The sequence below is a fragment of the Lepidochelys kempii genome, chromosome 6, assembly GCF_965140265.1.
Source record: "Lepidochelys kempii isolate rLepKem1 chromosome 6, rLepKem1.hap2, whole genome shotgun sequence".
Lineage (NCBI taxonomy): Eukaryota > Metazoa > Chordata > Testudines > Cheloniidae > Lepidochelys > Lepidochelys kempii.
Genome location: NC_133261.1, coordinates 110,340,854 through 110,392,772, shown reverse-complemented (window position 1 = coordinate 110,392,772; position 51,919 = coordinate 110,340,854). Strand labels below are relative to the sequence as shown.

Sequence of the window (51,919 nt, the reverse complement as noted above, 5' to 3'; positions counted from 1 at the left end):
AGATAAATTTGGCTCCTTAGCACAAGGGTTGCAACAAGCTTGTAACTAGTGCTTGTAAAATGTCCTATCATATATAAGCACAGAGCATTGCAAGTGCATTGAAGCTTAAGGCATTCCAATTAGAACACCTTTTCACCTAGACTAGGACCACAATGCAAACTGTGCTGTGATCTCATTCCCTGTTGGCCTTCAGCTAAGTACACTCAACATCTCCACCGAAGATGCCTGTTTTGTCTGTTCTCTGCTTCCCAAATAACATCCCGTATGACTGGTCTATCCAGAGAGACTGGTGCATTGACATTTCCATATGTAAAATTTATGCCTGAATTTAGGCTAGCAAGCTAAGAGATCCATTACACAATGTTTGACCACAGGCAACCTAACCGGAGCAGCTTCTGCGGGACCAATTGTGCATGTCCATCAAAGGAATTCCCTATGGGAAGCAACCCAAGTCATACCATAGGAATTTTAAATGAGCAGTCAGTGGAGGTTTTAGTGGGGGGATGTCTTCTTACTGCAAAAGCATATTGTAGAGGATCCATCTCTAGAACTCTAGGGAATTGGTTACCCATCCTCCATTCCTTTGCCGTTCTGCGTAAAGGGTCAGCTCAGGTGCAATGCTGGTAGGTTATACTGCGACAGGCACACCTGTCCAGTAGGAACTGGACTGAGACCATCAGCTCTTTTCAGATAGGCCCCTGAGCCAGCAGGTAACAGAAACTGCCAGTCATTTCCTACCTGGACAACATTGATGTTTATGACTTAGAGGTGGTTAATTTTGTATCTCATTTCTGATCCCGAGTCATCTAGTCCTCCAAACCAACAAACATAACCCAAATCAAACCTGGACTATTTTGGCTGATCAAATAGACTGTATCAAAGGTAACAACACTGATATCAGCTGCTTAATCAGGCAAAACAGTGGAGCTTTGGTCCAGTGCCCTTTCTGAACTAGAAAATGCAAACTGAATTTTACCGTCAGTTAATTGTTTATCATTTTTGACACTTTGAATATTTTCTGGGGTTTGGGTTGGTTTGTTTTCCAATTATTTTAATTTGGGGGGAGACGGAGGAGTGGCTTTAATAAAGATGCATGCTGGTGCCAGTAATTTTTCCATGCCCAGACACTGTGGGGCCAAGGGAGCTAATCTCTGAAAATTTACCCATAGCTAGCAAAGTTCAATGAGATAAGAGAAGCCAACACTAAACATTGTCAATGTAAACAGTTCAATAAGGTTAGTTGGAAGTGGAAAAGTAACAGCCTGTGAATGGATGGTGACTGTTCTGTGCTATACATGGAAGACTGACCTCAGACTACAGGAGGGGAAAGGGGAAACCAAAGAGGGAGAGGGGTCAGCTCATGTGATACATCCCCAAATACAGCCTCCTGTTTTGCACAGTAGAACTGCACCAGTTCTGAGGCCCAGGTGGCATCCATACCTGTGGAGGAGCGGGCTGGATTTCCTCTTGAATGATCATGGAAACCTAAGTCCTGATCCTGCGAAGTACTTAAGCATGTGCTGTGCCAACAGGACTGCACATGTATTTATGCGCTTTGTTGAATCAAGGCCTGAATCACACATTTCTAACAAAGATTGCACCAGGTCACATAGGGTTGCCAACACTGTATTTCAAAAATAAGTGACTATTTTCTTAGCATCCCTACCCCACTTCTCCTCCCAGTATTATTATTATCATTATTATCAATAAATAATAATAATAATTAATAATAAGCGTTACTCACCTACATCTTCCAGGGGTATTTCCTGATGCTTTTTGCAGCACTCAGCAACTCCTGATCTTGCTGTACAGAAATGAAAAAAATAAGGGACTATTGGCAACCCATTGGCAGACCCACCTGAGGGGATAATTGCACTGCCCCTCCTTCTGGCATACCTGTTTCACTGGTAAGCTGAGAGCTTTAGTCCCCAGTGCTATGGCTCTCATCCTTTTCACAAGCACCAAATTCACTTCAAAGAACATAGTTTGGATAAACATACTTATCAATGTCCCCTTGTAGCATCATAGGTTACAGAAAGTGGGGAGTGGATGGGAACTGAAGATTATTCAAAAGATTTATATCAAATTTACATTTTTTGTCAGATGGGCCATTATTTTCCAATGAGAAGAGAACTTTTACTCCACAATATAATACAGCATGAACGCAAAGAGAAAAGTAAAATATTACCTAGGGAAGTAGCAATGTAACTGCTACACATGTGCTGAGTTATTCAGTAGCCATCCCTTTTTATATTTAGTAACACTACATGATTTATTAACAGTGCTTCACCCACAGTCCATGTGATTAATCAAACATTTCCAAGTATGGTAAAGGGTGTCTTCATTTGCATTCCTTCCATCATTCTTTCATAAGCAGCTGCCTGGGGCAAGTGAAAAAATTCACTCTATTCCTGCTATCAAAGAGCTGTCACTTACCTCCCTGCCACCATTTTGAAAGCAGTATCAGCACCTAGAAATAGCAAAGAGAGAGAGAATATTATCTAATGAAATTTTTTGACTCTCAGATATCAAGTCATCAATATTAGATCTAACAAATATGTCACCCTTGAATTGTACAAGCCTAATCAAGGATTTTTACCTTTATTAACTGTGAATAGAGATGGTCAAAATGTGATTTCTCCCTCTCAGGAAAACAGAAGAACATAAAATGGCTATACTGGGTCAGACCAATGGTCCATCTAGCCCAGTATCCTGTCTTCCGACAGTAGCCAGTGCCAGGTGCCCCAGAGGGAATGAACAGAACAGGTAATTATCAGGTGATCCATCCTGTCGCTCATTCCCAGCTTCTGGCAAACAGGCTAGGGACACCATCCCTGCTGATCCTGGCTAATAGCCATTGATGGACCTATCCTCCATGAATTTATCTAGTTCTTTTTTGAACCCTATTATAGTCTTGACCTTCACAACGTCCTCTGGCAAAGAAAAATGTTGAAGCTGTTCTCATCTCACAGGGTGAAAAATGGGCCTATTTTGTCATGAATTTTTTGCAATCATTTTCACCAAAATGTTTATTAAAATGGTGATTGAAACTAAGGCTATGACAAATGAAAGAATTTTGAAAACCATTCTGATAGTGGTTTTCACTCACCATTTTGAGAAAACAAATATCATGAGAAAAGAACACTTTTATAAGGTTGACAATTTTCCACCCCCCAAAAAAAAATCCAGTTAAGAAAAAAAGCCATTTTTAGAGAAAATTACTTTAGGGTTTGAAAAATGTCAACTAGTGCTGGGAATGGCTACCCAAGAAGAAGCTCTTTCTGCAGGACAGACTGCAGATATTTGTACTGGCATAGCTATACCAAAGCATCTATGCTGGTGCAAACTCCAAGTGTATACACACTGAACTGGTGTAAACTGGAGCTGCAACATTGCAGCTTATTCTTGAATCATAGATTCTAAGGCCAGAACGGACCATTAGGAGCATAGATGACTGGTGCCTCCCGATACTGGACATGTAACTGCCCCTCCTCCCTTCCCTCGGTTGCCAGGGACAGGGGCTGAGCATGCCAGGTGGGTGACAGGGGGCTCCGGCTCGCTCAACCCCTGTCCCCAGCAGCAGAGCCCTGGCAGGGTGCGGGCCGCCGCTGCCTCCCAGCCAGGCGCTCTCAGGCAGAAATGGCTCCATCCTGCTCCCTGCCCGGCTGCCAGGGAGAGCGGCTGAACGTGAGGAGGGAGAGGTGCAGGGAGAGAAGAACAGACCTCCTCTCCTTCCCCACCTCCAGCAGGCCAATCGAGGGGCACTTGACCCTGCATGCCCCCCCCACACACACACACATCGCCTCTGATTAGGATCGTCTAGTCTGACCTCTGGTATAACACAGGCCGTAGAACTTCCCAAATTTAATCCCAAGAGCAGAGCTTTTAGAAAAGAGATGGTTACTCACCCTGTCAGTAACCGAGGTTCCTCAAGATGTGTTTCTCTACGGGTGCTCCACTGTTGGTGCAGCAGCACCCGTGCACCTGGAATCGGAGATCAGCAGCAACAGTGGCCATCAGACTTCACATGCACACCTCCCCCATCTCACATCGTGAGCGGGACATATATTTTTAGTGCTGGGCAGCCTGACCGCCCCTCCCACCCCCGCCCAGTTTCTTCCTGCTGCTGAGCTTATGTTTCAGTTCCGAAGCACAGTGGAGGAGGACTTGTATAAGTAGGGGCATAGCGAGCAGATCGAGGGACGTGATCGTTCCCCTCTATTCAACATTGGTGAGGCCTCATCTGGAGTACTGTGTCCAGTTTTGGGCCCCACACTACAAGAAGGATGTGGATAAATTGGAGAGAGTCCAGCGAAGGGCAACAAAAATGATTAGGGGTCTGGAACACATGACTTATGAGGAGAGGCTGAGGGAGCTGGGATTGTTTAGCCTGCAGAAGAGAAGAATGAGGGGGGATTTGATAGCTGCTTTCAACTACCTGAAAGGGGGTTCCAAAGAGGATGGCTCTAGACTGTTCTCAATGGTAGCAGATGACAGAACGAGGAGTAATGGTCTCAAGTTGCAGTGGGGGAGGTTTAGATTGGATATTAGGAAAAACTTTTTCACTAAGAGGGTGGTGAAACACTGGAATGCGTTACCTAGGGAGGTGGTAGAATCTCCTTCCTTTGAGGTTTTTAAGGTCAGGCTTGACAAAGCCCTGGCTGGGATGATTTAACTGGGAATTGGTCCTGCTTCGAGCAGGGGGTTGGACTAGATGACCTTCTGGGGTCCCTTCCAACCCTGATATTCTATGATTCTATGATTCTAGGACAGGTACTAGAGCACCCATAGGGACACACATCTAAAAGAACCTCAGTTACTGCACACGGTGAGGAACCTTCTTTTCTTCTTCGAATGATGGCCTCTGAGTGCTCGACTGCAGGTGACTAGGAAGCAGTGCCCCTAGTAGGAAGGCTGGGGCTTTGGAGCAGCATTTCCTGCAGATGATAGGACAGCATGCCCTAGGACAGTATCTGTGGCGGCGGTGTGAGCGATGGCATAGTGATGGGGAAAAGTGCCTGCTCATGCCCATGTGGCCGCTTTGCAAATGTCAGCAGTTGGGGCATTATTGAGAAAAGCAATGGAAGTGGCAAGTGGAACGTGCTTTAGTTCCAGGAGGAGATTGTCAATTGTGTAGTTGATAGGATAGATGTATACACTGCAAGATCCACTTGGAAAGGCGTTGCTTAGAGATGGCTGCACCCTTGGATCTTTTGGCCCTTAAAAGGAATAAGCGTGGCAATTTTCGGAAAGGTTTAGTTCTCTTTTTGTCCAGGTAGAAAGCTAATGGTGTGCAGCACTGCCTCCTGTTGGTTGCTATGAGGCTTTGGAAAGAAGCAAGTCAGGTGGATAGATTGATTAAGAGGGAAAGCAGATGGTATCTTGGGTAAAAAATTTGGGGTGAGGACATAACATAACTTGGTCTTTATAAAAAAGTGTATACGGGGGGGCATGTCATAAGTGCTCCAATTTCACCAGTCCATCGGACACAGGTAATAGCAACAAGAAATGCTGTTTTCATAGATAAGTGAAGTAGGAGCACATTGCCATTGTTTCAAACACAGGCCTAGTAAGAGAGCGTAAGACAAGGCCAGGGTCCCAGGCCAGGGTTGGATCTTGTATGTGAGGGTAAAGATTTTGAAGACACTTCAGGAAACTTTTCTTGAGTGGGTGTGTGAAGACAAAGTGGCTGTCTATGTGGCAGTGACAGTTGTGATGGCAGCCAAATGCACACAGATGGAGCTAGTGGATAATCCCAGTTGTTTAAGGTTTAAAATAAAGTCCAGGATAGGTGGTAATGGAGCACTTGTTGCATCGACATGATGGGAGACGCACCAGTATGGGAATCTAGTCCATTTTTGGAAGTTAGTGTGTCTAGTAGTGTCGCGTCTGCTATTCAAGAGTACCTGTTTAACTGCTTCCGAACAGATTATTTCCGAATCCCAGAATCATGAAGGAGCCAGGCTTTCAGGTGGAGCAGTTGTGGATTGGGATGGAAGATGCAACCCACAGCCTGTGAAAGGAGTCACGGACTCAGATGGCGAGAGATCGGAGGGCATCTCATCATGTGAAGGAGGTAAGTATACCAGATGTGTCGTGGCCATGTCCGAGCTATAAGGATGACAAGGGCTCAGTGCTCCTGTTTCTTGTGGAGCACTTGAAACAGAAGGTGAAAGGGAGGGAAGGCATAGAGTAGTGGCACATCCCATGTGATGAGGAATGAGTCTCCCAGAGATCCATGTCCCAGTCCCACCTGGGACCAAATTGAGGGCAGTGGGCGTTTTGCGGTGTGGCAAAAACAGCTATGGTGAGGAATCCCCAGTGGTTGAAGATAAACTGAAGGATTTGCATATCCAGTTCCCACTCATGAGCATGGAAGAATCTCCTGTTCAGTGAGCCTTCAGTGTTGTTCCCCAGTGTCCAGGGACGTATGTGGCTGAGATGGTGATGTCGTGTTGGATACACCAGTTCCATAATTTCAGTGCATCCAAAAAAAGTGGGACTTCACTCCTCCTTGCCTGTTGATATAAAACATGCAGATGAATTGTCCATCCGTCATGACTCTGATGGTGCAATGTGAGATCAGTGAGAGAAAATGAGGACAGCTCATATCTCTAGAAGGTTGATGTGTAGGGTGGGTTCAACTAAGGACCATCTGCCCTGCACTGTATGAGTGTGAAGGTGTGCTCCCCAACCGAATAAGGTTGTTGGAATCATGGTCGGCGGGTGCTGGTTGATGGAAAGGAATCCTTACACAGACATTCTTGGGCTGTGTCCACCACAGTAGTGAGTCCTTGAACTTCTTGGGCATGGATAAGTGTTTGTGCAGGCTGTGTCTGTGAGGGACATATATTATACGTAGCCCCACTTGCAGACATCACCTGTGTAACCGAATAACCATATCCTTTGTGGGGACATCATATTTTTTGTCTGCCCATTTGCAGGTCGGAGGGATGGATGTCGGGGTCTGCCAAGCAATTTAGTGGGATCAAGAAGGGCATCATTAATTGGGACGGCTATTGTGGAGAAGGGTGTGTGCAGGATATTGAGCAGTTTATGTTGCTGATCTTGCACTTCCTCCAAAGGAATCTGGAGGGAGTCTGCAATCCTGCGAAATAATTCTTGAAAATGATTGAAATCATCAGCAGCAGTAGGAGACAAAGGCATGAGAGCCTCATCAAGGGAAGAAGATGAGAAATGTAGTGGAGCTTCCTCTTCCTTTTCTTCCTCTTCATCTGTTACTAGGGGAGGCTTGGTCTCTGGTTGAAGAGAAATTGGTGGAGAAGGCAAAGGTGTAAGTTAATGGCTTTGCTCCAGGGGAGGCTTCCTGAACTGGGCTCTGTACATGGACCAGGGGAACCAATATGGCCAATGTGGAGGAAGTGGAATGTTCGGGGTTGCATCCACAGTGGTCCCTACCAGGGTTCTGGTCTCAAACAAGAGGGTGTGATGGAGCACTCCTCCTCCTCTTCTTCCTCCTTGTCACTGGGGAAAGGAGTTGTGGTCCTCAAAGAGAAAAGGAAAGAATGTCATGAGCCCAGAGAGGAGGGTGGAAGTGGTAGAGGTCATGTTTGAGCAGTGGTGACTCAGGCACGTCAGATACAAGTAGCTTTTTAGGGCATCTGAACTCCTGAGGAGGAGGTAGCAACATCATCCGCATTCATGCATGAATCAGTGCGGAGGAAGAGATACAGTCTCTTAAGCAGCCAGCAGGTGGAGCTGGAGACTTGCCCAGTGCCGACGGCTTCATAAGTGCCAACAGTTAGTTCCCAAAGTTGGTCTGTCTTGGTCTCCAGAGCTGACAGACGGTGCCAAGGGCTGTAGGTCTGCCCGGTTAGGGTCTTTAGACTGTTGTTTTGTTCCAGGACTAGAGGTATTTGGACAGGCCCTGAAGCTATGTCCCCTGTCCAATGATGTCTAGGTGACTGACCTTGCAGGGAATGGTGTTCTAGCGGGCAGTGCCTCAGGGAGTGATGAGGGAGCTCATTTCTTCTCATCAAAGCAGGAAAATTGCATATGGGGATAGTCTGAACCCTGGTCCAATGCTGGATGCAGTTATTTCTCCATGAAGAGAATGTCCCAGTCTTTTCTAACTCTGGCAGTCAAGTCGTGGCAGTGGGAACATTTTTGTCCTTCTGTCAGACAGCGAATATACTGTGGGTAGCCATCTGTTACCGGGAAGGTGAGTTAGCAAGAGACACACCTCTTAATCCGGGCAAAAGGGCAAGGAAAAAGCTTCCCGGTCGGGTCGGCAGGAAGGGGGGAAATGAAAACCTAACCTATGAAGTAATGAGTAGGGTAAAGTGAAAACATTTTTTTAACATAGAGGAAAGAAAAAGAAGGAAGTACTAACTAAACTAAAACTGACAGGTAAGGCACTATCTAGTCAAAAAGAAGTGGGCTCTGCTGCAGATTGTACCTCAGACCAAAGGTAGCAGAGAAGGAACTGGGGTCTGGCTGTACCACACAATGCTATATACGTATGTCCCGTTCACGGCTTGCGATGCGGGAGGTGCACATGTGTGGTCCGAGAGGCACTGCTGCCAAAGATCTCTGATCACAGGCACGGGGGTGCTGCCGCACCTACAGGGGAGCACCCATGGGGACATCACTTGACGAACATCCAGTCTTGATTTAAAAATTGTCAGTGATGGAGAATCCATCACGACCCTTGGGAAAGTGTTCCAATGGTTAATTACTCTCACTGTTAAAAATTTACACCTTATTTCCAGTCTGAATTTGTCTAGCTTCAACTTCCAGCCATTGGATCAAGTTATACTTTTCTCTGCTACATTGAAGAGCCCATTATACAATATTTGTTCCCCCTGTAGATACTTCTTGAATTGTGGACACTAGAACTGGACACAATATTACAGCAGTGGTCATACCAGTGCCAAATACAGAGATAAAAAACCTGTCTACTCCCACTGGAGCGTCCCCTGTTTATGCATCACAGGATCACATTCGCTCTTTTGTTTGCAGAGTCACACTGCGAGCTCATGTTCAGCTGATTATCCAGCATGACTCCCATATCTTTTTCAGAGTCACTGCTTCCCAGGATAGAGTCTCCCGTCCTGTAAATATGGCACACATTATTTTTTCCTAGGTGTATACCTTTACATTTAGCAATATTAAAACACATATTATTTGCTTGCACCCAGTTTACCAAGCAATCCAGATCTCTCTGTATCAGTGACCTGTCCTTTTCCTTATTTACCCTTCCCCCAGTTTTGGTGTCATCTGCAAACTTTATTAGTGATGATTTTATGTTTTCTTCCAGGTCATTGATAAAAATGTAAAATAGTATAGGGCCAAGAACCACTCCCTGCATGACCCCACTGGAGATTCCCCATTTACAGTTACATTTTGAGTCCTATCACTTAGCCAGTTTATAATCCATTTAATGTGTGCCATGTTAATTTTAGATCATTCTAGTTTTTTGATCAAAATCTCGTGCAGTACAAGTCAAATGCCTTACAGAAGTGTAAGTATATTCTGTCAACACTATTCCCTTTATCAGCCAGATTTGTAATCTCACCAAAAAAAAAGATATCCTGTTAGTTTGACAAGATCCATTTTCCAAAAACCCATGTTGATTTCCATAAATTACATCACTCTCCTTTTAATTCTTTATTAATTGAGTCCCGTATCAGCCACTCCATTATCTTGCCCGGGATCGATGTCAGACTGACAGGCCTATAATCACCTGGGTCATCCCGTTTACCCTTTTTAAATATTGGCACAATATTAGCTTTTTTCCAATCTTCTTGAACTTCCACAGTGGACCGAGACTTATTGAAAGTCAACATTAATAGTCCACAAGCTCCTCAGCCAGCTCTTGTAAAACTCTTGGATGTAATTTATTTGGACCTGCTGATTTAAAAGTGTGTAACTTTAATTGCTTCTGTTTAACGTCCCCTAGGATATGTCTACACTATGAAATTAGGTTGAATTTATAGAAGTTGGTTTTTTAGAAATCGGTTTTATATATTCGAGTGTGTCCCCCCCCACAGAAAATGCTCTAAGTGCATTAAGTGCATTAACTCGGCAGAGTGCTTCCACAGTACCGAGGCTAGAGTCGACTTCCGGAGTGTTGCACTGTGGGTAGCTATCCCACACTTCCCGCAGTCTCCGCTGCCCATTGGAATTCTGGGTTGAGATCCCAATGCCTGATGGGGCTAAAACATTGTCGCGGGTGGTTCTGGGTACATATCGTCAGGGCCCCGTTCCCTCCCTCCCTCCGTGAAAGCAAGGGCAGACAATCGTTTCGTGCCTTTCTTCCTGAGTTACCTGTGCAGACACCATACCAAGGCAAGCATGGAGCCCGCTCAGCTCACTGTCACCATATGTCTCCTGGGTGCCGGCAGACGCGGTACTGCATTGCTACACAGCAGCAGCAACCCATTGCCTTGTGGCAGCAGACGGTGCAATAGGACTGGTAGCCGTCATCGTCATGTCCGAGGTGCTCCTGGTCGCCTCTGTGAGGTCGATCAGGAGCGCCTGGGCAGACATGGGTGCAAGGACTAAATTTGGAGTGACTTGATCAGGTCATTCTCCTTAGTCCTGCAGTCAGTCCTATTGAACCATCTTATGGTGAGCAGGCAGGTGATACGGATTGCTAGCAGTCCTACTGTACCATCTTCTGCTGAGCAGCCATGAGATGTGGATGGCATGCAGTCCTTCTGCACCGTCTGCTGCCAGCCAAAGATGTAAAAGATAGATGGAGTGGATCAAAACAAGAAATAGACCAGATCTGTTTTGTACTCATTTGCAAACCCTCCCTCCCCCCCCTTCTAGGGGACTCGTTCCTCTAGGTCACACTGCAGTCACTCACAGAGAAGGTGCAGCGAGGTAAATCTAGCCATGTATCAATCAGAGGCCAGACTAATCTCCTTGTTCCAATAAGAACAATAACTTAGGTGCACCATTTCTTATTGGAACCCTCCATGAAGTCCTGCCTGAAATACTCCTTGATGTAAAGCCACCCCCTTTGTTGATTTTAACTCCCTGTAAGCCAACCCTATAAGCCGTGTTGTCGGTCGCCCCTTCCTGCTTCAGAGCAACGGCAAACAATCGTGCATCTGAGTTGAGAGTGCTGTCCAGATGTTGAGAGTGCTGTCCACAATGGAGCACTCTGGGATAGCTCCTGGAGGTCGAATTGTGTCCATAGTACCCCAAATTCGACCTGGCAAGGCCGATTTAAGCGCTAATCCACTTGTCAGGGGTGGAGTAAGGAAATCGATTTTAAGAGCCCTTTAAGTCGAAATAAAGGGCTTCATCGTGTGGACGAGTGCAGGTTTACATCAATTTAATGCTGCTAAATTCAACCTACAGTCCTAGTGTAGACCAGGGCCCAGAGATACTAGTGGAATGGAAAGCACGTTATCATCACCATATGGTGGGACTATATAATCTGTTTTTCCCAAATATGGTAGAGAAATATTTATTAAACACTTCTGCCTTTTCTGAATTATTAATAAGAATTATACAATTTCTATCTAATGGACCAATATCACTGTCAGGATTCTTTTCATTCCTAATATGTTTTAAAAAACTTTTCCATATTGTCTTTTAGTCTGCTGGACATACAGTTCTCCTTGTATCCATTGGCTTCACTTTTCAATTTTCTATAATTCCTAACTTCTGATTTATATTCATTACTATTAACTTCCCCTTTCTTCCAATTGTTACATATTATTTATTTGTATTTATTTATTTATTTTTACAGCTGCCTTCACTTCCCCTCTAAACCAGTCAGGTTTTTAACCAGCACGGCCTTCTTCCTCAACTGTGGCTTTTGGGCATGTAGTATGATGTTCTTAATGATTCCCAATTATCATTCACATTTTTCTGTTTAAATTCTTCCTCCCACTGATTTGGCTCATATTTGTTTTTGCTTTGTGATAGATAGATAGATATGACTGCTCTGGACTTTATTCTGCTTGCACATAATAAATGCGAACAAGTCAGATCTGTACCTAAGCTACCATTAATTTTTAGTTCTATGATCAGTTCCTCTTCATCTGTCAAGACAAGCTGTAATACAGAAATCCCCTGTGTTGGCTGCAAAATGTTTTGAGTTAGAAAATTGTCATCTGTTATGTTTAGAAATTCCAAGTATGTTTTAGTATTGGCCACATGAAACCTCCACAGGATATATCACTCAAATTGAAGTCCTCCATGATCACATACCGTTTTTCCCCACCCCACACATTGTAGATAAGTGCATAAGGAGCTGATCATCCTGTTTCCTAGTGTGATTTTGTGGGTTATAGCACACACCAACTAGTACCCCATCTTGTACCTTATCTTAGCACATTGATCCATAAGCATTCAAGATCATTTTCTTCAGAGTTACTGATGACCTGGAAACAGGTAATGCCATTTTTGACAGAGTGCCAGTCCCCCTGCTCCTTTTCCTCTTGAGCCTTTCTAAATAGGTTATAACGATTGCTTTTAACATTCCAGTTGTGTGAATCATCCCACCAGATTTCAGTATCACTAACTAAATCAAATGGATACAGTGTAGCTATACTGCCAGAGATACCCAATATAAATAGGCCCCAAAGGAGAAAGAGGTCATGATCCAATGACTCAGCCTCTCCCAGGGGTCATCATAAAAATGTCTGAAGCATGGAGTCATTGTAAGACCTGAGCTCCTTCTCGCACACACACAGTCTTCTTGGTCATATTCTCTGTTCTTTGGGGCTTCAAATATTTATGAGCCCCAGGCATCATCCCATTAGAAACATTTCAGAAATCCAGCCCCTCCCTGCCCTACACTATAAAATAAACAAACACAGAAGTTTCAAAATTGTGGGAAGATTTTCAAGTTTGTCCTGCAGTTGATCAAACTTTAATAACTTCATTCCATACATGGTATGCAAAGACTATGTACTAAGGATAGATACGATTGTTACTTATGATTCTAGCAGAGGACTGGAGCAGCTCAAGTCTATGCAATGAATAGCTGTAATGCTCAAATACCTTCAGTTCTGATGTTAATCCTGCCTTTCTACCAGAGGCGCTGACTTTGTGATTTCCCCAGGGGTGCTGGATATCCTTAGGCCTCACTCGCACTCCACCCATTCCCCCAAACCTCCACACTCCCTCTTCCCACCCCTGCCCCACCTCTTCTCATCCCATTCCACCACCCCCCACACACAGTGCCTCCTGCATGCCACTGAACAGCTGATTGTGGCAGGTGGGCAATGCTGGGAGTGAAGGGGAGGAGCTGATCGGCGGGAGGTGCTGGGGGTAGGGGGAGCTGATCCACAGGGCTGCCAGTGGGTGCTGAGCACCCACTATTTTTTTTTCTGTGGGTGCTCCAGTCCCGGAGCACCTACAGAGTCGGTACCTATGCTTTCTACTGATTTGTGAAAAATCTGTTCAGTGAAATCTGACACATGGAATTTATGTGCTGAGCCTGCTCTAGGGAGATTATTTCACTAGAAACAACAACTCATCTTACAGTAAATACCATCAGTCAATTTTTTTAAAAGTCTTTTGCTTGGAAGAGGAGGGTTTTAAGGAGAAGGCAAGGAGTTTGCTTGGCGGATGAAGACTGGGCAGGGAGACTGCTTCAGGCAGAAGGGGAAAGATGATAGAATTTACAAAGAGACACAGGCCCCAATTCTGCCTTGGATCTGAAGAATAGACCACTGCACTAATTGCAACAGTGTGAGCAGTGTGGGTGCAGCACACCATGCAGTATCAGAGGCCAAAGACAGCAGTAAGGTGAGAAGATTAGGAAGAGCACCATGCAGTATCAGAGGCCAAAGACAGCAGTAAGGTGAGAAGATTAGGAAGAGCATATAGAGCAAAGGGGATATGGGTGAGAATAAACTGACACTAGAGCAGCTGGAGGATGGGCAGGATTATGTAGATGTGTCAGAGGCACTTGAGTGCACCAGGCTCTTCCAGGAAAGAAGAACCCCACTCCCAGGACACTATACCAGCACCATTATTCGCTCTGCAAAGAGAAAGAACATCATGCACGTTTTAGTCTCTGATCTCTCTCTGCCTTATCTGCTGGGGCTTCAAGGCCAGCTTCACTGGGAAAACTTTCCCAGTTTTCTATGGCCTTTGTGCTTGATAAAATCAGATGCATACATAGACCAGTTTAATTTCTGTCTACTTTATTTTGGCAGTTCCTTGTTTGAAGAGACATACCAGACAACGTGCCCAGTAGTAGGTCATTATGCTGTTTGCAAGATGCAGAACAAGTGACAGTTACAGCGATGCCGTCAAGTTGGCAAGGCCAGGCCACCGACAGGGGGGTGGGAAGCGGATAATTGCCCAGGGCCCAGCGATTTAAAAGGGGGCCCCCAGCTGCCACCACCTCCGCTGCTGTGGTAATGGCGGTGGTGGCCAGGAGCCCCATGCCCTTTTAAATTGCCCAGGCAGGCCACAGGACTCCTAGGTGCACACGGGGTGGTACCGGCGACAGCAAAGGCAGCCGGGCAGGCCTGTGGAAGCCCCTTTGCCTGTTCTGCCCTGGGGCACAGAATTGCTGTCGGTGGGCCTGGGCAAGGCCTAAAACTTGGCTTGCAGCTGGATGGATGGGGGTGGAATCTCTTTACTAAGTCCATGCAATGGTTTTTCAAAACAAAAGGCTTAATTTCTCCTTTAATTAAGTAATAAAAACAAACAAATATAATAAGGTAGGAGCCCAGATATTGACAATCCAGCCCTACAATGACAAACCTATGAGCCTGTATGCCAGGACAAACAACAAAGCCAAGAAAGAAAGAAAAAGCTGACTGCGCTCTTATGTTTTATCCTGATGTTATGCCACCGATCTCACACTCCCAAAGGGAGGAAGGATGGTGATAGAATGTTTCAAGAGATGAGGGGATCTGTTCCTAGCTCCAGCACAGTCTTCTTGGATAACTTAGAGCAAGTCACTTAACCTCTGTGTGCCTCAATTGCCCACCTGTTAAAATGGGGGTGAACTTAGATTCATTCTTGCAGCAGCCAATAATGTTTGTGAAACACTTTCAGATCTTCAGGTGGAAGGTGATATGGGAGTACAAAGTATTACAGAGAAACAAAAAGAAAAGGTATTTTAAAAAATATGAAAATGCCTTGATGATGTCATTTGCATGGTCTATTTCAAACTACTCCTTTAAATCCTGCTACCATTTTTAATCTCAGCATCTATTGTACTGAGATTTAAAAAACAGAGGGGAAATGGATGCTGGAGCACCTCAATTAACTCTTTCTAAGGAGTCTTGATTTTATATTACTGACACTTTGAAAGGGAGTGATGGCTGCCCTGCAGGGAAGGACTGTCAGGACAGTTATCTGACAGTACAATAATTGGGCAGTTTTCCAGCATTTCTAGTACACATTTTACCACTCGGTGGGAAGCGTATGCCTGGTCTAGTGATCTGAGCACAGGATTTGGGAGGCAAGAATTCCCACATTCTGCTTTGACACTGACTCCCTCTGGCCAAGATCGTCATCCTTGTGGCTCAGTTTCTCCATCTGGTGAGGATACATACTGGATCTGCCTTTCAGGATGTAAATATAGTGCCCTTGCCCCCAGGTGAGCAACCAGGATAGAATCCAGGATGTTCAGCTCCAAAAACAGGCTTTTTCTACGAGCTGAGCTAAAGAAGCAGCAGCTCCATTAGCACGTAGCAAAGATGCTCTTTTAATGCTTTCACCCCCTTGCTTTCCCCTTCCAGTCACTCCAATAACTTTCTGTCTCCTCCTGTATCATGCTCAAACTCAAATGATTCTGTGCACCTGCTCTGCCCACTGAAAAATCTCCTGAGCTCATGCCTGAAATCAGATAATTCTGATGACTATCCTATCTTCCCACCTTAACTGTTGATGTGTCAACAACCATCAACTTGAGATCCCCTTGAAGCTTTGAGATAAAGTGGGAATTTTTTGTAATTTTTTATTAATCTTATGTGTGGCTCAGTTTCCCCCATGCTTTGCATTGCTACCCAGGAGGGAGGGGGGCAGAGGGAAGGATTACGTTTGCTCTCAGAGCAGGCCAAGAGACCTAGGAGTGTGCGTCACCACACTGTACGGGTGGAATGAATAGAGTCGTTAATAAGCTGGCCAAGGCACACCCATATGGAAAATCCGAGAAGACAAGGGAAAAAGCAATCACCAGGACACTGACACCTAGCAACTAAAGACCCAGAGGGTGAAGGATTTACCTGCCTCTCAGCAGGGAATCTGAGCAGAGACCTCCAGCTCAAGAGCAAAGGACTGGGTGGTGTGAGGTGGGGGGATAAACGTGGGCTGTGGAAGAAGTTTGGGCTCTCTCACCTGCGAACTGACTAGGAAGGAAGTCAGAGAGAGAGAGACAGAGCCTGAAAATAGAGTTCACTACAGCTTGGCTGGTGAACTTCTCCGGGCTGACCCGAATTGATTATGTTTTAATCTTTATTTCTTTATGCTAACCTAAGGACTATGCTATGCTCCAGTTGATCAATAAACCTGACTGTTTTGAAAACACTGCTTGAGTGTCCCTGCAAATACTGAGTGAGGTGCGTTGATCTCTGAAGAGTGTACAAGTCTCTACCAGGAGTCTCTCTCAGTTGGACTTGCTAAGCAGAGTTTATGGTGTGAAGCAGGAGTGATGAAGCCCCAGAGAGTCAGTCTAAGGAGGAACTGAGGCTGCATGGCCTAACCTGAAGGAAGAGTCAGATCCTGGCACACAGAAGATTGTTCCAGAACTGAAGGCATAGCACCAATCCTGTGGCTCTGGGACAAGCATAGCATCTGAAAATTTGGAAGGAAACCCATCTCTGAAATTATAAAGCATTGTTCTCCAAGAGTTTGTTCATTATCATATGGGAAAGATTGTGGCAAAGGCACTTAGAGGCAGCCTTTCACAAATGCTTTCAGGAGAAGGAAACATTTCTAAGCACTGGCATTATTCTGAGCTTACCTAAAGAGGGGCTTTCTACAAAAGTGTTTAAGAAGGTTTTATTTTACAGAGAATGAGGAACAAGTGGAATGGACTCCCACACGAGGGGATCTATGTTAAATTAATATCCTCCTACCAAAATGCAATGACTAAAAAATGGGCCCATACATAAGTGAGAGGGGAACAACCTAATTTTAAAACTCTCCCTCTGTATAAGAGCCTGTATTCTACTTTTAGACCACCGCACTGGCAGAGGCATAAACCAGCCACAGGGGCCTGGCCATAAAATGAAGAGGTGACAATAGAGACAGGCTTGAAGACAGGATTTTGACTAGATGGTGGTTGAGAACTTTAGTCTACCTCTCTAGCCAATGAGTTTGCCTACCAGCTCTCAGGAATGTACAGAGATCACCAGCCTAGAGAGTACAAGCAGTGTGCAAGGTACAGTCATATTAAACAAAAACCAAGGTAAGACAATTGAATATGAATTGGAATTTCTCTCCTTCCCTAGAGAGAAGAGAGAAAGCACAAGCCCCATGTGACTAATGTTAGTCACTTACCCTTATTGAACTACTGGAAGTTGCTCAGATACTACTGTGATGAGGGTGGGATAAGAACCTTTAGAGCAGTGGTTCTTAACCTGGGGTGCACGCACCCCCTGGGGGTGCGAGATGCCCTTTCTGGGGGTGCGAGACATGCCAGATTTTTTTAGAAGGTAAATCATCGAAAACACAAATTAAGCACAGGCACGTAAGTACAACTACTTTGTTTCATCAAACCTATGTATTTATTAACATTATACATTTTTAACGATTACTGTAATATACAAACAAAAATATATCTAGGTTTAAAGAACTGATCTACTTCAACGATTTTTTATAAGGGGTGAGAGAACATATTTTGAGAACCAAAGGGGTGCAGGCTGCAGTAAAGGTTAAGAACCACTGCTTAGAGCACAGAATAAAATATAATGCTATCTTCAACTTAAAATGTCCTTTTTGCCATTGGTAGAAATCTATATTTAGTGACAATGGAAAAGAAAGAGAAGTTGAAGGGACAGGAAGAAGGACAGAAAGGAAAGGAATGGGACCTGCGTAAAAAAGATTGTGATTGTTGTCAGTTGGCATGCATGTGCGTGTTCTCTCCATGTGCTGTCCCTGCTCTGCTCAGATAGCTGGCCCAGCAGACCTCAACAGTACTATCCAGAAAGACCACACACTCAGTTTGGTGGCAAAGGCGCTCGGCTAGGTTTATTGCCGATGAAGCACGGTACTAGTGCCCCTAGACTCTAAAGGTACACTAATACATTTGCTTGTGACAATGGACTCAGCTCAGTCCACAGCAGAGCTTTCTGATGCCCCCATGGCTGGACAAGTGACAAATCCTATGATTCCTCTTTTATACAAACAAGTGATGGATTATGTTCCTGATGTAGTTACCGACCCTATCCCTTGTATCTGTTGGTTCGAACAAAACATCTCCAGTCATCATCATGTCCTCCTACCCTTGTCTTATTTGGGGTCAGTGTGTTCCTGTGCCATCTTCCATGATTGTATTTATGCCATAACTTTATGTTGGGGTGGACCTGCAATAGCCTTCTGGAATGTGTTCACATGAATACCCAATACCTAGTACTTCTTAGGAGTGCCTGTGTTTTAGCAAAATTCACCACGATTTTGCCAAGTTTACGTACTGGACAGTGAACTTGTAAGCAAGCAGCTGCTTTACGACAGGGTCTGACTTTTGCTCATAGCCTGGCTTTTGCTGATTGGTTCAGGCCTTAGGCCTTTCACCAGACCCCATGCTCTCTCTCTCTACTATAGTTGTTCCCCATTCATTGGTGTACATGTTGTAGGAATCAAACCTAAATGCTCTCAAACTTACTGTAGTATTTTACAGCCCAGACGGCTTTATTCACAAAATACCTTCTACTAAAGTACTAAGCCACTCCCTTTCTGTCAGGTGTTTCTCTGACTTTTAGCCTCAGAAATCACAGCTTTGGCTATCAAATGTTAGTTATCTATAGACACTTTACTTTTGCTCTCCTAAAATATCCTTTTTCATGTAACAAAACCTGTTGGTGTGATAACGAATTTTATACCCGTGATCTGTTTGCCCAAGAATATCCTCCCTGAATTGTGCAATCTTTGCATAGAGTCAAAGTCACACTGCTTTTAAAAATAGAGACTTGCAAGATACATCATGTTTTAATACAAAAGAAGAAGGTTGGAATTTTCCTCACATGGCTTTAAGGCAAGGCTTTTGATTGAAATTTTATTTTATTACCATTTTCTATATCATTTTCTTAAGATATGTTTGTTCTCCATTTTAAAAATTTGAATGTAATTATAAGATATTAAAAAACCCTGGGAATTGCACTCAATTCCCATAGCAATTAGCACATTAAAACAACTGGAATTCTATTGTGCATTAACAAGAAAAACAGATGCTTAAAGGAATATAACCACATGTACAGAATTGAAGATTAATGTCTTTCAAATTGGAGTATTTTGAACTTCTTAAAAACATCTTTCAAGTCTCACCCACTCCTGTGTGGCTGGAAAGGACTCTTACAGTCACTGTGCCTAGAAGGAACTTGGGGCAACAAAATTGTAAGCACTTAAGGTCACACAGGAAGTCTGAGGCAGAACTGGGAATAAAATCCACGTCTCATGAATCCCAAACCTTTGCTTTGGAAAACTGTGGCCAAAGTGCCTAAAATTTTTGGGTGTCCCCAACTTTAAACACATTGAAAGGACCTGATTTTCAGAGGGTGGGTGGCACAGCACTTTCTGAAAAGCAGGTCCCTTTAAGGCGTTTCCAGTTGGACACTCAAAACTACTAGTCACTTGTGAAAATCTGTTGAATTATAAACTTTTTATTTACCACCAAAGACATGCTCAGCACTCTACAATCCCGTTCCCAAAGAGCTTGCCATCTAAAGTCACACAGCAGATGGGATAGACTGGGCCCATATATTTGAATATGACAGGGGACCTGGAATTTATTCAGACAGACAGTGTCAGATAAAGGAGGGACAGACATTTCAGCATGAAGGACGTATTTCTGTGGGCATTGTCCAATTACAGATCGCTGGGATTTGGGGATAAGTGGGTGCCAGATAAATAGGGTCTCTGTCTGACCACGGAGGCCAAATATCAGTGATTGCATTCACACTACATAAAGACCAGGATGTACAGAAATCCTGTCTGACATTACAGAAGTTCTCCATTGCAAACGTGGCAATTGGTAAAGTACGGAGGGAGTATGTATTTAAAGGGCATGACGCTGCCTCTGCAAGGATTAACCTCTTAGCAAAGGCTATAACATTGCCTCCCTGTCCTTGTGGATGAAGATTGTAAACAAAATCTGTTTCAGTGAGACGTGCCCTCCACTGGAGTTTGCTGTGTGAAGCAGCATCAGGTTCTTAAACCCTGGCCTTATCAAGGCATTTCAACATTTCTAATTTCAATATTTGTCATATGGTACTTCGATCTTATTGTCCCATTGGTTTCAGTGAACACACAGAGGCTTTTTAGGGTCACCAAATCAATGGACAAAAGAGACCTGTACTGTCTCACTGTGCATTGGCTGCTCTAACCTATAAAACCTAATACAGTAAAAGTATGTCTACACAGCATTTTGGGGTGAGCAGAAGCAAGCTGCCGAGCCCACGTTGACAGCTAGTGCTCTAAAAATAGCTGCACAGACAGGACTTAGAAGTTGCAGCTTGGGCTGGAGCTCGGCCTCTGGAGGTGGGTGGGCTTCAGAGCCAGGGCTTTACACCAAGCAGCAATTTCAAAGCACTGTCTATACAGCTGTTTTCAAAGCACTAGCCCAAGCCCTGCTAGCCTGAGACTGTTGGCCCCGGGCAGAAGGCTCAGTCGCATTCACTCCAAAATGCTGTGCAGACATATCTTCCGGGCATTGGCCAATGGTATGAAGCTGAGAGGGGTTACAAATACAACAGAGGCTAGAAAACCTAGGAAAATGGGTATAAACTCACACAATGAGGTTCCTTAAAGACGCTCAGTGATTCACTTGGAGAAGAAAAGAATCTATGCGGTAAGACAATGAGAGTTTCCACAGAGCAGCTGAGCAATAGGCCCTCAACTTGTACATTTTTCTTTTATACTGTTCTAATGTTTAGTCCCAATTATTCTACCAATGTAAATTATGTATTGTCTCATCCTGTTTTAGGTCATTAGCCAAGCAATGAAAGATCATTTGCTCCTCAAGCCCCACGTTGCTTTCTGTGGTTAATGGAATTTAAATCCCAACCTGGCAAAATTTAAAATATTTCCTTGGAACTGACTTAAGAGCTTTCTGTGACATTCATCCAGACTGGAGAGGAATTGAACCACAAAGTCCAATTTTAAACCAAAGTTTGGTGGTGGTTGCTGATAAGAGCCAGGTCTATATCAGACTTTTCCATTGTTCATGGGTATTTGGAACTGGGCCCAGGTTTAACAAGTGGTTCAAAATGTGAAGAGAAGTTCAATAATTTCCCTGGTTGTAACTGGATCTCCTCTTCGATTTCCCCCTTCCTTAGTCAGCAACAAGGAAGCTCTTTCTTCCCCTCTTCCTGAGAAGGAAGGCATAACTGTTGAGGGAACAGGATCTTTAAGAAAGGACACTTTCCACCCCTCCCTCCCATCAGGTGGTATTACTGTTACTGCTCCAACTACAGGAAGGGCTGGGAACCACAGAAACTTCCCAGACTGGCACTAACTCCTTCCACTTCAAGTCTTACCTGGCTTGTCCTCATTCCAAGCCAGAGAAAGCTACTACTTCCTATCTACACGCTAGTCCCAGTTTGTTATAGATTATGTTTGATCTGGTTTAGCAGAATGGAGATGAACATGTTCAACAAGTGCTATTCCTTCAGCTGAGATAACTATAAAGAACCTGAGAGATATAAGAATTAGCACATCCCTTTTGACTCGCACTCCACTGCACCCTTACACTTCACCAAACAGAGGGAATGCATGGGCAAGGGAAAAAGATATACCAGCATAGGCCCTTTTAAATCGTATAACTGCATCTGCACTGGGGGTTTGAAGAAAGGCTTTCCCCAGCCATAATTCAGAGATGAATCAGCTTTGAACCAATATTAACACAGGATAGGGTTAGGTTTTGTTTCAGCATGACAGACTATACCCATATATGGCGCTGCTTGTTTTAAGGCTACAGACTAAACCGGTTTCACTACAATGTCACTCTTTCTACCAATCACCTTTCACCTTTTTTCCATGCTATTTTATACCCCACCCCCACAAGAGACGCAAGGCCAGCTTCAAATACCCAGGGTCCATCTTAAAACAAACATCACTGGCTCATGTCCACACCCAGAATTTCTGGGTTCCCTAAATACTTTCCCGGGGCTCTCTTAACAGGCATACTTCCCCTCCCGCAAGCAGTGTGTGTGTGTGTATGAAACAAGGAAAACTTTTAGGGGGAAAAAGAAACAGGATCAGTTTGGGAAAACACGGCAGCACTATCTATATGAAGGAGACAAAAACACTGCCCCACAGTAACTTTGGCAGTAGTCCATTACCTGAGATCAGCACCTGCCAGAGTGAACATCCTATACTAGGCACATGTCCCTTTATCACATCACTTCCCTCTTCCCCATCTGCTAAACCCTACTCATGGTTTGATGCCAGTGGGTAGTGTACTCCCAGCGTTCTCAGGTGCATTCAAGCAAGCCTGTCTCCAGTCCTTTGGGAAGTACTGCCTGTTCCTATCCTCAGGCTCCACCAGGTAAACTAGCTATGGTGAATTCAGCTTTATTTAGAAGCTGGGTAGGAGGGGGTCTCATCGCCGTTCACTCAGCGCTGTTGCTGTCCTCCCTGGCTTCAGCCCTGCACCCCGCTGAGGAGCCATCGCTCAGTCTGTGTCAGAGCTATTCCTGCCTCACCTCCCATTGAAGAATCCACCTAATGGCACAGAATCTCGCGGGAGGGGGGAGGGGAAGAGAAAGAGGAAACGCATACAGGATCTTTCCACAGAGTTTTTGCTACTAGAGATGCATTTCTTGCTACAAGGTGTTGTCAGCTGGTGTGCGTGTTTTCTCTCTGTGTGCTGTCCCAGCTCTGTGCAGCTAGGCCTAGCAGACAGTGACAGTACTACCCAGAAAGACCACGACACAGATCAGTGGCGAAGGCGCTTGGCCAGGTTTATTGTCAATGAATTGTGGTACTAGTTCGCTGGCTCCTTGTCTACGGGTAAGCTCACACATGTATGCTTGTTACAATGGTACCAGGACTCTTTGCTGTCCCCTTGGCTGGAGAAAGGTACCCCTCTTCTGATTTCTTTTTTATTTATTGACACAAACAAGTTATGTATTACATTTCTGACATGGTTAACTACCAACCCTACACCTTGTACCTGATGGATCCAACAAAAACATCTCTATCCATCATCCTGTCCTCCCATCCTTGTCTTCCTCGGGGTTGGAGTGTTCTTGTACCATCTCCCAGAGTTGTGTTTATGCCACAACTTTATGTTGGGGTTTACCTGTTGTGACATACCCCCGGGGAAAACCTGGAACTGTGGGACCGCTGTGCTCCCTTAACTCTCCTCCCTGGGCTGTCCCTTACAATGTCATGCTAGTGACAAGCAGCAAACCCCTCCTGGTGCTGTGATCTCTCAGCCAAGAGCATGCAGAGACACACCCAGCTAATTGGCATGAATACTCTGTAAGCCACTGAGGAACTATACATAAGAGAGACACCAGCAAATACCCCTAGCTCCAAGCCTTGCACCCCAGAAATGTACCATCTTACACTGCTCAAGACCTTCTTTTGAACAATGCATGCTCATTAATTAGTTTGCCACTTCATCAAAGGATAGTGGACATGCACCAGCCTTTATAATCTGAGCAGATTCCCCATGCACTTTAGACAAACTCACTGGTAAGGATAAAACATTAAAATACGTTTATTAACTACAGAAAGATAGATTTTAAGTGACTATAAGTGTTGGAGGTCAAAGTTGGTTGCATAAGAAATAAAAATAAAATCACAGTCTAAATTTTAAACTTTATCAGACTAAGGAAGATTTGAATCGAACATCTTTTCTCACCCCACTGGATGTTGCAGGTGGTAAGGGCTAAATTCTTTGATCAGCCTGGAATCTCCTCAGTTCAACGTCTTTTCTTCCAAACATTCTTGTTGCCTTCAGAGTAGGTGAGGGAGGAGAGAGGCCAAGGCTGATGTCACAGACTCCAATTTATACATTCCAATCCATGTGCATGGAAAGATATTGTTTAAACAAGTCAGGGATCACATGTTCTATGTCCCCTGTTGAGTCACTGGGTTAAGCAATCCCCATTGTCTATGTGCATCAGGAAGGTCCCACTGAGAGAATGGATTCTCCTTAATGGGCCATCAACAGATGGCCAGCTAGTTCTGTTGTAAATCTGTCTTGAGGGCGTTGGCTTTGTTGCCATTGAAAGGCCAGCTATGGGCGTCTCCCAGACTCAACATATTTCAGTTGAACACCCATAGCAAAACTTCATAATTTCAGATACAATGGTAACACATAATTCAACAGGATAGTAATGCTCAACAGATCATGACTAACGCTAAGATTTAGTCACTGTTATTTTTAGTAAAAGTCACAGACAGGTCACAGGAAATAAACAAAAATTCATGGAGCCCGTACCCTGTCCTTGACTTTACTAAAAATAACCGGGGGGTGGGGGAGGGGGGGCAGGATTAGGTAAGGGGGGGGAATGGAGTCCCATGGGGAAGGACTGACAAGCCGAGCCCGCCGCCATGGTGGGGGGGGCACAGCCCTGGCTCCAGCAACAGAGGCCACCCTGGGGCACACAACCCCACCCTGGATCTGACCACAGCTACGAGACAAGGGTGCACAGCCCCACTGCAGCCCCAGACGTGTGGGGGGGAGGGGGGCGCATGGCCCTGGGAAGCCGTGAGTGGGGTGCACAGCCCCTGGCGGAATGCGGCCCCGACTGAAGCCCCCGCCAAGCCCGGGACCGCGGGGCTAGGGCGCACAGCCCCTGCTGCAGCCCTGCACTCCCCAAGCCCTGGACACCACACAACTGGGGTGCACAGCCGCGGCAGAAGTCGCCGGGCAGGGGCTGCAGGGTTCTCTTGGTTCCAGCCTCAGTTGCAGTGCAGCAGCATACAGTCCTGCCTCTGCCTCCGCCTCCTGAAGCCCTAGAAGTCACGGAGGTCCAGTAAAGTCATGGAATCCGTGATTGCCGTGACTAAATTGCAGCCTTACTCATGACTTCTCAAATTATACCTCACAGGGCATATTTTGTACAAAACATACCATACTCATATCACAGTGGTGAACGTGGGGGTTCCAGGGTGCTATTTTGAGGTACAGAGTGTCACCCCTATACTAGCCTTCTGGAATCTATTTATATTAATATCCAGTACCTAGTACTTCTTAGGACTGCCTATGTTTTTGCAACACTAGCTGTGTTTTTGCCACGTTCATGTACCGGACAGTGAATTGTAAGCAAGCATCTGCTTTATGACAGGGTCATATTTTAATTCATAGCATGGTTCTTGCTGACTTTGGTTCAGGCATCAGGCCTTGCACCAGACCCGTGCTCCAGGCTCCCTTCCTTCTATTACACAAGATAGGAGCCCTTTCCCCTTCTTTCAGTTCAATTCTACTACCCAACCAGTTCTGAGCTGTGTATCTTTATGGTGATTCCTCAAGTGTCACTGGAGGAATTCTTATTCAAAGGAAGCTTTCTGTAGCCATACTTCCCTCCCGTTCATCAACAGATGGCAGAGAGCTCCTTCCCCTTTGGAGTTTCTGTACACCTGGAATTCCAGATAAATAGCTTTATACAGATGAAACAGCAACTTGGCCATTCTTCCCCCTGTGCACCAACAAATGGGAACCTTACCTTCTAGAGCTTCAGAGCACAGGGAATACATCGACAGAGCAGGTTTCATGGGCGAAGGGTTCTTCTGTTAAATGAAAGAAAGGTTATATATAACAAGTATTACATGTAAACAGGTGTATGTTTGTTATGAACAGCAGTCTGCAGGTCCAGGTGAAACTGAGAAATTCATACAGTTATACTAGGAATTGAGGATATTTACACTCTAGTACATTACTAATGCCAGTAGACAACAATTGTATAGAAAACGCTTTCCTTTTCAGTGATCACTACCAGATGCCTGTAGTGTTCACAATTGTACCATCTTCTATCTGTCTTAGTACTTAAATGCCCCACTTACCATGGTATCTGCGCAGCTTGTTAATCTGTTTATCCACACAAAACCCCAGTAAGATAGGGAAACAGATAGGACATAGAAAAAGGGTAACATTTCTAGGACCCTAAATCTCATTTTCAAGCATGACTAAGGGCTTGTCCACACACTGCAGTAATGCACTCTACATGGGTGTGATTTCTAAAGCACACTGTGATTGGTTAAAGTGGCAAAGAGTCCTGTGGCACCTTATAGACTAACAGACGTATTGGAGCATAAGCTTTCGTGGGTGAATACCCACTTCATTGGATGCATGTGACTGGTTGGCATAGACCCTTCCAGTGCACTTTAACATAGTGCTATTTAAAACAGTACTACATTAAAGAAACATACTAAGGAACTTTTAGTGTGCTCCAGCAGAATTTACAAGGGCCAACCGATGTGCAACATATTAGTGTGCTTTAGAAATCACACCTCCATAGAGCACATTTTTCCCTACCACGTACACAAGGCCTTAGGCTCCTAAGTCACTTTTAGGTAAAATTTCCAGAAGTGCCTAAGTGACTTGACAAGGGCCACACAGGAATTCTAAGGCAGAGCATGGAATTGTACCAGGTCTCAATAGTGCCCTTACCTGTAATTGCCTTGTAAAATAGTTATAAAAACAAGGGAAGGGAAGACTGGGCTGAACAATGTAGGCAGGAAACCTTTTTAAGATAGCCAGCTATCAATTTGAAAAATCACATTTTTATCTGAAGCTGCATGTACCACATGAACAGACCCCCCCAGCTGACGTTAGCGAGGCTTTTCTCTGGCCCCACTTGCAAGATAAGAGTCCACATTTTGATGAAGAGGGAAACTGAATACGCTTAACAAATTTTTTAAAAAGCTATGCCATTTTAACGGGATTCGGTCTTGTGCAAACATCATTGTGCATAACTCGAGATAAATCCTCCTTCTCTACCCAGAAAAAATATATTGACTAGAACCCTAGGAATCTGAATAGGAAAAACTGTATAAAAGTGAAAAGAAAAGGAGTACTTGTCGCACCTTAGAAGACTAACGAATTTATTTGAGTATAAGCTTTCGTGAGCTACAGACTAACACGAATACAGACTAACACGGCTGCTACTCTGAAACCTGCATAGCAGCGGAAGGAGCACTACAGAGGCAATTCGCAGCAGCATATCGCTAATACCGATATATACCATAGATGTCTGCATGGTGTTTTATAAAGACACACATATCACATCCTTCAGGGCCTAAGTCATGATAACAATCTGCCATTGATTCTCTGGAACCAATGATTCTGCATGTAGGCCTGGTCTACACCATCTTTTGGTTAGGGGTGTGATTTTATACAAATCCAGTTAAATCGGTACAGCCCTCTAGTGCCGGCATGGTGAATGCGCTACTGGTATAAAGCATCCCTACTAGGGGGCCGTACTGCTTTAGCTGTATCCGTTCCTAAACCAATACAGTCGCAAGAGATTTTTAAAAAGCGTGAACCACTACCAGCCCGTAGGTTGTCTAATACCCCCGCGCAATTCGGGGTGGTGATCAGCAGACTGCATAAGGCTCGAGAACCGCGGCCTTGGCCGACTCAAGGGCAGGCGGGGCGAAGGCGGAGCAGTTGCTGCACTAGTATAAGAACGACCAGCCTGAAAAAAGCCCTTTGTCAGCCCGCCCCGGCTGGCATCTTGCACGGCAGCGAGAGGCACTGCCCCAAGGCTGAACGCCGGGCCCCAGCCCGGAGAGGAGGGAACACGAAGCACCCTCCAGCCTCTCGGCTTCTTTGTCTCCGCCACTTCCACCCTCCTCCCCAAGGCATCAGCCACCCCCGAGGAGCCGCCAATCGGCAGCCAGGCGGAGGGCTCGGCCGGAGGGGTGTTGTCTCGCCCGCTGCCGCTGATTGGAGGCTTCCGCTTCCCCATAAGGCTTTATCTCCCCCCTCCTCGCAGCAACGGCGTCAGAAATAGAAAGGGCGAGAGCGGCGCTGGGGAGGAGGAGGTTGCGCTGCGCAGGGCTGGAACGTGCGCCGGGGGCCGGTCGCTCCTGCTAGCGCTGCCCGGGGGCGGCCTCGCGAGTCCCTGATCTCGAGCCGCCGACCCCCACATCCAGCCCCTGCAACCCCGAGGGACTCGGGAGGCCCGAGGAAGCCGCCGGAGCGGCAGCTGTGGTGCCCCGTGCAGCGAAGGGGGAGCGGCAGCCGCACGCACCGGGCCTGCAGCAGGGGGGCCGCGGAGAGCAGGATGGCGCTGGATTTCCTAGCGGGATGCGTTGGCGGTAAGAGAGGAGCGAGGCTCCCCCGGCGCTGGGGCTCCGCGCGAGGATTGCTGCAGTGATCCGGTTACATAAGCGGCTGCCAGCAGCGAGGGGCAGGAACCGAGCCAGGGGCGCTAGGGCCTGATCCCTGCCGGGGGCGCACAGCGAAGGGACCACGCGCTGGGGCAGCGTGCCCGGTCCCGGGGCGCAGAGCAGTGGGTGGGCATGGGGGCGCACAGGAGGCGGGGGTGGATCAGGCTCTCCCCGCGCCGGGCCGGGCCGGCTGGGGAGAAGGATTCCAAGCGCTGGCGGGTCCTGCCCCCGCTCTGCAGGCTGCTGGCGTGGCAGCTTCGCTCTGCCAGCGCCGGGAGCTTCACGCCTCCGCTGGCTCCGCGCGCCCTGAATGGCTCCGGCTCTTTGTAGGGGCCGGGCTGGGCCATTGTCTCTGCCCGCGGTTGCAGGCTGGAGCGTGCGCGGAGCTGGTGCAGGAGCAGGGTTGTGAGTCAGCGCCCAGGAGTCAGGTTTCTTCGCGGAAACGCGAGTTCTGCTCCGTCCAGGGGCCGCCAAGATCTAAGGGGGGAGCTCGAACAATGAGCTGCACTTCTGTCCCCTCCCCGCGGACTGAGCATCACACTCCTCTCCAGAGCTGCTCCCCAACCCGGTCACCACTTCTGGCGCACGTCCTAGGAGTCCCCTCACCTCCCTTCCCCCCCAGAACGGCCACCACTCCCCCTTCCCTCCCAGCCACCCCACAACGTGCAAACCCCTGTGCTGAATCTGCAGGTGTTCCTTGTGCGCGATACACACCCCGTGTAGCTCTTCCACTGCCTGACCACATGTACAAAGCACACAAAGGGAGCTCTCATTCCTGCTACATCACATTGATGGGAAACGTGCCTAGATGTGGCATTAGATGCTTTCTTAACCTTAAGTACTTCCCCAGGAGAGGATGTAAGGGGGAGGCCCTGTAAGGGGGTAGGATATGGCAGGGTATGGCACCCGCTTGCCAATCTGTACTTATGTTTCTTCACAGTTGTGCGCAGCCCCTAACATCTGTGCAGGGAGTTGCTTGCCTGCCTCTGGCTATAGCTGTGAACTCCAGAGAGCAAGAGATCTTATCTCTGCGAGAAAGAATAGAGGCTTTTTCATTAACAAGTTAACAACTAAGGATCAATGCGCCATCTGTTTGAATAAAGCAGTGCAAGTGTAACCTTTAGCTTTCTCCCTTGGAAGGGATGTTTAATGGTTAGCTGACTGACGGTAGTAAAACCTTTACATAGAACATAGAGATGGGAGGGGAAAACACTATTGGAATCCACTGCTCTGTAAATGAAGTATATAGTCATGCGGTAGGGGATGTGCTAGATATTTAGCACCATACCTCCTGTTTTATACATCAGAATTTTATACAGGATTTAAATACTTAGGGTTAGATTCACAAAAGGACTTAAACACCTAACCCACAACAAGGCTCCAGTGGGATTCACAAAATGCCTGCTCAGCTGGCCCCTAACCCTGTAGCAGCCTACAATTACTCAGCACTCAGGGTGGAGAAAACTCAGTTATTAAAAAAACAAAACCACATTTTTTTTTAAATATTTTATTGAATTGAATTTTTGATAAAATGCCTTTTGAGGAAAAAACCTATCTAGAGATGGTTTTAATTAAGATCCATTATAACTCAAAGATATCTCATCATAGAATGGGGATTATAAATTCTAATTCTATAATATGAGACAATATCTTCATGTAATGTTTAAGAAATTTTTTGAAAATGAATTCCAGTAGTTCATGGATTAGGGACCCAATCTTAGGAGGTTCCAGGGGTTTCTGTATAGATTATTTATGTTAATCTTTCTATCTACCCACTGGGATTCAGTGCTAAGTCTAGAAGATACTATCTGAGATGCTTAGTTTTGCAGTTCTCAGACTCTGGATTTGTCTCCAGAGATAACATGCTTGTTAACAGCAAAAATTATTTTAAATATATAGAGGTGAGAAATAACAGACCTCAACCCTATTGTCCCTCTGCAAATTTGTGTACACAGAGTCAGTCCCTTACCTCTCTAAAAGTGAAAAGTTTCAAAAAGTTCAATGAATAGAAGATTGTTGGAGGCGGAATAGATCTGGACAAACGGGAGGGGCAGGCAGTAGAAACAAAAGTGAAACTGTTTGAGCAGACAGAAAAGGAGTACTTGTGGCACCTTAGAGACTAACCAGTTTATTTGAGCATAAGCTGTAGCTCACGAAAGCTTATGCTCAAATAAATTGGTTAGTCTCTAAGGTGCCACAAGTACTAATTTTCTTTTTGCGAATACAGACTAACACGGCTGTTACTCTGAAACCTGTTTGAGCAGAATATTCCAGAAATCTTGAGGTCTTTCTGAGTGTAGCCTTCATTTATTTGAGATCTACCATACGATTCTCTCACTAGAAGGGAAAACCAAAATGGTAGCAGGGCTTAAAAGAGACCCAGTTTGGGTCTCCTCTATCTCTGAGTTGTGAAGAATATGTATAACAATGCACTTTTATGTAGAAATCCATGATTAAATTGAATTTTCAGTTTGATATAAATCAAATCCACCCTGAGTCAGCACCTAACTTTTTGCAGTAAAAGTTCTCTAGGTGCCTATGTTTTTGCCTTTGTGTTTGCTTGCTGCACCAAGGCACCTGGACACCTAAGCCTCAGTGCAATGCTATGACCAGCAGCAGATGTTCCTATCCTACATTGCCACTGGCCTAATTTGGTAAAGCATGCCCAGACCTTGTCTACCAGGTCCGGCCGCTATAGGGAAGCTTACACAAAACAGCAAGGGTTTTTTAGGCCAGTGGTTAGGTACCCACCTGGGCTGTGGGATACCCGTAGGTCAAGTCCCCCTTCACTTAGAGAAAGTATTTGAACAGGGATCTGCCCTCCTCTCAGGTGAGTGCTCTAGTCAGTGACCTAGGGTATATTCTGATGTGGGGCTTCCTCCATCTCTTCTGGTGAAGCTATTGCACTGTAGATAACTACTGAAAGACTCATCAGTGCTTGGGACTGGATTGTGAGGGTCCCACGTCCCAGGTTTTGCCAATAAGGCCACCAGGCTACAGAGTCATATATTTTCTCTCTCTCACCCAGTGATTCTTTCATATTTATCCACAATGGAATATCTTACCACAGGTGAGAGGTAGCCCCACATCAGACTGTCCTGTAACCCAGTGGTTAGGGCACTCGCCTGAGAGGTAGCAGATCTCTCAATTCTTTTTTCCCCCTCAGATGGAGGGGGACTTGAACCAGGGGTCTCCCACATTCCAGGTGAGAACTTTTAGCCCAGTGGCTAAGGTAATGAGGGAAGTTCTCTCTCCTTGCTTCTTACTAAAACAGCATAGGCACCTAACATCAAGAGAGGGCAGCTGAGAATCCCAAACAAAGGGAGGTGTCTTACTGCAGCCTAGAGTTGGGCCCTTATCTCCAAGAAAGGGGCAGAGCTTATCACAGGGCACTTGGCTTCGGATTGGCCCTTGGCTAGGTTAAGTGAAGAGCCACCTAGTATGCTGGGTTTTTGTGACTCCTATTCTTAGGCGCCTGTCTCTCCCCATTCATTGCATAGGAAGCCTAGGCACCAAGCTCAGGCTTTGTGAATCCCAGTGACTTTCTAGGTACCTGCGGGTTAGGCATGGCAACACTCACTATCACCATGCCTGCTCTGCAGGAGCATTTGACGCGTAGGCAAGCCCTTAATGTCTAATGGTAACTAGATGAGTAAGGGTAAAGCCATCAATCATTTTTAAAGAACTTTGTCGCTGAATTGTTTCTGGTGATGAAGTATGAAAAAATACTTTACGTGCTTCAAAATAGTAGGCAAGGAACCTTATGCCCAGGCCTAATCACACTGTAGTGAGATCGCTTCACTTCATTCAGTTAGGACTCAAGCAAATTCTGTCAGGAGTACTGTGTTGCAGCACTATTTTCCACCACATCTGGAAAGACTAATGTCAGCCTGTTCTTACAAGAATGTTTGTTTCAGTTTTGCTCCTACCCAGTAAAGATCATATATACCTGACAGTCCCTTCCACTTCAAGACAATCACTTCTACATGGACATGCCTGTGGTACCACAATATTTGCCTGCTGGGGATGACTGACTGTAGATTTTAAGACCAGAAGGGATCATTAGATAAAATAACCAGACCTACTGAGTAGCACACCACAGAATTTCACCCTTTCTTTAGTCCAGTGACTTGTTTGACTAAAGCATATTTTCCAGAAAGCTATCTAGTCTTAATTTGAAAACATCAAGAGATGGATAATCCACTGCTTCCCCTGGTAATTTGTTCCATGTATGGCTTGCCTGTAACAAAGTGCACCTAAAGTTATACCTAGAGTTATCTGCTATAGCATTGGATTGCTGTAAGGGGAAAAAATACTAGCTTGTACAACCATAAAACTGCCATTTATCTTGTTGCAGGTGCTGCTGGGGTGCTAGTAGGACATCCATTTGACACTGTTAAGGTGGGTTGATTTTAAACAGGTTTAACTTCTGCACACTCCAGGCAGAAAGTAGTGCAAAAGTATTTACAAGGGAAAAAATGCAAACACCGGCATTTCAGAAGCGTAAGCCTGATGGTCCAAATCTTGAAATAATCCTTTTCAAGTATTCTTCTAGACTTGCTGAAGTCCCAGAGCTTTAAAGCAAATGAAAATCATTTCAATGTAAGATTAAAACCAGTAACAGGACAGGGTTTAAACTTAAGAATTTAGATCCAGGCTTGCTTCCCTGCAGCTGTTTATCACTGACATCTAAAACTGCCTGTACCCTCTCTTGTAATTTAAACTTATTTTGTTATGGGCTGGAATTTTTCATTTAAAAAAAAAAGTTTTCCTATTCACTGAAAGCATTCATTTGTTTGTTATATTGGCCAATAGTCCTATCATTAGTGAACAAAATCAATTAACTGCATGAAGCAGCAGTTTCACAATTTGACACATTGTTTTGGGCTTTTTTTCTTTCTTCCTCTTCAAGGAATCCTTTTACCTTTCCTAGCCAGAATTGATTTTCCTTTGAGACACTAATGATTATCAGCTGTATGTATTGTATGCAGATAGGCTGAGATAGAAGACATACTAGATAAAAGGGTAGTATTTTCAGAATTGGCTATGTCTCTTGAAAAGTCAATGAGGCTTAGCCCTGGTCTACACTTGGGGGATGGGGGGGAGATTCGACGACAGTTATGTGAATAGCGACAGTTATGTGAATAGCGTAGCTGAAGTCGGCGTATCTTAGGTCAACTTACCTGGCCGTGAGGACGGTGGCGACTCCACCACTGCCACTCCCCTGTCGACTCCACTTCCGCCTCTTGCGAGCTGGAGTTCGGGAGTCGATGGGGAGCGTGTTCGGGGATCGATAGATGCGATAAATCGATCCCCGAAAGATCGATCACTAGCCGCCAATTTGGCAGGTAGTGAAGACCTGCCCTAAGTGTCTAAGTCACTTTTCAAAATGGGATATAGGCACTTTGAGAGCTTTACTCTGTCTAGTCACCTGTAAAGGCAGAATATAGTCTCCCAATAGAAGATGTACCCAGAACTAAATTAACATACTGTACTTGATAACTTTCTCCTCTACAGAGCATGCCATCTAACATTATACTTTTTAAGTTCAGGACAAAGCTGGATATCTAAATGCAATAAATAAGGGAAATATCTGACTGCTATTAAGGGTGTGCATCACCCTATTTTAGCCACATGGTTATTTATTATTGAAAAGCTCTCATATTACTGGGTATTAAGTTCCTATAAATCCAATGCAAGCTGTTCTAATATAAATTTAAATACTTCAGGATATGTTAACCTTCGCTATTAAAGAGAGTCAGCTGAATTTCACTAAACACATTCTCATTGATTGTATTACTTGGATTTGCAACTATTTTTAGAGTTGGTGCCAGAGGAAAAGTACTACAGCCCCACACCTACAAAGATTTAATCACATGCTTAAATTTATGGCTTGTGTCTAGTTTAATTGACAAAAGTGGAACTACTAAAATACATGCTTAACTTCAGGTTTTGGGAGATGCTTAATTTTTATATCCTCTCAGTAGTTCCACTGACTTAAGCAAGTGCTTAAGTCTGAAGGATTGATGCTCTAGTGTTGAATATTGTAATTTTTTTAAATTAAGCATTATTTAATGCACAGTGAGAGCTGGATTGGCCGTAGACTAACTGGCATGACAGTTCAATGGAGTACTGTCAATTTCTGTAATTGTTTTAATAGTTGTTGCTTTATTAAATCCAGGGTAATTTATTTTCTGAGTGGTAGAAGGAAATAGCCTTCCCTATCTTTTCCATGCTGGAGAATACAATATAACCAGTATTTGTATAATCAGCCAGTGTAAACACTAGTAAAGTGTGGGGAAAACTAAGAATTTGTAACCAATCTTTAAAAAGAGAGAACTGTTTATAAAATGCTGTCTTTTGTGTGTTCTGAGATTAACTCTATAGGACTGATGAGGATTAGATGATTAATTGGATTGCCTTTATTTATTTATTTTTATTTATTTATTTATTTTATTTTTAACTATACTAAAGTGTTAATACAGTAGCTTCAAAATGAGGAAGCTGCACCAGTAGAGCCAGAATTCTGCTTCCTTCTTAACTTTTCAACCTTTTTGCCAGTGATCATGCTTCATAAGGGCAAAAACATGGGGGAGAGGGAAGGTGGGATGGCGGGGGAGGGGATGGTGGAAACACATAGGATAAAGAATTTAATTTCTAAATCATGCTAAAACAAATCAAACTGATTTTGAGTCTAATCTCAAAAGTGGCAAACTCCCTTTCCCTGGTTTGTTGATGTAATATGTAAAATTGCTTTGTTGCTTTTAACTGCCTTTACTTTCTGAGCTAGGGGCTGTCTTCATTAACAGCAAAAGTGTTACTTTGTTGTAGATGACAGATAAGCCTCATCACTGGAGAGTTACCTAGTAAGTATAGACCAGGTGAACACTTCTGTTTCTCTCAGTCTTAATTTATTCCAAAATGTATGATTAGTTCAAACAGACAACCTTATATAGTTTTTAAACTGATGTGTCCCATTACTAGTGTTCTGAATTGGAGGGAGTGGGGTATGAGAATCCCTTTTTAATGGGAACATTTAAGTCTATAGTTTTTTTTGTTCTGAAACTCTTTCTGGTGTGCATTTCTCACCAGGTGCTTAAGGTTGTGCACAAAGTGGTTGTGAAACTGGATCTTGGGCACACTTTCAATTGATCTGTTTCATCTGCTTCTTAAATTTGGAGGGCATATGTTTAGCTTAGACGTATCTAAAATGCACCAAACTTGTACATACTAAATATTTGCACGCTTTTTTTTGCTGCTCACTCTTTGGTATCTTAAAACAAATTTTCAGTAACTTGAAATTGTGAAATGAAGTTACTCTTGGGCCAGCCTGTTTAAATCACCATGAACTGTCAGATACAGGAAGGAGGAGGAGAAGAATTTATCAGCAAATTAATGACAGTATAATTTTGTAATAAAATCCACCTCTGCACAGACTTTTTTAAGCCAAATTACATAGCATAAAAGCATCAAACTTTATTTTCTGCTCAAAATATTAAAATGTGGCAGTGAGCCATAGATAAATGCAGTTTATCAAGCATTTACCTCCACTATGCCAATTAACACATCTCTGCCCTGACTAGTTCTGACATTAACAATTGAAGTGTCTTTAAAAGGCTGCCATTTAAAAAACAAACAAAATCCCTCCCTTCACCTCTAGATTTGGTGTTTTTAGGCCCAATTATACTGGCCTAAGGTTTGAGAGGTAGTATTCAGTCCTGTCCAGTGATCGGTTCAAGATCCAATATTTCACAGTTAGGGCTAGAAACTGAAGCTTTATACCAAGGGTTCCAACTTGGATACAGAGCATGCTTTTGGTAGCTTTTAACTGCAAACACTTACGTACAAAAAAGTTATTGGGCAATGAAAGGTCTTAAACTTGTTATTTTCTTTACTTCCAAGGCCTATACAGTTGGGACTCATTGTAAACAAGGCAACTTGGCTTTACAGCCAGGGATATGAAAAATAGAACCAATAAAATTAAACTGATTGCTCTCTTATTCATGATAATGAAGTATACAATTTATTGGCACTGCTTGCAATGAGCTTCATAGCCCACTTAACAGCTCTGCTACTTTTAACAATCCCAAACTCAGGCTGATAAATCCTTCATACCACACTATCACCTATTCAGTAATCTGTAGGAAATTAAGAGGCTATGATCTCTTTAAATCACATTGTAAACTTAGTTGAGGGTGGTTTGTAACTGGTTCAATATCTCACTCTGTACTGCAGTATTTTAACGGTTTCTTCCCTGGAGTGAGTTGTCTTGCCATAAGGCAGGCAAAAAAGGGTATTCTTGTGCTTAGATAGTTCAAACCATCTTTTGTTTTTAAAAAGTGACCCTTGACATTTAGTTTGCATATTACATGGTCTAGTATTTACTTTGAGGAAAATACTAATATTTAACTTTGAAAGTAAATTTTACTGTCTCTTTAAAAGTGAAAACTAAATATGAAACTTGAACAAAAAACTAACAAGGCCAATATCCTTTCCTGACCCGTATGTTGCCTTCACTATCATAGATATTCTGCTGTTGCTGTATGCATGGGTCTTCCATTGACACCAGTGGGAGCTTTAAGCAGATAGGGAGAACAGTTATGGGGGTCAATAATCCATCATGCAAATTGGCGAACTACAGTATCTAGAATTAAAACTTCTTTTAAAAAGCATGTTTTGCTTTGAAATTGCAGCATATTGGATAGCTTATAGGTATCCCCTCCCCAAAATGCTCACAACCCTGCACTCTGATAAACAAAGACAAAGTTCTAGCTTTATCATTCTAGCCAGAATCAATGTTAGTTACTGGAATATGGCTTTTTACATGTGTGTATCTGAGTTTAAAAATGTTTTTAAAGTGCAGGAGACACATTTGATCCCCCCCACTCCACCCATAATTTAAGCCTTAAAGGAGTGGCCTATAAATACATGAGAATATGGGGCCTTCCTCTAACACCCTACCCCATCTCACTCCACACACAGTTATGGTGGCATCTTCCTGACCAAAAATATACTAAGGGTAAAGTGCATGTTACATAGGGAATATATATATATATATACAAATCAGAGTAAATAAAGATCACTTAGAGCACTGTAGCTTAGAAATATGCTTTATAAAGCTTATTGAAATCTTAAGTTAGCATTCTGCCTTTATGGAAAAAAAGAGGAGGAGAAAAAGAAAAGCAGGCCCAGGATTTAAAGAGTCTTGTGATTTTGGGGGGGGGGAGGGTATGCCCAATTTGAGACACCTTAGCAGTTCCTGATTTTTCAGAAAGTGCTGAGCACCTGTGAGAAAAATCAGACCTTCTTAAGGTGTCTTAAGTTGGGCATCCACAAACACTAGCCACTTTTTGAAAACCTTGATCCAGACATTCTAAAATTGTTCATTTGAGGACTGTTAGTATGTCACTGGCCACATTTCATGCCTAATTTGTAGATCAGTTATAAAAATTCTCCGTTACATCCCAAAGCGTTGACAAATCATTAACATCTAGATTAAGAAAGCGTTGGTTTTTAGCGTTGGTTAAATCTATAGCCACTTTTCACTGTATTGCACTTTCAAATTGGCTAAATATTTCCCATTTGTTTTGTAAAAAGGACTTAGTTTAATGAATGCTTCCCCCCAGGTTTTATCATCATCTCAAAAGCAATCAACTCTGAACATCTCTTTAAAACGATTTTACATTGCCGTTATGGCATTCTGGAATCTTTACTGTGCGCTTTGTGTAGACATTACTATAATGTAACTCCATATATAGGTACCAACACTACTGTACCAGTTACATCAATATTGCCATACAAATAATTTCTTCTCACTAAACTTCTTGTAGGTGCGTCTTCAAGTACAAAGTGTAGAGAAACCTCTCTACCGTGGGACCTACCATTGCTTTCAGTCTATCATAAAGCATGAATCAGTAAGTAGCTAATTGCTGTTTTATACAAGGATAAATAATGTATTTAATGCGATTAGAAAAACTATGAAATGATAGTGTTTTACATTGATCTTAATTGAGCTCCAGATGAAATGTGAGAGTTTCACATCAGGACAGGTTTATCTCTGGATCTTCCAAACAGTTAAGAATTTGCACCAAAACTTTTCAAACCTGGTTGTCAAAGCCCTGAAATGGTTTGTAATCCAGATGTTGAATGCATAAACAAGATCCAGTGCTTGGAAATTGAAGTCAACAAAGTTAACGCTTTGGAAATAAGATACAATTTTTAAAAAAGGAAATTAACAATTGAACATCTTAAATCCCTGTGGAGGGTTAATCACTAGGAGCAGTGGTCCCCAGACTGTAAGGCATGCGCCCCCTAGTGGGGCATGGAGAAACTTCAGGGAGGCATGTTGTGGCCTCTGGGCCAGTCCCCACAGTATGGTGCGGAGGGACCACTGCAGCTCTGCTCTGCCCCCAGGTGTAGCTCCTCTGCTGAGCCAGCTGCATTAATGGAGTGGGTGTAGACAGAGCCCACTATTAGTAAGGGGGGGGGGGAGCATGACAGGAAAAATTTGGACACCACTGACTCAGTCTTTAAACAAGACATGATGTCTTTCTGCAAGATGCTCTAATTCAACCACAAGTTATTGGGCTGGATACAAAAATAGTGGCGTGAAATGTGTGGTATGTATAATACAGAAAATCAGATGAGATTATCATAATTGTACTTGCGACCATTAAGTAAATTCGAGAACTTTAAACATTTAACTGACCATGTTCTTATGCTGAAAGATGCTTTTTGGAGTTCTAGCTGTTGATCAAATTACTGCTTAATGCAAACAGAAAATGTTGTACTTCGTAGGGAATCTCTCTGTCTGCCACCAGCCACCTTGTTGAGAGGTTAGAGCAGGGGTGGGCAAGCTTTTTGCCCCGAGGGCCACATCGGGGTGTGAAACTGTATGGAGGGCCGGGTAGGGAAGGCTGTGCCTCCCCAAACAGCCTGGCCCCCACCCCCCTCAAAACCCTCGACCCATCCAACCCCCTCTGCTCCCTGTCCCCTGACTGCCCTGCCCCCTATCCATACCCCTGACAGGCCCCTGGGGACCTCACCCCCATCTAACCCCCCCTCCCTCCCAAACCTCTACCCCATCCAACTGCCCCCCTGTCCCCTAACTCCCCCCCCCCCCGGCCCCTTATTCAACCCCCTGCCCCCTTATCATGCAGCTCAGAGCAGCAGGAGCTCGCAGCCCCAGCGGAGTCAGCCATGTTGCCTACACAGTGGCATAACTGCAGGGGAGGAGGGACAGCAGGGGAGGGGCCGGGAGCTAGCCTCCCTAGCCAGGAGCTCAAGGGCTGGGCAGGAGCTCAAGGGCCCGCAGACCGTACTTTGCCCACCTCTGAGTTAAAGCAACAGTTGTACAAGAGCTGAAGAGAAGCTTATTTTCTTAGAAAATCATTAACGCTATTCTTAAACAGCATTTTGTTTTTAATTTATTTCCTAGGCATTTGGACTTTATAAAGGTATTGGGTCACCAATGATGGGACTTACCTTCATTAACGCACTTGTGTTTGGCGTTCAGGGAAACACAATTCGTGCTCTCGGAAAAGACACTCCTCTAAACCAGTTTCTTGCAGGTTCGGCAGCAGGAGCCATTCAGTGTGTGATCTGCTGCCCTATGGAGTTAGCTAAGACAAGAATGCAACTTCAGGGAACAGGTGAATACAATCTAAAGTCAAAGAATTACAAGAATTCTCTAGATTGCTTGCTTAAAATCTACCAAAAGGAAGGTTTGAGAGGTATCAACAGGGGCATGGTGTCCACATTCCTAAGAGAGACCCCGAGCTTTGGCTTTTACTTCCTGACATACGACTCTTTGACCAGATACCTAGGCTGTGAAGTGGAGGACAGTTACATCATCCCCAAATTGCTGTTGGCTGGAGGCATGTCAGGAATTGTATCCTGGCTGTCTACCTATCCTGTGGATGTGATCAAGTCCCGGCTTCAGGCAGATGGAGTCAGAGGAGTTGTTCAATACAATGGAATTCTGGACTGCGTTAGAAAGAGTTACCATGAGGAAGGTTGGAAGGTGTTTACAAGAGGTCTTACTTCTACACTTCTCCGAGCTTTCCCTGTCAATGCAGCTACTTTTGCCACTGTCACGGTGTTTCTTATGTATATGAGGTCAGAGGAGAATCTACGTGACTGTGAGGCAGGTCCAGCAATCCAGCAGCCTTCAAGCTTGTGAATTCATTGTTCAGTGATTTAACACGTCTGTTACATGTTTATTTTCTGGAGTTAATTTTACTTGGCTTATTTTTGTAAACATTTTATCTATAGAAATTGTGTAAATAAATTTTATCTGTATAAAGGCTGTTACTTAGAATTTCATCTCATCACTCCTGTAAGCAGCTTATTGCCTTTATAATGATCAAAATGTGTTAATCCAGGCAATGTAGGGATCTGACTTTAGAAACATACTGTACAGACAGTGCTGCTATATCGCTACGTATGGTCTGGAGAATCTTATAGTACCAGAAACCAAGTTTTCTTCCAATCGTGTTTTGAATGACCAAGTCGATCATATTTGAATACAAAAGAGCATTTTTTTTATTTGACAGGGACACCTGTAGCCTTCATAGAAGTCATGGTTTATTATGCTGGAGATGTTACAGAGATAAGGCTTAAATGTTGAAGACATGAAGTAGCCTTCAGCTAGCTGTGGTTTTTTTTTTTTCTTCCCCTTGGCTTTTGTAAATTTCAGTTTAGTTATTTAAGTAGCCAGCCTAGTTTATTAAAACTTGATCTGTTCCATAACTTCTCACTTCCTTCCTTCTATACACACATGTATTTCTTTTTTCATTGTACTTAAAAGGAGCATTTGAATCCCACCTACATTTGTTTCTTTAAATTGCAGAGTTAAGGAGACTCAAGGCAAGTGAGCTTGATGGCATGATTTGCTTTTACCTTCAACTTTATTCATTTTTGTGTGTGCATGGAATGTGTTAACTAGCTTTAGTGCAAGCGACTTTCATTCTTCTGGAGAGGTTTATGTAATTACATGCCACTGCTGGCCATTCTCAGAACAGGCGATATGGCAGTCAGTGATGTGTAATACAAAGTCTATTCTTTGTTACTGCTCAAATTGTTACATGTATTAAACTGTTGGGTCATCACTTATATAGTCACTTTTTTTTAAATATATAGTGGTGAAAATACACAGTGGCATAGAGGTGGAGGTTCCATTCCACACCATGCAGTGATGGATAAGGGTGTTATGCTGAAATGCCTAAAAGGGGATTAGGGTTTGATGGTATTATATTAAGTTCTTATACTACACTGTCCTGATTTACTTTGTGTGTTTGGTTACAGCACACTGGAATAAAGTCATACTGAAAAGGGTTCTGGAGAACCTTTTGTAACATTCACCAAGTGTTATATTTATAGCAGTGTGCCCAAAAGGGGATTGCTTTAAACAAAACTCTTCATGTTGGATAATAACCACGATTGCTTGGCACAAACAGATGGAGGGGAAGCATGTTAAAAGCATCAAGCTTGCTCAGTGGATGTTGAACATGTTACACTTTTACTTGGGACAGGTGCAATATGTATTTCTATTTTTTTAAGAAGAAACTTTCAGTTTATAGCATTTTGTACTGTAACAAAATATGCTGGAGAAACCTGTAAAACTGGTATGTCTCTTTATACCTTGGAGGTATGTTGGATGTTTTGGTGCCTACTTGCACTGAGATTCAAACCATGTGAAACATGTCTAAGCTGTATATGCGTAATTCAGAGCAAAGACAATTTACACCTTTGTACAGTATTCTGTATTTACTGTAATAAACTTAGGGAATAAAAGTTTTTTTTAATTTTGACACCAGTCCTCTGCTCTTTTTATAAATAGAAGTGAACCTCTATTAACTTCTGTATTTAAACACCCTTTTGATGTGTCTAATATACCTAGCTTCCAAAAGGAGTAAAAGATGCACTTTTCTGCCTGAAGGAAGCTATTTTCCACACATGCTACTGATAGCCCATTGCCGTAGCTTTTGCTGTTTTCAGCATGAGTGTAAAAGATGAGCTAAACTGATCTCTTTAAAACAGCAACATTTTAAGGTGTGTTTCAAGCTGCTTACTAACTTTGCTTTTTCTTTATGGCCAGAAGAGTAGGGTGACGAGAAGCCCTGATATTAAGGGCTTTATCTTAGATCCAGCTACACCATCTCTCTTCTTCCCCCCTACCCCCCAATTCTTTCACTCATCTGTAGGGTGACTAGTTAGCAAGTGTGACTGGGTACACAGTACCTCCTTACACAACAGCTTTGGGCCTACTGTTCAGTGTTTTATTGATTTCCTTAGTCTTGTTAGCTGTGTTAATTCTCCAGAGCGATGTAGGCTTGCTGATGAACAGAGTTAAGTTCTGATTGTGCAATCAGGGGTATTGATGCGTGAGCCAGAAATAAGTTTGATTTCCAGATTCATGTGCAAATGTGCAGGGCTAGTCATTTTTTGGGGGCGTGAAAGCTTTTCTAGTAAAGTGAAGCAAACTCATGGAAGAAACACACTGAGAACTCAGTAATGTTGCTTTTTCAGAAGTAATAATTGTGTTTAAAAGGGATATATACAGTTAGAACATGCTGTTACTGGGATTCCTCCCAACACTTAATGGTATAATAATTAAAATGCCTCAGCACAGCTTCTTTACATTCACCTAAAGGAAAAATAGATCTGGTTACAGGCTAAAAACCTGACTGACTACAGGCTGCAATTCATGGAAATGAAAAAGGGCATGATGTTGCAGGATAAGAGATCCTCTTGAGATGAGCAGGCTTCTGATGTATGTTATCTGACCTATAAAAGGAACATGATCTAATAATTCCTACCAGCAATGGAGTTATCTCCATAGCTGTTCACATTTCCTTATATTTCATGATGCTTGGCAAAGGGAGGGTCACATTTGGCTTAGCACAATTCATCTGTAGTTGGGAAGACTAACTGTTCCTTTTCATTACTAACCAGTTTGACTAGAACTGCTCCTCCTTTCCCTTTACTGCTCTAGGAACCAGCCATGATCTTTGAACTATTGTCCAGGCTGCCATATTGCTTTAGTTATCACAGCAGTAGCACCTTTGGAAGTAGCAGGGAAGAAGCAAGAGGGAGGTGGTTTGAAGGGACAGCATACCACTCTACTCAAACCACACACTTGCAAAGCCCTCTAGGAATAAAAACTGAAATAGAACTCCAAAAAAAAAGTGTAATACTGCTACTACTGTGGTGGTGAAGGCAGCCATCTTGCTCCAGTGAAACCAGTTGCCAATCCATCTTGAATGCCAGTTAATTGACAGAGTGGGTGAGGTAATACCATTTACTGTGCCAATTTCTGTTGGTGAGAGAGTGCTGCTTTCAACCTTGCTGCTTTTCTTCAGCTCTGTGGAGGTTCAAAAGTTTGCTCAATACCAGGTGGATGAGGTAATATCTTTTATCTCTAGTGTCCTAGGACCATCAGGGCTACTACAACAATGCACACAAGGGTAGCTATTTGACAAACATTGTGCTATTAAAGCAAGTTAGGCAACAGCTTAAGTCCTCTCAAGGGGATTCATGGTATTTGTGTCACAAATGATTTCATTTTCCTGTCAGGTGTTCACATACCAAGCAGTAAATCAGGATTATTAGATAATTGAGCACACATCTCACCTATAGCATACTGTGTGCCTTCATCCAGCTGAGATGGAGAGATGCACCAGCAGTTAACAGCAAGCCCATTCAAGGTCTACATCAGAATATAGCTCATTGCTCTAATTGTTTAAAAGAAACCCTAAGAGTCCTTGGAATTGTGTGTAAATTAATCTTTCCCCTATAAACAGTTCCTAGTAGTTGAACACTGTCCCTAGTTCTCTCTTCTATTTTTATTAGCTTTCCCTTGCAACCTAGTGTAACAAAATGGGTGAGAGGGAGGACAGAGAATTTCCATTTAAAATAAGTTTAGGTTTTGGCCACTAAAGCAAATACTACCACCTACCTTTTTATATAGAGTTTAAGCTGTAGATCTCAAAGTGCTTTACAGAGGAGATAAGTAGCTTTAGCACCTTACTGACCCCCTTTTTAAGAAAGAAAGGGAACAATTTAAGCACTGGTTTAGGATACAAAACTGAATTAAAAGGAAACCCTATACTCTCATTCCATGGGAATGCAACTGTTGGAATTATTTCCTTTCTTTCAGCCATTTAACATAAGGCAGATACACACTCTTAAGTAAGCAAGACCCAATAGTGGACATCAAAAAGGCCAAGCAGGCCCCCTCAAACATTGTTATAGATAATGGGGTGCTCTCAACTTCCATTTTTACTTATTGAGCAAAATATAATGGCACATTTGTCTTATGACTTTTTGTTGGGATGCTCCTTATTTAAAGGGAATACAAATGTCAGATCCTTAACCCTTGTAAAGGTAGCTCTTAGAGGAGGTGGATGAGAACATGTGTTGGGGCAGTACTTTAACAAATTTCTACTTCAAAAGTTTCTCTATCCCAGTAAAATCTCAAATTGGGTTTAGGGAATATACTGCTGTGTAGATTGGTAGCCTTAGATGAAAGCTGCTCTAAGGTGCTCTAACAGACCTCCTTCCTTACCCCTGGCCTATAGGTAAGTAATTATCCCTGTTTTACAGTGGGAAGGGGAGAAGCAGAGCCCATTTCACTTGTGTGTCAAGGACCCACTGCAGTCAAACAGAGGTAGAAATAAAACCTAGGACTCAACTCCCAGTCCTCTCCTCCAACCCCCAAGAGAACAGTTCCTTGATACTACTATTGTTTTTGATGGAATACAACAGCAACAGGTACCTACAGTTAATGCAAGAGAATCACCCAAAGTGGTGGTGGGACTAAAAAAAGACCAGTCTGTCCAGAGACCTTAACAGATGAGGTCTTTTAAACCAGTTTAATTTGGAAATTGTACATAACAGTTCTTTGAGACAAGTCACCCTGTCTAAAATAAAATACTGATGGAACCCTAAAGTACTATATTTCATGAAGCATTTGGCAGTCAGCTGTGGAATGTCCTGGCTGAATTCTACTCACTTATCAGATCTTTCATCAAAATATCATGGATTCACTACTACTCTATAGCCATCCTCATCTCCTCCTTGTCCTTAAGATTGTACTCTTACAGTTATTTTGTACAGCTCGTGTTGAAAATGCATGAAAAACAACAAAAGTAGTGTGTACCTAATACAAAAGTGTTGTTCACCTAATACAAGTAAGGTAACAGACTGGGCAGAACCAGGCAAGGATTCCTTTTCTCGTGAAAATGATTGATAGTATAACTAGTTCAAGACTGGTTTTCAACATATTACTTAGAGGAGGCGATGTACTATTTATAACCATGCATAGGTCAGCACTTACTGCCATGGTGGTATGGTGCCATATGCAAGGGTTGGGTTATGAACCCTGAGTAGATGGGTTTTAAGTTTCCCATTCTAGCCTCACATCAGTATATCACACAGTTAAGTTTGGTCAGCTAGTATTGCAAAATCATCTTATTTCAAACTAGTTTGGGACCAGAAGTGGAGATTGAGTTCTTTATTGGACCTCTGGGACTTTGGCTTCAATTGTCAGCAGCCTCTGGGCCATGTACCCCTCTCTGTGCCCTGCTGCTGCAGCCCAAGCTGGGGCAGTGCCTCAGCCCTGTGGCTTCAGTGGGTCTGGAACAGGATTGTGCCGCCCCCTCCTCCCTATATGGCAGTAAGGCTGGGGCTGTCAATCCTCCACCCCTATGGAGGTCCAGGTGTCATTCCCTAAAAGTCATGGATAAGTTAGGGCTCTTGTGAATGTGTTTATTGCCCATGACCTCAGTGATTTTTACTAAAAATTACCATGACAAAATCTTAACCTTAAATATTAGGTACAAACCATAGCAAGGACGATCCTTAAATACCCATTTAACACTCAAAGGGAGAACAGCATGGGAAAGCAACAATTTTTCCAGTTTCACATTGATTCCCTTGCTGAAAGCCAAATACCACAAAGTTGCCTATCAAAGGTCTGTGGAAATAGAGTAGAGTAGTTTGGCTTCCATGTTCGAGCATTCCTTTCAGTGAACCCAGATATCACAGCCTCTGATGTAGCACACGTTAATGCCAGCTAATGGCATCTCATTGGTGCTCGGTTATTTGCTCTGACAGGGAACTAGTAGTTTTTCAGTTTCACAACCAGGCCTCAGACTCCTGGATGGTTACATAAATTGCTCTGGTCTGAATTAAAATGTGTTAGCTTGGTAAAATGGCTACAACCAAACATTCCCACTCCAGTAGCCTGGCAGCATGTTCTAGCTCACCAATGTACAAGCTACTTACTTTGAAGTTTATCTGGTGAGTTTTTTGGGCCTTTTGTTGGGAATCCAGAGGGTAAAAAATTGGTGGTCTGCTAACATGCACTGCTCTAGCATTAAGTGTCTTGGACTGTGGCCAACAGTCCTCAGAAAGCTGGTAGATAACATGGCGCTAATTTAGCACCTGGAAAAAAGAAGCAAAATTATAATTAGAAACAGATTTAAAAATTTTATTAAAACAAATGTTAAAATTATATAATACATAGGTTGAGAAGAGAGTGTCTGTACATCTGGGTATAGTGCTTATATTATCCACAAATAAAAAGTTTGTTTTTAAAGTCAAAAGATACATATCGTACATAATCAGCAACAACCCAAATGTAGGTGAATGAATTTACGGCACTCCAGGTCATTCCTCCAGATATTGCCAATGTCCGGTGAGGTGTTCTGTGTAGATGTCCCTCAACCACCTGATGGCATCCAACACCATAAGTTGCCGCAACAGCCGAGCGTAGCATTGACCGACTCCACGTTCTCTCAGCACTCACTCGTTACTGGGGTCTCATGCACCCATGGCTCCGATGATCAGCATGTGAGTTTGGACCTCGTCACCCTCTCAGGGTGTTGGCCAGAGGGGTGTATTTCTCCAGCTTTCGAGATTGGGTGTCATGGAAAGCCAGGGTCCTGTTTTCGAAGGGCACTGTGACTTTGCTAATATTACTTTTTCAGTTGAGCAACTGCTAACAATGACACAGGGAAGTGGAGAGAAAGGCTGTCTGTGGGATTACGAATTGTTCACGAGACTGAATATTGAAATGTGATCCTCCAATAAGAAAATGCTTGATAAGCTGCATGTAGTAAAATCAGGGCCTTAACCTGTACTGCTGTACAGAACGCCTTTTTGTTAAAGGGCAAGATAGTCGCTTGTGACAGGGTGTCAGTATTTGCACCCCACTAGCAAGCACTGATAATGCTGGGAAAGAGTTAAGTGGGTTCTAATGACTCATTGGGTCCTGTCTAGACTCTAAAAAGGGGAGGTGTATTTAGCAAACATGTTAACCAAATAAGTTGTTAAAGCGTTAGTGTAGACAAAGAAGTGTTAGCTATGTTAAGTGGTGTGTGATTACCAAACATGTTAGCTAACACTTGTTCAACACACACCTCATTCTTCTAGATGTAGAGGCAGGAAGCCTCAATGACATACAAGGGAGATGGGAGTGGCTTAGGCTCTAGGTGAAATTTTTGCAAACCCAAGGCAAGAGTTTTAGGAGAGCCAAGCCTGAAGAAAATGCTTGAGGTGATTTTTTTTTTAAATAAAGCCAATGCCCATCAAGGAGGACCTAGAAGATTTCTGTCCCCTAACCCTGTTGCAGGGGTGGGCACAAGAGAAGACAACCTAGGACACAGTCTCTCCCCCCGCCCCCAATAATCATTAAGGGCACAAAGCTTCCCCTGCCTGCAGCTGCAGGGGTAGAGGGAGCTCCTCAAGCCTAGGAGCTGTGTGGGGAGCGGACAGCTGTTTTGACCCTCAGATGTGGGGGGCACCTGTCCCCCAATTTTTGTACTGGAGGTCTGCTCACAGTGCACGCCTAGGCAGAACTCTTAGCTGCAGCGCTGGGCAGCTGGATCCCCTCCTGCATGAGCCAGTGTTTTCCAGAGCTCACCCACTCCATGATACACAGAGAGAATCCTCCTAACCAATAGTAGTGGGGCAGTGAGCAGAGGCTCTGGGTGTGGGGCAGAGAAAGAAGGGATCAGTTGAGGGGGGAGATGGTGCAGGAAGTACAGAGTACCCCGTGGCAGGAGTAGTTAGGAGGGAGAAGTACAGGGGCCCTGGAGGAGCAAAGAATGTGCTCCCCCAAAAGGGGTAGTTTTTATCTCTGCACACCCCGCCCTGTGCTATAGGAGAATGTCTCCGTTTCTGACCTTTACTCCGCTTAGAGGGAAGACAAACGGGAGAGGGGGCCTAGGAGTAAGGAGAGAAATGCCTCTGCTCTTCTGCTGAGGGGACTCTAAGATGGCTGCTGAAAAGACAGGCCAGGAGCGTGTTCTAAAATGGCTTCCTGGCTGTAGCACACGAGCTCCCGACACCAAAATGGCTGCCATGACCTCGCTACAAAAAAAAAAGAGGAAGAGGCAGAGGCAGGAAACTGATTTCTCTGTGCCACCAACAGTTTGGGATCCTGGAGAAACTGAAGGGTTGTCCTGGCCATAGCAAACCCGCTGGCAGGGTCATAACAAAAAAAACAAACAAACACGTCTCACCCCATCACGATGCTTTGGCAGATGGGAGAGAGGAGGAAAGGTGACTGGGGCTCTGTTGACTGGAACCTCCTTAGTGCACCTTCCTGTGGGGCAATACCCAGCAGTGGGGGCCAGGTCTGAATCAGTGGCTATGGATGGGGCCCAGTTCTCCTGGGCTCTTCCTTCAGCACCTTGACTTACTGGGTCCCTCATTTGCTAGCAACCGCCAACGTGCTGTCCTATAGGGCAGGCTACTACTTTCAGCAGTGCTACAGCCTACCTTCTAGCTGTGGTAGCACCAAGGTTGAGAGCATGAAAGGAACACTTTTCTCCTTCAATGCATTCAGCCTAAGAGTGTTGAGCACAGGATACAGACCTGCCCTTCCCCTTCTGTTATATTTTTTCAGCCATTATCAGAGCTAATTGGAGGGGATCACTTGATTTAAGCCCTCAATTGCACAGCCCTTAAAAAAACCCAGTAACCCCCATGCAAAAGAGGAGTGTGGAGTTAAAAAAGGAACCTCAGAAAAAGATCACAAAATTAACCAGGTTATGCACAATCAGAGGACCTGACTCTTAAGCCTGCTGTGCCTTTGAAGGCAGAGAAAATTCTGGAGGAGCTCTTCAGTGTGAGGAGTTATCTGGTGAGCCATCCCAGCCAACCAAAATATCTGCCTCTTACCAAATCCAGGGCCAGCCCACAACATTTTGGCACCTGAGGCTGGGAGCTCAAATGACCCCCCCATATCTATTTGCTTGGGCCAAAACTTTGAAAGGTCTCAATTCTGCCTTCTTCCTGTTCTACTCCTCTCATGGTACTGCTCTGCTACCTACCCCAATAAAGGAGAACAACTTAAAATGTCTCGTTCAAAAATTTTAAGTAACACTTAAACGCCTGAACAGCAAATGTAACTTTTCTTGTCTGCATAGTAAACACTGGCATTTTTATCTGTTTGAATAATCAAAGTGGTGCTTTCCATGCCTTCTTGGTTGCAAAGATTTGAACTGCTTCCTGAAGGTCCACAGTCTGGGCCAGCTCATGTTATATTGAGATGGTTGCAAGGCCAACCAGCCTCTGTGTCATTGTGGAGCGTAGATGTGTTTTATTAACTTCAGCTTGGAGAAGCTGCATTTTCCACTGGCAACTGTTATAGGCAGTGGTGAGCTGGAGCCGGTTGTTAAATTTTGAAGCCGGTTTAGAACCGGTTGTTAAAGGGGTGGTCAAACTCCGGCTCGTGGGCCACATGTGCCCCCCGCGGGACCGTCCTGTCCTTCCCGCCTGAGCTCTCGGCTGGGGAGGTTCCCCTGTGAATTTTTACTCACCCAGCGGCACTCTGAGCCTTCGGTGGCAGGTCCTTCAGTGCCGCCGCAGACCTGGAGCGACTGAAGGACATGCCGCCGAAGACCCAGAGCGACTGAAGGAACTGGTTCTTCAGCTTCTGGCAGCTCATCACTGGTTACAGGAAGTGTTAGAAATATGCGTAGAGCAACAAAAGCATTTGGAAAGAGGGTGTTCATCTTATTTGTCCACATATTTTCCAGAACAGCCTTTGGAGTTGATCCTGCTGAAATGCATCTTGAAAGAGCTTTCAGTTCATCACCTAAAATCACTCGCATCAATATAGCGCATGTCATTGTGTCACTGTCTCTAGTGCCCTGCATTGCTGGTGTACGTCTGCAGGTATAGTGAGGAGTTTTGGAATATCATACAACATCCCAAATATACTGCTGTGTTCCTTGAGCTGCATGAAACGTTCAACTGACTGTATTGCACAATCTAGCACCTGGTTAAAGAATTCAACTTTGAATTGTTGTTTGGGGTCTCTTACCCCATGCCTCATCATCAAAATGTCTTCTTCGGTGACTGGTATTCATGAATGGGTGGGAAAATAGCTTCAGTGTGAAGTTCCTCTGCCAACTTCTGTGCACTCTTCAGAACATTTTGAAATCCCTCATCTGACCGGTAAGACTGTAGGTATGACTTTGCTTTGTCCAGTTGATCTATTGTTCAAGATACATCAAGGTCAACACCTTAGAGTCTCTTGCTTACAAGATTTATTTCAAACAGTATGTCATGCCACAACACAAAGCCACACAGAAATTTGAAGTTATGTATGTCTCTGGTGATTCCATTTCCCTCTGCCACTGTTCTCCCACAAACAGTTCCTGTCATAGCATTATCCTCCATAATGGCAACTATGGCATCATCTATCTTCCCAACTTGGTGTTTGATAGGCTTTATTGCCTCCACTCAACTTTCCCATTGTGTGGCACTCAGTGGTTTCAGTGTCAGAGGATGTTCCCATATGTTGCTTCAAAATTTGCCATGAGCTGATTCAGAGAAAGATTCAAAGCATCTATGTATTACATTAAAAAAATTCAGCAGCCTCACTAGAAGCTGATGCTGCATCACTGACTATCAAGTTCAATGAATGGGAACTGCACGGGACAAAAAAAGCTTGAGGGTTTAACTCTCGGATCCGTGTCTGCACTCCTCTGTTCTTTCCTCTCATGTTGGCACCATCATCGTAGCCCTGACCTCTCAGCTAATTTGTTAGTCTCTAAGGTGCCACAAGTACTCCTTTTCTTTTTGCGAATACAGACTAATACGGCTGCTACTCTGAAACCCTTAAAGTAATTTGTTGCATATGGCGTATGTCAGGTGTGCAGCCCAGAATAATAGAGTAATATCTTGCTGACTTCAGATCTGCCACAATCTTCTGTTTGACTTTTGTTGCCAGTAACTGTATGATCTCATTTTGATTTGTTTTTCCAAGGTAGTGGTGTGTGTACATTTCTTGTGTGGTGACTCTTCTTAGGTGCTTCTGGAGTACAGGATCAAACTCAGCCATTAGCTCTGCAATTTTAAGGAAGTTTCCATTGTTTGGCACATACAGCTGATCTGAAGTGCCACGCAGTGCTAGGTTTTGGGTAGCAAGCATTCTCACAATGGC

The 51,919-nt window shown here is 44.0% G+C and overlaps 1 protein-coding gene across 2 annotated transcripts; it reads left to right on the top strand.

Annotated features, from left to right (window-relative positions):
- Positions 1–28,055: 28,055 nt before the first annotated feature.
- On the top strand, positions 28,056–42,269 carry SLC25A29 (solute carrier family 25 member 29). 2 transcript variants are annotated; one of them, XM_073349645.1, is made up of 4 exons: positions 28,056–28,386; positions 32,816–32,859; positions 38,289–38,372; positions 39,896–42,269. In XM_073349645.1, the coding sequence occupies exons 1-4, from the start codon at positions 28,353–28,355 to the stop codon at positions 40,637–40,639; spliced, it is 906 nt and encodes a 301-aa protein (XP_073205746.1). In that variant the 5' UTR covers positions 28,056–28,352; the 3' UTR covers positions 40,640–42,269. The 2 variants fall into 2 exon arrangements, with proteins under 2 accessions (XP_073205746.1, XP_073205747.1); XM_073349646.1 differs by having other exon boundaries at positions 28,058–28,386; positions 32,816–35,324.
- Positions 42,270–51,919: the final 9,650 nt, after the last annotated feature.

What these genes read in the sequence shown, in the direction of transcription:
- SLC25A29 (XM_073349645.1), top strand. Translation starts at nt 28,353, where the DNA reads ATGGCGCTGGATTTCCTAGCGGGATGCGTTGGCG. An exon ending in ATCCATTTGACACTGTTAAG is followed by an intron (nt 32,860 to 38,288) that starts GTGGGTTGATTT and finishes AACTTCTTGTAG; the next exon opens with GTGCGTCTTCAAGTACAAAG. An exon ending in CTATCATAAAGCATGAATCA is followed by an intron (nt 38,373 to 39,895) that starts GTAAGTAGCTAA and finishes TTTATTTCCTAG; the next exon opens with GCATTTGGACTTTATAAAGG.